Here is a 60,948-nt window from a genome sequence, read left to right as displayed (position 1 = left end):
TTAGTCCCTTATTGGGAAATCGTAGAGGCATCCTATGTGAGCAACATCAAAGCTACCCTTCGGCATCTTCGGGCTGAGCAGCACGTTGTCATTCATTACCTGTCAGAAGTCAGGTGAGTTTCGGCAAGTTCTATTTATTTATTAATAAATAAATTTGTTGCATTTGTATCCCACCCTCCCCAAACAGGCTCAGGGCGGCTGTATATATATATAAAGACTATCACTGGTCCTACTCTCTTGATTCTTAAGAAAAAGGCAAATCAAAATCACCGGGCTTCTTTTGACTTCGTTTCTTTGCCAGGAATCATTTCAAGGAATATTTGAAACGTCCGGACCACAAACAGGAGTTCGTGACTCAGTGGCAAGCCGATTATAACTCGGTCGCTGATGACTTGTGGGATGATGATGAAACCAAACAAGAACTGCACCAGAGAGTTACTGTAAGTGAAAGCTCAAAAAAAATAATAATCAGGAATTACTTTGGTTGCTGGCCTGTTGTAAAATGAATGGAATCGAGGGAAGAATCATAGAATTGGAAAAGGATGTTCAGGGTCATCGAGTCCAACTCATTCACAATGCAGGAAGTTAACAAATTCCCCTGCCACAGACTTAGTGACATCTGCTCTACACCTAGAAGATGGCAACCCCCCCAAAACCCTTTAAGATCCCTGGGCAAACTGACCAGGAGACAAATTGCTGCCTGACCCCAAAGTGGCGAACAGCATTTCCTTGGGCATGTAAGAAAGGGCCACGAGAACTAAGCACTGATGCAGCCCTTCCTGCCCTCCTTCTTGTGATCTGCCTAAGTTCACAGAAACAGCATTGCTGTCAGATGGCCGTCTAGCCTCTGCTTAAAAACCTCCAAGAAAGGAGAGCCCACCACCTCCCGAGGAAGCCTGTTCCAGTGATGAACTGCTCTGTCAGGAAGTTGTTCCTAATGTTTAGTCAAAAATTCTTTTGATTTAATTTCAACCCGTTGGTTCTTGTCTGAACTTCTGGGGCCAGGGGTGGAATTCTAGCAGGAGCTCCTTTGCATATTAGGCCACACACCCCTGATGTAGCCAGTCCTCCAAGGGCTTACAAAAAAGAGCTTTGTAAGCCCATGGAGGATTGGCTGCATCAGGGGTGTGTGGCCTAATATGCAAAGGAGCTCCTGCTAGAATTCCACCCCTCTCTGGGGCCTTAGAAAACAACTCAGAAGAAGGAATAACATCCTTATAGAACAGTTTCAGGTGGGCAGCAGTGTTGATCTGCAGTCGAAGAGCAAGATTCAAGTCCAGTAGCACTTTAAAGACCAACCAAATTTCCAGACTATAAACTTTTGAGAGTTGAAGTTTGCTTCTTCACGTAAAAGTACAGGTGGAGATCCCTGAGCCCTAGAACCCAGTCAAGAGGCGGGAGGGGAGTCAGAATGCAAAGGTACAATGAAAAACATAATCAGCTTGATTACAATAGGCAAGAAAGGCTCAGGGGCAGAAAATTATCACCCATGGAGAGATGAGAATCCTATGTCCCTGTCCTTAGAACAGTGATTCTGTAATATATTAGTTTGGTTAAGAGTGCGGACTCTAATCTGGGATAACTGGGTTTGATTCCCCACTCCTCCACATGCAGCCATGGGTCAGTCACTGTTCTCTCAGAGCTGTTCTCTCAAGAGCAGTTTCTGTCAGAGCTCTCTCAGTCCCACGTATCTCACAGGGTATCTGTTCTGAGGAAAGGAAGGAGACTGTAAGCCACTGTGAGACTCCAAGTGAAGGCCAGAGTATAAATCCAATCTCCTCCTTGAGTAATCATTTAATGGCCTTGCGCACTTTCAGATGAAAGAGTCATAGTCGAGGAACAAAAGAACATAAGAGAAGCCCTGTTGGATCAGGCCAATGGCCCATCCAGTCCAACACTCCATCACACAATGGCAAAAAAACCCCAGACACTAGAAGCCCTTCCACTGTTGCTCCCCCAAGCACCAAGAATACAGAGCATCACTGCCCCAGACAGAGAGTTCCAACAATACTCTGTGGCTAATAGCCACTGATGGACCTCTGCTCCATATGTTTATACAATCCCTTCTTGAAGCTGTCTATGATCAGGGATGGACAGTGTGGACAAGGGGTCCTCTCCTGTCCCTACAAAGGAAGGAGGGAAGGACAATGAGCCATGCAGTTCTGCACCATGCATGGATAGGCACCTCCCATGGATCTACCAAGCCCAGTTGCATCTGTCTGCATAGTGCCCCTGACACTGCTGGGCTGGGCACATTCATGCACAATTTGTCTGGGCTGGGCACTGCTGTCCCTGGACTGCCTGAGCCAGGTGCCATCTTCCTCAGGCTGTTCACAAGCCTTCTGCCTTAGACTGGAATGGCCCAAGGGTGAAGAGAGGCTATCAGTCCACTGGGACATCCCCCAGCAGCTATAATTAGGGGTGGAATTCTAGCAGGAGCTCCTTTGCATATTACGCCACACACCCCTGATGTAGCCAATCCTCCAGGAGCTTACAAGGCTCTTTTTTGGTAAGCTCTTGGAGGATTGGCTACATCAGGGGTGTGTGGCCTAATATGCAAAGGAGTTCCTGCTAGAATTCCACCCCTGGCTATAATGGTCAGACCACACTTAGATGTGAAATAAAGGCTAAGAGACCATACGGGGCAAGATGACAGAGAGCTTTAATGGTTGAGCCCAAGATTGAGACTGGCTAAGAATGAGAATGGGAACCCAACAAAGGGATTTTATAGGAAGAAGCAAAAGTTCATTTGCTGCTGTGGCTCAGACTTGAGGACCCAAGCTTTCTCAGTGGCTGTCTGATCACTTTACCATAAGGGCCAAGCTGCATGGAGAACAGAAGACTATCATTTTTGGCCCTCACTTTATATTTATACTCACAGCTTAGAGCAAGAATCCAACGTAAGCATAAGCCAAAAACAAGAGCAAGAAGAGAGAGAAAAGGCTTTGAATCCTGCCTGCAGCATGGCAAACACAAAGCTTATCTCTGGAGCACACAGCTAATGTGGCTGCTGACCACAACACCTGCTCAAGTCACTAGAGATGGGAAATTTTATGATATCCTTCTTCTCTAGCAGCAAAATGAGTCAGATCATCAGTGGCCCAGGGAGAAATGCTTGATGCTGAGTTTTGTTGCATGTTGTGGTGGCAGGTATCTGTTTTTGTAATATAGTTTCTCACCATAAACAACTGAGATTGAGAGCCATTTTAGAAAAGGACTTGAAGCCGCCTTCTGCTGAGTCCTATTGGTCAATCAAGGTCCATATTGACTCCTTTGACCTGTAGCGGCTCCCCAAGGTCTCAGGTAGAGGTCGTATCACCTACGACCTGATCCTTTTAGATGGAAATGTTGGGGATAAAACCTGGGACCTTCGACATGCAAAGTGGTGGTCCTTCCACTAAAAAGGAGAGCCAGTTTGGTGTAGTGGTTAAGCGTCTGGTAGAAGAGAGTACAAACAACGGGCTTATTAATTGCCAGATGTGGAGTTCAGAAAGCATTAAGTGAAGGGTGTCTATCTACTATAGTCTGTATTCTCCAGATTTCATTCAGGGCTTGGAAGCATATTAAATTAATAAATTTCTGACGGATTATATGTGTTTATAACCAAACTGGTATAGGAGCAGGTCAAGGTACATTCCCCACCCTCCTCCAATTTGGTGTAGTGGGTTTGGTGTAGAGAGCCAGTTTGGTGTAGTGGTTAAGTGTGCTGACTCTTATCTGGGAGAACCAGGTTTGATTCCCCACTCCTCCACTTGCAGCTGCTGGAATGGCCTTGGGTCAGCCATAGCTCTCGCAGCAGTTGTCCTTGAAAGGGCAGCTGCTGTGAGAGCTCTCTCAGCCCCACCCAGGGTGTCTGTTGTGGGGGAAGAAGATACAGGAGATTGTAAGCTGCTCTGAGACCAAATTGGAGGGGGGTGGGGAATGTACCTTGACCTGCTCCTATACCAGTTTGGTTATGAACACATATAATCTGTCAGAAATTTATTAATTTAATACGCTTCCAAGCCCTGAATGAAATCTGGAGAATACAGACTATAGTAGATGGACACCCTTCACTTAATGCTTTCTGAACTCCACATCTGGCAATTAATAAGTCCCTTGTTTGTATTTTCTTCTATCAGACAAAAATGAGTATTCACTGTTTACAAGGGCCTCTATTGTTTTCTCTCCACTTGGTGTTTTTTGCACTCAGCCTTTGTTAGAGAACTTGTGAACACCCAATGAAATTGCTGAGCAGTCGGGTTAGAATGGATAAAAGGAAGTACTTCTTCATCCAAAGGGTGATTAAAACATGGAATTCACTGCCACAGGGTGGTGGCTACAAGCATAGACAGCTTCAACAGGGGATTGGATAAACATATGGAGGAGAGGTCCATCAGTGGCTATTAGCCACAGCGTATTGATGGAACTCTATCTGGGGCAGTGATGCTCTACATTCTTGGTGCTTGGCAGGGGGGCAACAGTGAGAAGGCTTCTAGTCTCCTGACTCCACTGATGGACCTCTTAATGGAAACAGCGACCAATTTCCCACTCGCCTTACGCCACTCTCATGCTCCTCTTCTCAATGGGGCTTCCGTCCAATTTCATACTATCTGCCCTGGGGCTGCAACTTGCTCCGTCCTAAAAACCAGTTTCTGTTTGCTGCGTTAAAAAAGGCAAAGCTAGTTGCAGCCCCGGGGCAGATAGTGTGAAATCGGAAGGAAGCTCTGCTGAGAAGAGGAGAGTGAGCGTGGCATAAGGCGAGTGGGAAATCGGTCTAGGTTTTTGGCCACTGTTTGACAGAGGGTTGGACTGGATGGGCCATTGGCCTGATCCAACATGGCTTCTCTTATGAGAGCTAGATGGAATTCAGACTTGTGGATGAACTTCAGAGTGAGGCAGTTGCCCATGAACAGAGGCCCAAGAATTGTGGCAGAACCACCAAACACAGATGCAATCTCTTTTTGAAGTTGGCTTTTTGCAAGATGGCTGCACCAGCAAAAAGCCAAGGAATTCTCAAGAAAGCGGCCATGAGCCATGTGCAGGTTTTTGCCTCGCCCTGTTTCCTTGTAGGTTATGGTTTGGTTCAGCTAAACCATCTGGAGCCGTCTGCTCTGCAGACATCTTTGTGCAGTGCCCTTTTTCTCCAAGGGTGATGCCCTCTCTGTGCTGCTAAGTGCTCAGGGGATAGTTTCTAATGCACACTAGGCTTTATATAACTAGTTAACAACCAATGGGGTGGAAAGTGCCATCCAGTAACAGCTGACCTATGGTGACCCTGTGGGGTTTTCAAGGCAAGAGAGGTTCAGGAGTGGTTTGTCATTGTCTGCCTCTGTGTCACAACCCTGGTATTCCTTGGTGGTCTCCCATGCTAATACTGGCCAGGGCTGACCCTGCTTAGCTTCTGAGATCTGGCAAAAGCAGGCTAGCCAGGGCAGGGCTTAGCAACTAATAAGTAACCTCATTTCTCTTACATGTTGGATGCCAGTGGATTATGCAAGGCGCCTACATGTGGTAAAACTGTTCCTATAAATTCTAATTTTAACAGCAGCCTTCCAATAGACCAAATGCTGCAAGCATCTGGAGCAGCTGCTGCATCCAACAGTTGATACAGGCAGCTGTTCAAGAGTCCCTGTTTCCTTCCAGGAGAGACAGCTGCTGGTGTTTTTCTCACTCTCCTGGCAGGATGAATTGGGGAGGTAAACTGGCAGAGTTATCATCTCTTTTTTTGCTGGGAGCACTGCTGGTGGCTTCTGCAATTGCTGCTGCCGCCTAGTATTGGCTGCCAACACCAGCACCTGCTGCTGGACCTAAACCCTGGAATGCTGTTTAAAAACCGGAATGCTGCTGAATTGGCCTCTATCCTTCAGTTTGTTTTGCTGCAGCAAGGCACTTTTGACATAGGAACCCCATGGCAGTACTGCAGTCCTAAGCTCTGCTCACAACCTGAGTTCGATCCTGGCGGAACCTGGGTTCAGGTAGACGGCTCCAGGTTGACTCAGCCTTCCATCCTTCCAAGGTTGGTAAAAGGAGTACCCAGCTTTCTGGGGGGTGGGGGAGTGTAGATTACTGGGGAAGGCAATGGCAAACCACTCAGTTAAAAAGTCTACTGTGAAGTGAAAGCAACGTCACCCCAGAGTCGGAAACAAGTGGTGCTTGCACAGGGGACTACCTTTACCCTTTCTTTTCTTACTTTTGACATATTGTCTCTATTGTCTTTTTAGGACTTGAGAGATCGCCTGTGGGATATTTGTGAAAACAGAAGGGATGAAGCTGAGCAAGAGCGCAGCGATATCATGAATGACGGCTGGCTGCCGGATCGGATGGGGCTTCTGATTAATCACATCCTTTCACTCATGCAGGTCTGATAACAGATTTAAAAAAAAAAAATTATCAGAAACCCAAATGATAGGGCTGATCTTCACTTTGATAAATGTCGTGAAACCTTGATTTTTATGGGGCACCCTGATCCTGAAGCTCTAAGCAACTAGGCAATGGAAGAAAATAACTTTGGCTAATTTCGCTGCTGTTATTGCAGGATGTGGTTGCCTTGTGGATAAGGTTCTTCTGCTCTGCTGTCCATTCCATGGCTGGGCCTCAGTCCAGACATCGTGTTATGTGGTGCTAGGCGTATTGGATGCCTCAAGCCTCATACATAATCTCAGTCCATATGTTCATTCAAATGTACATCTTCATACCACCCCGAGAGTGTAGTTCCCTGATTTCTTCAGGGGTTTTGTACATGGTAAATGTCACTGGATGCCTATCTCCCTTTCTAAACTAGTTGCTCAAAAAGCTGAGAAGAGACACAGTTTGATTATGAAAGATTTGCTGCAGTATATCAGATATCTGAGTTTCTGCACAGACAGTAACATCTGGAGGACTGACGTGATGATGATGATGATGATACTGGATTTGTATCCTGCCCTTCGCTCTGAATCTCAGCGTCTCAGAGCCGCTCACAATCTCCTTTACCTTCCTCCCCCACAACAAACACCCCGTGAGGTGGGTGGGACTGAGAGAGCTCTTACAGCAGCTGCCCTTTCAAGGACAACTCCTACGAAAGCTATGGCTGACCCAAGGCCATTCCAGCAGCTGCAAGTGGAGGAGTGGGGAATCAAACCCGGTTCTCCCAGATAAGAGTCCACACACTTAACCACTACACCAAACTGACTCACTACACCAGACATGCTCATAGAATTGCACCCAGAGAGTATTCATTCCGACTATCATCATAGCCTTGCTGAGCTTACTTCTCAGCCTTTGGATGTCCGTGTATGAGATAGCTATGCTGCTGTTAACAGTGAGTCACAGTCCACAATGGTTGGAAAACCATGGACAAGTTCCTGACAGTGACACAGAAGTCCCTTGTGTCTTCTCAATTCTCAGGGACATCTGGACTCTGATTGCCTTCAGACTTCTGTGGACTTCTCTGTGCTTTTGTGTGCGACTGTGATACCCTCTGGCAGAAAGGGAACATCATACCTGGGGTCCAGGGGGTCTCTAAAGCACCAGCCTGGCCACTGCTTTCTTGCATAGATGTGTTTTTATTTCTAGTCGACAGCTCCAGGTACCTGAATGTGTGGTTATTTTCACCCAGCTCAGTTACAATGCATTACAAAGGAGAAGAGCCACAACCCTGCAACCAGAGAACATCCCTGAGACAATTCTTCTCCCTTTCTGGATGCTTCTTCTTCATAGCCACTCTCCCACTAGCTGGTTTGGCTTTCCTTCGTACTCCTGTGCCTTTTCTCTCTAGCCAGCAGCCTCCTCCCATTTCCCTTTCCTCTCTTTTTATAGCCCCGGATACACACCTGGCCCTTGAGCTAAGCTCCAACCTTTGTCAGCTCCGGCATTATCCTCAATTAAAGTAGACCAGGGTTGCAGGAGGTTGGCTTTATTGATTGATAGGAGCAGTAGCAATACTCGTCCATGTCAGATCTGGAGCACTTGAGAGGTGGCCATATACCCTCTCTTGGGCCACTATGCAGCCCACCAAATCTTACAGTGTAGAAGTCCACGCAAGTGTTACAAAGTGGTTCACACCAACACCTCTCCCCTCTTAGACAATAAACAGTTGAAGCTGGCTCTGGGATGAGATAAGGCAGCCTTGAGAAGGCAGCTCCAAATCTTTCCACAGGGTAGAAACAAATACTTATAACTGTTACACAGGCAGAGCAAAGCAGGCACAGTCTGCACTCCTCCATATTCCCAAAACAAAGAAGTGAGTCAGTATACAGCAGGGGTGGCCAAACTTGCTTAACATAAGAGCCACAGAATAAACGTCAGGTGTTTGAGAGCCACAAGACAAGAACAGAGGATGTTTGAGAGCTGCGGGACAGGGATGGAGGAAGGAAGGAAGGAAGGAAGGAAGGAAGGAAGGAAGGAAGGAAGGAAGGAAGGAAGGAAGGAAGGAAGGAAGGAAGGAAGGAAGGAAGGAAGGAAGGAAGGAAGGAAAATAGATGGGGAGGAAGGGAGAAGTGGAAATAAAGCAACTTTAACTTGGCTGCCTTGGCTTGGAGAAGTGATGTAAAGAGACAAATGCCTTCTCAGGCCCACCAATGGGGAAGTGGGGGCTTCAAGAGCCACACAATATGTGTGAAAGAGCCACATGTGGCTCCCGAGCCACAGTTTGGCCACCCCTGGTATAGAGAATACAGTAGCCTAGAAATGGCAAGGGCACTGGACAACCTTTTCTGTCCCCTGCTTTGGATAGCCGTGCCCTACCTTCAAACACCTGGGCCCAGAGAGCCATTGTTCTCCTATCCTGGCTTGCTCACTGTCTCTGTACCTTTTGAGATTCCCTAAGACAGACTGCCAAAGCTGCCCTGTTGATGAGGCTACCCTGGTTGCATTCTCCTGTCTCTGTCCACCCGAGTGAGTCCTGCTGCTGGGCCCAGAGGGTGTCCTACCCTCCCCCTCGGCAGGTCATTGCCAGGCAGCCTGCCACAGCAACTATGTGGACTCCCACCAGCAATGAGTCTTGGAGCCTGGGAGGGATGTTAGGCAGGGATCCAGCTTGTACACCACCTTCAAGTCCTGGCCATTTCCAGATTGGAACATTCCATTGTGGATCTATATTAATTGTTTATTGTCTTACAAGTGTAATAGGGACTTGGCTGTATGTTCTAATTTGTACTATTTGACCTCTGAAGAAGGCCTCTGCAGGCCGAAATGCATCAGGTTGTATATACTTCCTTTCTGTGCACTTGCCTAATGTAAGTGCATTACTTGCCTAATGTAAGAGCCACATAGAATAAGACAGGAAGGAAGGCAAATAGATGGGGTAGAAGGAGGAGGGAGGGAGAGGTGGGAAAAAAGTAACTTTAATTTTAAATGCAATCTCAAAGCTGCCGGTTGGCTTGGCTTGGAGAAGTGATTTAAAGAGAGAAATGCCTTCTCCAAACTGGCCAACAGGATGGTGGGGGCTTCAAGAGCCACGCAATATGTGTGAAAGAGCCACATGTGGCTCCTAAGCCACAGTTTGGCTACCCCGGTCTATAACTATGGATATATATATAAGCTTTTGGCCTCTTACTAGTATTCTAAACTTCCTTTGGCAATTTTTACTTGTTTCTTTCCCCCTGTTTGTGGTTTAGTTTCTTTCCTCCTCTTTGTGGTTCAAAGCAGGAAAGCTACCAGCAGTAAGACTTGGACCACTGGTGCTTACACAGGGGATTGCCTTTACCATTAAAGCTTTTAGGCCAGGTTTGCTCTCTGGTTTGGGAATCTGTAGCAGCTCTCAATCCATGCCACTGACCTACATCACAGATCTTAACACCTGACCTCTTTTGGCTTACTGCTCTGCCTAGCTCTTTCTCTGTACACACGCACCTCCTTCTACCTCTGCATTACCTTGCTTTGGCCTCGGCTAGCTTTGTTTCATCTTCCTCAGGCTTGTCTACCTTCTGGGCCCTGGCTTCCTGACTTGCTGGGAGCCGGGTCTGCTGCTGAGCTGAAGAGTGGCAGGTATCAGCCTTTGGGTTGGTGGTTATTCTACACAACTGGATTCTTACTCTATGTTGGTTTTTCTTCCTTTTGTGACTGTGGTTTTGTGAATTTTCCCATGAATATACAGCACTGGGGTTTGTTTGTGTGTGCGTTTTATTTTCAGTTACAAATTCCGAGCCTTCTGTTCTAATAATAAATCAAAGTGTGGCAGGTGCATAATGTTTCTCGGCTGCATTCTAAAGGGATTCATCCTAGCAGAATCCACTTGAGTTGACTGTGAAACAACACAGTTTTTAGAGGGTAGTTTTAGACAGCTATTCAAAGGCTTGTAAAGTGATTTGATTGCTTCAAACAGTGACCTTCTAGGGCTTTTGTTGATGTCTCTTACTAGTAGCCCCTTAACCATGGTTAAGTGTGAACCATGGTCATGAGACGCCACCGCTCATTAGCAGCTCTCCTCTCATAGCTTCTTTCTTCCTCATCCCTCACCAGCTTTAATCATGGCTGTTCATGACATTAATTTTGGTTAACTGAGCTTTGTTCCTACCCAAGGTTTGAAGCTGGTTACAAGAGAATTTAGTTGCTAAACCATGGTTGGTGTTGGTGCATGACCAACCAAGCTTCAGGCAAATTGCAGGAGAACAGGGAGGAAGGAAAGCATGAATCCTATGTTTGATCCTTTAACAAAAGTTTCTGAAACACAGACAGAGGATAGTCCAGGTTAGGGGAAGGGCTGCTACAGCTGTGGGGCTCTGAAGGACCTAGTTGCGTTGACACTGTTCACAGTTGATGCCATGGCCAGTACGTGGGAATAGGCCAAGTAGGCAGCTGCTTAGGGTGCCACCTGGCCTAGGGGGCACCTCCAGGCACCACCTCTCCCCACGTGCAGCGTGTGTGCCCCCTTGAAGCCTGCCTTCTCCAATGGAAAGCAGGCTCCACGGAGCGCAGATGCCGCCCTGCTGGTTTTGCATTCCCTGGGTCTATGGTAGAGCATCTTTCTCGCATGCACAAGGTCTTGTCACTGGCACCTCCAACTAAAAGGATCAAGTAGGAATGGTCATGTGAAGGTCTTGTCCCTGGCACCTCTAGCTAAAAGGATCAAGTAGTATTCTCACAATTTTTATTGCTTAATCCCACAATTTTTTGTTTAAAAAAAATTAAATTTAAAATAAAAAGCTGTAAATTAAAAATGTAAATGGTTTCAAGTTTCTTCTACAATTCTCTGGTTTTAAATTTTTTGAGGGGTGCTAGTGGGCAGCTCGCCTAGGGCACCAAAAACCCTAGCACCTGCCCTGTGGTGCAATTGAAAACAAATGCCATGCTTTAAGATTTTTGTTTTTGGGTTTTGTTTTGAACCAACATGTCTATGTTCCATTGTTAAGGGAATATTTTTGATTGATCTTGTAGTGGGTCTTTTAGACACAAATAAGATGTCATACAGTTTATGTGTTTTGTCCCATTTATCCTCCTTATGTGTCCTGCAAAACATCTAGCAGTGCAGACTTTTGGTAAGATGATGATGTCATTGTGTCACTTCACACCTAAAATGCTAAATATTACAAGTTTAAAAACAGGGAGGAGGAACAGTGGCTTCTCCTTACATCAGTAATAGCAACGTAAAATCTCCACAATACCTACTTTGTGCCTGAAGCATATTGGATCCTATGATTATTTAAAGACTGGTAGCATTGTATTATTTGGATTTCATAAAACATCTGTGTAGCATGTTGACATTTTATGAGTTGCTTTGTGTATAATTGAGAGTTATAAAGCAGCAGTACTGCAGTACTGTGGTCTGAACTCTGCTCACGACCTGAGTTCGATTCCCACAGAAGCTGGATTCAGGTAGCCGGCCCAAGGTTGACTCAGCCTTCCATCTTTCCGAGGTCAGTAAAATGAGTACCCAGCTTGCTGGGGGGAAAGTGTAAAAGACTGGGAAAGGCAATGGCAAACCACTCCGTAAAAAGTCTGCCGTGAAAACATTGTGAAAGCAACATCACCCCAGAGTCGGAAAAGACTGGTGCTTGCACAGGGGACCTTTCCTTTCCTTTCCTTTCCTTGTGTATAATATTAAAAAAAACTGATTTTTTTTTAAAAAACTAACCTTCCCCTGTATGTATGCAGTATGAAGTGGACCGTTTCCAAGATACCAAGAGACTGCTGCATGACTATTACAGAGGAATGGAAGGCAAAATCCCCATGGAGACCAACACGGAGTTTACCCGAATAGCCCTGATGGACCTGATTCAAGGAGATGAAGAGGGCAAGCTTAAAACGTACAGTCAGAATTGTAACATTGCAATTAATATTAAATATGCATGTATAGATGTGGTTGATTGACAGGGAATGTTGCTGCATGCGTAGGATATCTCCTGAAAGAAACAAAACTAGCAGGTATTTAGGTATTAACGTTTTGGAGTTTACAGAACTGGAGATTAAATATACAACTGAAGGGTCAATAGATAATTTGGTTGAGCCTTGGTTGTAGAGTTGCCAGGCCTGTTGGGAGAGTGGGGAGCAGGGATGGCATTCTGGGAAAAACCCAGAAGTGATATCTTGCCTCCCTAGGAACCACCAAAAACTATATGGTAAAACCATAAAAAATTCAGCAATTCCCAGAGAGGTCTGGCATTCCTTCTGTTTTTCCACCCAAAGTGATGTCATGCTATTGGCCAGATGGTTATTTAAAAAAAAAAGTTTCTCCCACTCATAGTAGCAGCAGGAAAGTATAGGTGAAGGAATCCTGCATTTTCACCCCCATCGGGACACTGGCAAACTACTTGGTTGTGAGCATCCTGCTTTGTCCAGGTGACATTAACTGTTTACTCCTTGTGCCCTTCTAAGCCCATTGACTTCAGTGGCCCTAGAAACTTACACCTCTGTTTAGGATTGTGCTCAAAGTGTCCTTCACAATTGAATTGCATCAAAGCTTGTTCCAGTGTTCTGGTACATATTTGTGTGTGGTCTGTGCATTTGGTCTCAGTGGCTCTTGGTTTGTTTTAGGGTCAGGGGTGGAATTATAGCAGGAGCTCCTTTGCATATTAGGCCACACACCCCTGATGTAGCCAATCCTCCAAGAGCTTACAAAAAAGAGCCTTGTAAACTCTTGGAGGATTGGTTACACCAGGGAGTATGGCCTAATATGCAAAGGAGCTCCTGCTAGAATCCCACCCCTGTCTTTTGTAATGTATGAAACCATGTTTGTTCTAGTATAAACATGCATACTCCTTGTGAGAAATGTAAGACTAAAGTTGCTTCCCCCCACCCCCATTTTTTGGTTTTGTTTTTAGAATCCCTTTATTAACTCGCAGATGTCCTTCTCCAGACATAGTATTCACCAAGCAAAAAACCAAAGCCTATCAAGTGAAGAGCGCAAAGGAGGATTATCAAGCTTCAGAAAGTGCCTTGTTCAATTTTAGTTTTGATGAGAAACTGATCTTTGAGACATGGCACAATGCTCTCATTACAATATCTAACATGGTAAGGAAAATCTGTGTTTATCCAAGAGCCCAAATGATGCACATTTTGAGTCTTTACATCAGGATGCTGAAGGATTTGCCCTGTTGGGCTGATGACTGCTTTGCTTGGAACAGCAAACTATCATGCCATATCCAGAATTGTTTGAGAAACTCCCCTTTAACTTTGGACAGAGATGCAAGGTCAAAGTTCTCTTGGGCCCAAGGCACTTCTGGCATGGGTCACCAAGAAATTTATTCATTAGCTTCAAGGATGGCTACTTCAGGGGTGTGTGGCCTAATATGCAAAGGAGCTCCTGCTAGAATTCCACCCCTGAAATTTGGCTTCCTCTGGAGTCTACCTTTCTCGCCGAGATACAAGAAGAGCATTTGCAGAGCTCACTTCACTAAAACAAATGGAGAAAACATTTCTCCTTTTCTGTATACTCTTCAGATTGTACACAGGGCTCTGTATCAAACCAAGGCTCTGTTGTCAAGAGAGCTGTTTTAAATTAAGATTGAAAGTGATAATTGACTAATCAGTTGGGGGATCAGTTTCTATCATGCCTAGAGTTTACAGGTTCATCTGTTTCTGAGGCTAAATTGATTCTGATTATCTCTGTACTAGGGAATAAAATTAAGGTGGGTGAATATTGGACTGTGGTTTTTGAAACATTTGAATCCAGTAACACCTTAGAGTCCAGCAAATCTTTCAGAGTATAAGCTTTCAAGAGTCAAAAGTCTTTTTGTCAGATAGATCTTTTGTCAAATACATCTTAAACTCTCAAAAGACTATATCCCAAAATTTTTGTTCTCGAAGGAGCTACTAGACTCCAAACTAGCTCTTCAACTGTAAACCAACATGGCTATCCTGTTGAAAACTATTTTAAAACTTTATCATACCTCCTCGAATCATACCTTGAAGATCCCCATGGCGCAGAGTGGTAAAGCTGCAGTACTGCATTCCAAGCTCTGCTCACAACCTGAGTTTGATCCCAGCAGAAGCTGGGTTCGGGTAGCCAGCTCAAGGTTGACTCAGCCTTCCATCCTTCCAAGGTTGGTAAAATGAGTACCCAGCTTGCTGGGGGGGCAAGTGTAGATGACTGGGGAAGGGAATGGCAAACCACCCCATAAAAAGTCTGTTGTGAATACGTTGTGAAAATGATGTCACCCCAGAGTTGGACCAACTGGTGCTTGTACAGGGGACTACCTTTACCTTTATCATACCTCCTTCAATATCTCAGAGGCAACTGTGATTGGTAGCATTGACATCTGTTGACATTTGATTAACTGATGATCTGAAAAGCCAGTTAACAAACAGATTCTTTATCAATGGACAGTGCTAGTTTACATAAGTTGTTTACCTTCCTTCCTCATCTGCAAAGTTTAACATACAAACCATCTGTCTATCTATCTGAATAATGAGTTTTCACAAAAATGTGATGCTGTCTGTATAAACATCAGTGACTGTTCATTCAGCAGATCACGGAAAGACTGCCAATCATGAATGCTGAGTGTTAGTGAATGGGGTGAAAGAACTGCACAGGAATGGGGGAGACATCCCTGATACCTTTGCCATCCCTTCCAGCAAGAGAACAGAAAGTGATTAAATGGGGAGTTTGTTACCAGAGGGCGTAGTGATGGCCACGGGAATAAGCAGCTTTAAAGGGCTATTAGATAGATTCATGGAGGATAGATCTATCGGTGGCTACTAGCTATGTGACTAAAGGAAACCTTCACATTCAGTGGCAGTCAGAGCCAGGAGGCAACATTAGGGGAAAGCCCTGGCCTCTATGCTCTGTTGTTGGACCTCCAGGGAAATTGATTGGCCCTTGTGTGTGACTAGATGCACCGTTGTTCTGATCCAGCAGGGCTCTTCTTACGTTCTTAGTTCCCTCTCCTCATTCATCAATGAATGCTGGTAGTCAGGGCTTCTTTTGTAGCAGGAGCTCCTTTGCATATTAGGCTACACTCCCCTAACGTAGCCAATCCTCCTGGATCTTACAGTAGGCCCTGTAAGAAAAGCCCTGTAAGCTCTTGGAGGATTGGCTACATCAGGGGGCATGTAGCCTAATTTGCAAAGGAGTTCCTGCTACAAAAGAAGCCCTGCTGGCAGTCCTCCAGCAAATGGCTACATGAACTCCAGCTGATAAATATGATCAATAAAGGCATATTTAGGATACCAGTTTTCTTCTTTTTAACGTTTTAATGACCATCCATAAAACAAGAGAATGTTTGCTCAAACTGTTGCCTCGCTATCCCTGATGCTTCTACTAACGAAACCATAACTTGTTAAAATTAAGATCAGTGCCGAAATGCAAGCCAAAGAGGCCGAGGAAGAAAGGGAGCGCCTGCAGCAAGAAATCAAAGAGAAAGAACACCAGAAATCTTCCCAAGCAGCTGCTGGCAAAGGTGGAAAAGAAGGCAAAGGGGGGAAAGGCGGAAAAGGCGGGAAAGGCGGAAAGGAGGCCAAAGAGGGGAAAGGAGGAAAGGAGGGCAAAGGAGGAAAGGAAGCAAAAGAGGGGAAAGGTGGAAAAGGCGCAAAGGAGAGCAAAGACAGCAAAAAGGGGAAAAAGAAAGGTAAGCGAGAGGCAGCTGTTTCTTTTTTACGAAGTAATTCTGAATGAATAAAATCACATATGCTCAAAAGGAAGATGTTACTGAAAAGTTGGACTGCTGTGCTGATCTTGGGGTAGCCCCTTCGTCACATGAAGAGCAGAGGACGGGGAGTTTACACATGTTTATTTTACATTTTTTTGTTCTTATTTATATCCTGCTTTTCTCCCTAAACATCTCCCAAAGAGGCTTACCACATCATTCTCCCTTCCTCCACTCTTTCCTCGCAGCAACAGCAGCCCTGTGAGGTAGGTTGGACTGAGAGATTGTGATGGACCAGGGTCACTAGGCAAGCGTCCATGGCATAGCAGGGATTAGAACCTGGTTCTCCCAGAACTGACATTTTAACCACTACACATTGGCTCTCAGATTCATTGGAACTCCCTTTCATCTGCTGTACTGGCTCTGCATCATATATACTTTAATTTGCTCCCTTTATTTAGAAGGTTTATATGCCATTTCCCCAGAGACCTCCTTGAGCCAACTTACAAAGTAAAAACAATAAAATTATTGATAATGAACAAGCCACGAAAACAGCATTAAACAACTTTCATTAGCCCAAAATGACATCCATAAAACTGTCCAGCACACACATGAAGCTACTTCATACTGAATCAGACCAACAGGCCATTAGATAAGTATTTTCTACCCAGACTGGTAGCAGCTTTCCAGGGTCTCAGACACAGGTCTTCTGCATCACCTACTATCTGACCCTTTTAACTGGAGTTGCCAGGGATTGAATCTGGAGCACTGATTGGTTTCTGAAGAATGCTTGAGACCCAGAATGAAATTTATTAACCCTTGTTCCACAAAGGTTCTAATTCACGCATCCCCACATCATCCCCTTTCTGATTCTGATTTTCCCCTTTTTGATTTTCTGATGTAACATCTCCTGTGGCCATTCCTGTCAGATACAATATGGCCATGATTCAGTTGCAGTGATGCCTTTTGTGGAGCTCTATGGATTTTGAGGTGCTTGTACACACTGTGGATGAGTGAAACCTTCACTTTTATTCCAGTGGATATTTCTGCTTTGCAGAAAAGTGACACCACGTGTTTGACCATTTAACTTCCGAAAATCATATGCTATTTTCACAGACATGAGATTTCCCTGCCCCCCCCCCCCCCATGGTCACTTTGCATCCTAGTATGGCTGCCTGTCATTCGCCATTCAAAGAACTAACAACCCTATGTATTGCACTTAGTGCTGAGCAGTTTCTTCTAGGGGTGACCATCAAAGAACAGGCTGCGTAATTGTTGTGCATCATGCCAGGCCATTACTCAAAAGATGAGATTGTAGCACATCCAACCACAGTCTGCACAATCTCTTTAAGCGCTCAGCATCTTGTGCAACAAATCACAGTGGCTTCCCTCTTTTTGATGATACCTGTTGTTTAGCGGGGAAATGCTTTGCACACAATATGGAGAATCCCTGGGAATAAAAAAAAATATCTCTTATAGAAGAGGGCAGGAAGCACCTTGAAGGAGCAGGGCAGTGAATCTCCTTGTGGGAAATGCCTTCCAGGCAAAGTGCATCATGTCTATATGAAATAGGCATTTACATCATGTAGGCTTGGAACCCACCTATATTTTTTGCAAATGGAAGGGTTTTTGTCCACAAAAGCATGATTTCCTCCCTCCCCCTCCTGCTGCAATCCAAAATTCACCTTAAAATGATACTTCTGGGAGTTATGGTATCCCCAATAATAGTTTGTGTTTAGGGGAGAGATAGAGCTTTGCCATGGGAAGGGGGAATCATCTGAAATTTCAGGTGGGATCCAACATTGGGATCCAACTTCAGAAATGGTGAAATTTCTAGTGTTGTGAAAGCCTGAGTGAAACAGCCAGGCCTTTTTTTGTAGCAGGAACTCCTTTGCATATTAGGCCACACCCTGCTGATGTAGCCAATCCTCCAAGAGCTTACAGGGTTCTTAATACAGGACCTACTGTAAGTTCTTGGAGGATTGGCTGCATCAGAGGGTGTGGCCTAATATGCAAAGGAGTTCCTGCTACAAAAAGATCACTGGAAACAGCTGTTTTGGAAAATGCCCCAAATGTTAATTGTCTAGTGCTCACAACTGGTATTGCAATGCCACAGTAATACTCACAAGACAGTTCAAAGTATATATAGATTCAGCACTCTGCAAAATATTCACTCTTGCTTGCAGACTCTTCATCTGTGGTGGAACCAGCACCCATCCCTCTGTCTCCAGAGGAATTGAAAAAACAAGAACAGAAACTTAAATTGAAGCAGGAATTTTTTGCTGCACTGGAGCTTGAAGGTAAAGAATAATCTGTAAAGTATAAGCCCACGAAATATTCAGTGTTTGCAATTTGAAGCTGAAAAGTATTGGGGAAAAGTCATCTTCCATATGCTTCAAGAATATTTAGTTGAACCTGTTACATATGTAATGTGAAACCACCATTAGAGCTAACCATGGTTTGTTGCCTTTAGTCCTGGTTATGATCCAAGACATGCAGTAAAATGATGGTGATGGCAGAAGTGCTGTCAAGTAGCAGCTGACTTATGGCATGACCTCATACGGTTTTGAAGGCATGACACATTCAGAGGCGATTTGCCATTACCTGCCTCTGCGTAGCAACCCTGGACTTCCTTCATAGTCTCTTGCCCAAGTGCTAAGCAGGGCTGACCCCGCTTAGTTTCTGAGATCAAAAGAGGTTGGACTATTCTGGGAAATCTGAAACTATAATATGACTAGCTAAAACAGGGGTGTCAATGTCAAACTCATATTATGAGGGCAGGATCTGACATAAATGAGACCTTGTCTGGCCGGTCCATGTGTGTCATAAAATAGCAGAGAGATAAACTTTATAAAGGGAACAAACAAACACAAAGATTTTTTTTTTAAAAAACACTTAAAATAAAACATGCTTAAAAGATTATCACGTTAATCTTAATAGTGCTTTCTTTGTATCTCTCCTGTGCAATCCAGAGAATTGGGCAAAGGAAGCTCTGGCTCTTTCCTTCCTTCCCCGGGGGACCAAGAGAGGGAGAATCCTCAGCCAATGGAGAAAACAGAGGCTTTGCTCTGTAGCTCCTGTGCAATTGAGCAAACACTGAGTGTTTCAGGTTTACACAAAGCAAACTGTGATGCAGAAGGAAGCAAAAGAGAAGGAGAAGGAAACAGATGACAGTCAGTTGCTCGGGGGCCTGATTCAGCTCCCGACCCGCATGTTTAACACCCCTGAGCTAAATGATGCCCTTTCCCCAAAAAAACTTGTGTAGTCTATAACTGTGTAATACTTAACTGTGGCTAAGCATTTTCAGATTCACAGGTTCAGAGGAGGTGTTTCACAAATAAGGAGCTAATGTTTGATTGTCAAGATTGTAAAGTTAATTGTTGAGTGTTTTATTTCTTTTTTGTTTGTTTGTTTACTCTAAATCAACTTTCTCAATAGCGGAGGCTGCAAAGGCTCAACTTGAGGTGTTGAAAGTTAAAGCACATACCTTCATTGAAGAACTCACCTCAAAAGCCGAACTAACATACAGGAATATGGAAAAATGGCTTGGAGAGAGATACCTGGCTGAAATGTCCAGGTAACAGATGGTTAATTCTGATGAAGCATAGTAGCTGGACCTGCTTGATGACTGGACCAAGAAACAGGATAAAGAAGCAATCGTGTGTTGGGGAGAATTGTCTTTTAATGGCATTATTTCTAGCACAGGGCCATAACTGTGGGTTAGATCCAGTCAGCTTTTCCAATCTATCTTGCACAATTCTCCAACTTCCTACACTGCCTCCATTCCACTCGGCATGTCTACATGCTGGTCCCATTATCTCCAACGTAACCTTTGTGGGTGGTTAAACAGAGGCTTTGCTCTGTAGATCCTTCTCCCGAGCCACTCTGGACCTCTTGTACCTTGTTCACCAGTAGAGAAGTTGGTTGGATCCAGTCCTTTGTCTCTGCTCATATCTATTCCTTTATTATTTATTCAGAAGATTCATAACCACTTTCCCACCGATGTGTTTGATGAATGGTGCTTTGGCTCTCAAAAACTTATACGGTGAAAACCTTGTTGGTCTTTAAGATGCCACTGGACTCAAATGTAGCTGCTCTACTGCAGGCCAATATGGCTGCCCTCTGAAACCCCAGGGGTGGAATTCTAGCAGGAGCTCCTTTGCATATTAGGCCACACACCCCTGATGTAGCCAATCCTTCAAGAGCTTACAAAAAACGAGCATTGTAAGCTTTTGGAGGATTGGCTACATCAGGGGGATGTGGCCTAATATGCAAAGGAGCTCCTGCTAGAATTCTACTCCTGTGAAACCCTTTTCTACCAACCGTCTCCAGAGCTGTTCATGCATAAAATTAGAACACAGGAACACAAATAAATGACAAAATCAGTGATAGGATACCAGGAAAACCACAAGACAGTTCCATAATTATTTGCCGTGTACATGCAAAACATTTTAAAATTCTATTTTCATTTTAAAGATCCTTCTCCCAAGCCGCTTTTGAGCAGTCGGGTCATGTCACTCCTTACTAGTTTTTAGGACTCCCATCTGGTTTATTGAAGGTAATCCGTCATCCCCTTTCTGACAGGGTAGTCAAATGGGATTCTGTCTCTCCTTCCCTTCCCCTTTGACATGTCACCAACCTTGTGTGTGTCCTTCCCTGAACATAACATGAGGATTTTTCATGAGGAGTGTGTGTGTTTTCCTAGATCAGATGGCCCTCAGGTCAGATAGCAACACTCCCTTCATAAGAAAGTGTCCAAGTTCTCAATGTGGAGATAGCTTCCATCTCAGCCTGCAGTTGAAGGAGACAGAGAAAGAAATGTGAATGTACTGTTCCAGAGAGATTCAGTAGTCACAGGAAATGGAAGCCCAGGAGACATGCACTGTTCCTCTCCCTCTTGTATCTCTTCTGCAGAGGTAGTCAGTGCCATGTGATCTGATGGGATATGGAACTGGGAGTTTTGGGTTCAGACATGAAACAAGATAAAGAGGGAGAGGGAATTTTGGGTAGCAGCTGGGACACAGTAGGCAGTAGCAAGAGGACAATTTTTTGGCATTGGCTGGGATGTTGAAGGCCACAGATACCTCTGTTCTAGGAACACTTCATACACACTGACTAAAGCAGTTTAAACCCACTTTAAATGCACCTTTAGCAATTCTTTGCAAGTGGTTCTGCCTTGTCACACAGTAAAATACAGTTGCAAAGTGCACTGGAGGTTAATTATTCAACACGTGAGAAAGTACTCCTAGATATAGCCCTGATAGCTGGGAAAGAACTGTTAGCCTAATGATATTCTCGTTTTAGAATGGTAAAGCATCATCTCTTTTATTTAATGTATTATCTTTACAGTGTTGACAAATTAATTGAGGTTGCTCGCCAGCATATCGAAGCATCTACTAGAATCCAGAACGAGCTGGTTCTGGAAGGGACAGAATTTTACATTAATGGTGATATTAAAGTATTCCCAGACCCTGTTCCCCCACCCCGCCCTCCTTCAGTAGAGACAGCTATGAATGGTACTCCAACAATTAAGCAACTTAGCAGTCTTCATAAGCAGTTTCTTCAGGTGGCACCAAAAGGTAAGAAGATGCCTCCTTACACATTTGTGAACATGAATTATTTGTCTCCTTAAGGATTTTTTACTGATTTTTTACAGTGTTATGATTAGCCCTAATGCTTCCTATAGTTGTTCGCACCAGTATTCAAAGGTTTTTCTGTAAGCTAGGACGGAAATTGCACATAAAGTGCACAAAAGCTGAAAGGCCGTTGGAAATCCATCTTTCTGCATAGGCATTTGTCAACTCGGAAACATAATAAAAGTCCATTGAAAACTTGCCCTTCTGTTTTTTTGCACCGGGGTTGCATCCACACATTGGCAGGCATTGTGCGATTGCTGTGTTATAGCAGTGTTTCACAACTGGATTTTCCTGTACGGACAAGACAATCCAGCAGCAAAGGGATGTTGCGTATGTGAAATGCTGTCAAGCTGCAGTTGACTTATGGCGCCCCCAGCAAGGTGCTTTCAAAGCAGGTGAGAAGCGGAGGTGGTTTACTATTACTTCCTCTGCAGAGGAAGAACATATGGAGAGCCCTGCTGATCAGACCAATAGTCCATCTAGTCCAGCATCCTGTCTCACACAGTGGCCAAACGGTTTCTCTGGGGGAACCAACAACAGGGCATAGAGGCCCTGATGTTGCCTCCTGGCTCTGAGATTCAGAGGTTTAGTGTCTCTGAATGTGGATGTTCCCCTCAGTCATCATGGCTAGTAGTGATTGATAGACTTATCCTCCATGAATCTAATGCCCCTTTAAAAATGTTCATTCCTGTCATCACTGCGTCCTCTGACAGTGAATCCTGCATTTTAATCACTCTCTGTGCAAAGTAGTAATTTCTTTTGTCTATCCTGAATCTACTGCCCATCAGTTTCATTGGATGCCCTAGAGTTCTAGTATTTTGGAAGAGGCAGGAAAAAAATTCACTTTGTCAGTGCTCTTCACTCCATGAATAATTTCATAAACCTCTACCATGTCCTCCCTTACCTGTCTCTCTTCTAAACTGAAAAGTCCCAGACTCTCCAGCCTTTCATCATAGGGAAGATGCTCTATCCCCCTAATCATCTTGGTCACCCTCCTCTGTAGTTTTTCTAGCTCTGCAATGAAAATATGGTGGCTGGAACTGTACACAGTATTCCAAATGACGCCGCGCTCTCGTTACTTGGTGGTCTCTCTTCCAAGTACCAACCTTGTTCAGCTTCTGAAATCTGATGAGATCAGGCTATGCCATGGTGCCTTCCCTCCCCAAAAGACTGCTATAGTGCAACAATAACATAGGGTCCACAATAATGGAGCCACACACGAATAACAGAAGGGCCAGAAAATGCCTTTTCAGTGTCAAGTGCGGATTTAGTTGTAGGGCAGAATCAAAATCTTGTGCATTTTCTTTTCAATAGGAAACATTTAGCAGGTGCTAGAGGCAGACAAAAATTTGGGGGAATTTTCATCCCTGAGATTCAAAGGTAGCTTCATAGAAGGATTGTTGCTTGTGATACATGTCAGCAGCCCAGGTTCATCTCATGTTAAATGTCCCCCCCACCCCCCAATTGTTGAAAAACCTGCAAAAATATTGAGTGGGGCAAAACTGCATGTGTCATAGAAAACAAAATCTCTGCTGAGCCACTTCCCATTTTCACAACAATTGTCTGTCTCCAACCTATCTCAACATGAAAATGGTAAACGTGACCTATATGTACCTTTCAAGAATACTGAGAGAGCTGGGACTGCATGTGGTTTCCTGTTAATTAGACACTTTTGTTAATTACACACTCAACAGCAGCACAGTCTGCTGCCATGCAAAGTGTGTTAAAGCTCTGTAGATGTCAAATAATATGTATTCCATTGATTTGGACCCTGTGTCTTCAAATGTTTTTAAAGTGTTGCTGTTTTACATGACAAATCTGTACTATAGTGTGTAAATCTATCACCTTATTTTACCTGACATCACTGGTTTAATTCAGGAGTCTTCCAATGGCCGAATCATACATTTATACTTCAGTTACTAAGACCGTTTTCGCGCACAGCTTACCACGGGGTCATGTTCCTGTTCTCTCCGCAGCGTCTGTCAGATTTCCCATTATCTGTGCCGAAGTTACAGGAAGTGCCGCGGCTTTTGCGTAGCAAACGTAAACTGCTAAAACCCAGTTTACGTTTGCTACGCAGAAGCCGCGGCACTTCCTGTAACTCCGGCTCAGATAGTGGGAAATCTGACAGACGCTGCGGAGAGAACAGGAATGTGACCGCATGGTAAGCTGTGTGCGAAAACGGTCTAGGTTATTATAAGAGGCTGCCGCATTGCTAAAATGACATGTACAAATAAGGTTGTCAGGTCCTCTCAAATGTGGGTTGGAAAACCCCTGGAAATTTGGGGATGGAGTCTGGGGAGGACAGGGACCTCAGCGGGGTACACTGCCATAAAGCGCACCCTCCAAAGCATCCATTTTCTCCAGAAGAACTGACCTCTGTAGTCTGGAGATGAACTGTAATTTCAGGGGATCCCCAGGTCCCACTTGGAAGATGGCATCCCTATCCGAAGCACACAGAGAGCCAAAAAGTCTCTGAGCGACTGGCATGATTTAAGACCTAATTCCTACTGAGGCAATAAACCAGAGTGCAGGCTCGGTCACTTCAGACTACCTCCAGAGCTGCCGTTTTCCCTAGGAGCACTGATCTCTGTAATCTGAAGAACAGTTGTAATTCTGGGAGAAATCCAGCCGCTATTTGGCAATGGCAGCCATAGCAGAGACTCACACCGCAGAGGTCATGAAATCTGTGAGTTTTCTTGTTATTTACTTACTATAAGGAGGAATTCTGGACAGCTCTCAACTAGGCCTGCATTTCTTATTCTTTTTCTTGAACATGTAGGCAGGTTGGCCCTAGACTGTCTGGTACCATGGGCTAAATTCTGGCGCCCCCCCCCTGCACTGATAATGTCACCAAGTTACATGGGGAGTGCCCAATTCATCACCCCCAGAAGGCTGGCACCCTAGGCAATCAGCTAGTTTGCCTAGTGACAGGGCCAGCCCTGCATATAGGCTGGGCTTGAAACAGCAAGTGTCAAGGGGAAGAGGATCCATCACAGATGGCCTTGCTAGCCATTTCCCCCCAGTTTTCCTGCACAGCCTGCTGACGCAGTCCTTCTTCTGAATTTAGTGTCATTCCCATCACATTCCTAAGTGATCACCCACAGGGTAGATACTTGGATTCTACGATGTGCAAGTGGGAAACACAAGAGAATTTAGTGCAAGATTTTGCACAGCGCTTAACATTTTCTCCCTTTACATTATGGTGTCCAGGAATTAGTTGAGTAATTCGTTCTTGTGCAAGCAGAAACGTAAGTAGAGGGGTACAGTAAGTTTGACTTACTGCGAATGGCCACTGTAGATTTTTTTTTTTTGCATTTCCACCTCCACAAAAGCTGTAGTGCAAATGGAAATTTTGCACAGGATCCAACCCAGAATATCCTGCACCACCTGAGGTAGGAATAAGAAAAATCAACAAATTGGATAGTATTCTTTTGTTTTAAAAAGACCACCTCTGTATATGTCCTAGATCAGGGGTGTCAAACTCATTTGTTATGAGGGACGGATCTGAAATAAATGAGACCTTGTTGGGCCGGGCCATATCAGGCCAGGCCATATGTATACCTATTTAACAACAGGTAGTAGAGAAACTAGGGGAGGGACGGTAGCTCAGTGGTAGAGCATCTGCTTGGGAAGCAGAAGGTCCCAGGTTCAATCCCCGGCATCTCCAAAAAAAGGGTCCAGGCAAATAGGTGTGAATAGGCATGAAAAACCTCAGCTTGAGACACTGGAGAGCCGCTGCCAGTCTGAGAAGACAATACTGACTTTGATGGACCCAGGGTCTGATTCAGTATAAGGCAGCTTCATATGTTCATAATAAGTTCAAACTTTATAAAGGACACAGACAAACACAATTAAGGATTTTAAAACATTAGCACTCATTGGTCTTAAAGGTGCTTTCTTTGTATTTCTCCCATGGGACCCAGGGAACTGAGCAAAGGAAGTTCTGACTCTTTCCTTCCTTCCCCAGGAGAGCGGGAGGGAGAGGAGCCTTAGCCAACAGAAGGAAGAGAGGCTTGGCTCAGTAGCTCTGCTGTGTGATTAAGAGAGCCTTGCAAAGCAAGCTCTCCCTTCCCGCTTCCTCCCCAAGGGAGGAGCCTCAGCCAATGGAAAAAATAGAGGCTTTGCTCTGTAGCTCCTGTGTGAATGAGCAAGCCTTGCTAAGCATGCTGTTATGCAGAAAGAAGGAAGCAGATGACAGCCAGTCACTCGGGGGCATGATAGCAGCCCTCTGGGGGCCTGTTACACAGAAAGAAGCAAGAGAGCAGGAGAAGGAAGCAGATGATAGCCAGTCACTTGGGGAGCTGATAGGAGCCCTCTATGGGCCTCATTCGGCCCCCAGGCCGCATGTTTGACACCCCCATCCTAGATGACCTCAGAGAAGGAGAAGTGCTGCATAAATGTGAATAAGGAATGGGATTCACTGACCTTTGCTGGGGGAAAGTATTAAAAAGGAAGTCAGAGGAAAGAATGGAAACCACAGAAAGGAAGTGCAGTGTTGTATGCAGTGGCGTCACTAGGGTGGGTTGCACCCTGGGGCCAAGTGCGTGGGTTGCACCCTGGGGCCAAGTACCCTGGGGTGTAACTGATTCAAGTCACACCCCCCCGCCGCCCTGCACCCAGGGGGCACCGACTCACCCAGGTAGCGCACCCACGTGTCCCTGTACAGATCAGCAGGAAGAGGCTCCCCAACGGGAGACCCCATCGCTGGCCAGCCTCGATTGAGCCGATCGCAGCTGCTGCCACTGGGCCAGAAGCGGCGCCCGTGAAGCTAAAGCAGGCCCGGCAGCCCGGGTCTCCCCCAACCTGCGCCACATGGCGCGCCGCTCTGGGAAGCGGGCAGCCAATGGAACAGGCTGAGACCGAGCCGGGCCGTCCGAGCCACCTTCCCACTGGCCGCCTCCTTAATAGAAGGGCGGGGAGAGCCCGCAGGAGGGAGGGAGCTCTGGGGGAGGGCCAATGGCCCCCTTGGCCCCGCCCTAGTGACACCGCTGGTTGTATGCTGAATGGTAGGGATGGGCATGTACCGGTTTGTAAGCAAAAATTCAGCACGAGCTTGGCCCAGTTTGAAGCCCCCAAACCAATGTTCAAGGAAGGTGCCTCCCCCAAACATTTCCTGGACTTTTTTGGTCTTAAAAGTACCACTGGACTCAAACTTCACCCAGCTGTAAGTATATCTATTTTATAATGAGCCCATATTTATATCATTCCTGAATATAATGAGTAACAAGGCTGATGGGAGAAAAGGGAGGGAAGAAAATGGAAGTGAAATGTTGCAAGTGTGATAACGAAACAATTTAATGCCAAGTTATGTTTAAAACATTTATAGCTTTGGCAGTTCTGAAGCAAATGAAAAAGAAGACTGTAACTCCAGGCAAGCAATCACAGAAGAGTCAAGAGTTTCCAAAACTATGGCTGTCAAAGTACTCTTGGCTGAAGCACGACAGCGGAAGAGACACAATGTATTGTGCTTTATGTCGGAAACATAATGTGGACTTAGGAGAAACCACACACAACTTTTGTTCTGGGACGGATGATTTCAGAATTGAATTAGTCACTGAGCATGAAAATGGTGAAGCTCACGCCTGGGCAACTTGTATGGAAGCAGCCAGCTCTTCCGTTCCAGATACAGCGACCACTGAGCAGATATTAAAGAATATGAGCAAAGCAGCCTTAGGAAGAATGGAGAACCTCTTCAGAACATGTCATGCTATTGCCAAGACTGGGCGCCCTTTCACAGACCTGGACTGGATGTGTAAGCTAGATGATATGAAGGGTGTAGATATCGGCTCCATATTTAGAAACGACAAGGCAGCGAGGATCTTTATTCACTTCATTGCCGAAGTGGAGAGAAGAGCCTTAAAGGAGAAATTAGACCAATGCAAGTTCTTCTCTCTCATTAGCGACGGAGTCACAGACGTTGTGAGCACAGAAGCTGCCCTTGTTTATGTGCGCTTTGCCTACCAAGGGAAGGTCCACTGCCAGATCGTTGGGGTTCAATCGGTAGACCAGTACGATGCTTCAGCGGTGAAAAATGCCATTTTGAAAATATTACAGACTAATCTGCAACTCCATCTCCCAAGCCAAGACTGGGCAAGGAAGCTAGTTGGCTTTGGGAGTCATGGGGCAGATGTCATGGTCGGACAAAATAATGGGGTGGCTAAACTATTGAAAGAAATCCAGCCACGTGTTCAGAGTGTGCATTGCCTTGTGCATCGGCTTGAAATGGCCTACAAGGAAACCTTGAAGAGCACTCATCTGTACACTGTTCTCGTGGGTCTCTTGCAAAATATGTACTATTTTTATCAAAACTCGCCCCTGAATAAAAGCAATCTTAAGCTTACATATGAAGCCCTCAAGCTGAGGCCAGCGATTCCTTCTCGAATTGGTGGTTCCCGATGGCTCCTTCGCCTACAGACTGCTCTTCAGATTCTGCTTAAAGGGTACCCTGCAATTGTTCTACACATGAGTGAGGTAAAAAAAATTTTAAAAGTCACAAGTGGAGGGAGAGGGAATGAAAACTGGATTTATGACAGGGATCAATGGCTTTTTTTTTTTTTTTTTTTGCTGATTTCCAGATACAAGAGGAACCATGTTCATCAGACCACCAGAAAGTGAAAGACCTCTTAAAGCTCCTTCTGAAAACAGACATTATTAAGTTTTCCCATTTCTTGCTGGATGTCATTAATGTCCTCAACATACTATCTCGTGTGGCTCAGGATCAGAATTCTTCCATTGCAGATGTTTTCGCGACCATTCAGTCAACTCAGGAAACTCTCCAAATGTATCGAGCAAGGTTGAGTACACGAAACAACTGCCTGAAATTAACAGTTACATAAAAACCAGAACTGCACAGGGTAATTCTCAAATGTGATATTTTTCAGGTCTGGGCCTAGGGAACGCCTAGTGGAAACCACCACACACTTCCATGGGCACCAGCTAATCGGAGATGGAGATATAAAGGAAGTCCGAACGGAGCTATTAGGCAATCTTTTGCATCAGCTGCGTGATTGCTTTTGTGATGCTAGCGAAGAGGTCTTGCTAGCAAGCACTATTGGGAGTTTTAAACTATGGCCTAACAAAATCATGCAAGGTATGGACAACTCAAAGCACTGGCAGTGTAGGAATGCATTTGGAATTTTTTTTCTTTCTAGAATTTTGTAAAATATAACTTTCAAATTCTTACAGAATTTGGTGAGATTGAAGTGTCTGTCTTGACCAAGTATTATGAGCCGATCTTGGAACGTGCTGGCGTGAAGGTTGATGAAATGGAGACTGAATGGACGATGCTGAAAGCAGAGCTGTATAATAGGTAATTAACAGATTCACATGACCTTGCGAAGCTACCTTATGCTGAGTCTGACCCATTGGTCCATCTGGTTAAGTACTGTCTAGTCCCACTGGCAACAGTCCCTCAAAATACCAGGCAAAATCTGCTCCCTGAGATCTTTTACTGTTGAACTATAGCTGTTCTACAAACAAGACGTGCTTTACCAGCAAGCTGTGGCATCTCCCCCAGATTCAGTGAAATTTAGACGTATTTTACTGTTAACAGATCCAAGTGGGCAGTCGTGTTGGTCTGAAGCAGTAGAACAAAGCAGGAATCAAGTTGCACCTTTAAGACCAACCAGTTTTTTTTCAGAAGTGTGCTTAAGAGAGCACACAAAAGCTTACATTCTGAATAAAAATTGGTTGGTCTTAAAGGTGCCACTTGACTCTTGCTTTGTTTTACTGCTAAACTTGAGACTTGTGGGAAAGATCTGATTAATAAACACAATTGTATTTTCCAGATATCAGAACGTCCGAACGTTAACATGGGGTCTGGTGAATTCAGAATATTCTCATAAATACCCAAACATCTTGGCACTTGTGGATCTGGTCTTGACACTGCCAGCAAGTTCCGACGAGGCAGCTCGCGGCTTCTGTCAAATGAAGCTCACCATGATGCAGCGGCGTCCGAAGCTGATGCTTGAAAGCATGACTGACCTCATGATCATTCAGATGAATTCTCCAGATATCAAGAATTTTGACCCCCAGAAGGCTATTCAGTTGTGGAATGTTTCTTGGCAGAGGAACAGAAAAGTAGAGGGCGGCCAATGGATGGCTTTACGGGAGAGATCAGATTGTTCATCTGACTCCGACTGGGAAAGCATATTTGGAAGTGATTAGAATAGGGACACTCGCTCCATTTTGTCCGCAAACAAATTTAGTAGTGTACTAGGGACAGAGGAAGTGTCACTTTTTATTAGGCCCCAGCTAACTAAATTATGAGAACACAATCGATTCTTCAGAAACTGGGAGGGGGGGCATCATAAGCACTATTTGTTCTTTCAAATTACAAAAACAGAATACACATGAAGTTGCTTTAATCTAAGACAGACCCAGGGCTTTTTTCTTTAGCAGGAACACAGTTTTGGCTGTCAAGAGGTGTGGCCTAATATGTAAATGAGTTCCAGCTGGGCTTTTTCTGCGGAAAAAAAAAAAGCCCTGGCCAGAATTGTGGTTCTATCAAGGTCACTGTCATCTACTCTGATTGGCAATGCCTTTTTAGGGTCTGGAGATGAGGTCTTTCACGTTACCTATTACCTGATCCTTTTAACTGGAGGTGCCAGGGGTTGAACCTGGGACCTTCTACATGCCAAGCAGATGCTCTACCACCGAGCTACAATCTCACTCTAGGTCAGGCAAAAATGTAAAGCCTAGGGCAGGCAAGCACCCCCCAAAATGTGAAAATTAGAGTATTGTCCAAAAGCATAACCGTCCTTCCTGTCTTTACCAATTTACATAACATCCTCTTAGTTTTCATTCTCTTGGGAATTTGCTATGCAAAATAACCTTTTGCAGGGGCATGTAATGTACCTTTTGCACAATCCTGAGTGCCAGTTGCCTCAACTGTTTCAGCTTTTAAGTTGTTCGGAAGCATCAGAGTATTTGTTTCTTCAAATGTGGTATACAGAGTTTGCTTTGGATCAACAGCAACGATAAAGACCCTGCTTTCCATGCCTCAATCATGAAACTGAGTTTTTGTCATCAACAAAATAATGAAGAAATGGAATATTTTAATACAGCAGAAATTGCAGGAATGTGAAGGAAGCTGCACAGAGAATGGAATATCTTTGCAGTAAAAACGAGTTATGGATATGGTCTCACCCATATATACAAAGGATATTACCTGCCTTCTACGGATAAGACACCTTAAATAAAGACACCTGGCTATAGAAAATATCACAGCATGTTCCCCGCTTTCTTCATCTTCTTGATGCTTTGGATTTCACAGTTGCAACTGTAGAGGTAGAATTCTGATGCCTATGAATTGCATGTGTAGTTTGGCTAACTCGCTGACTGATCGAGTAGAGCAGGGGTGGCCAACGGTAGCTCTCCAGATGTTTTTTTTTTGCCTACAACTCCCATCAGCCCCAGCCAGCATGGCCAATGGCTGGGGTTGATGGGAGTTGTAGGCAAAAAACATCTGGAGAGCTACCGTTGGCCACCCCTGTAGTAGAGCTTGCTAAAAGTAGCTGTAGCATAAAAGCAACCAGTGCACCAACTAGCAGCAGGGCAGGACCAGACCTTCCTTGTTAGCAGTGGGGCGGGGGGGCTTAGAAGATGGAAGAGAAAGTAAGGGGCACTGTTTGCATGGCTGACCATGCCTTCATTTCCAGCCCTCCATACGTTATAACTGGGGGAAAAAATCTATAGTTCTTGTTTGTGATTAAGTACATATACACTTCTACTATAGTCAAGATATGGTAGCAAAATACACTTCAAAACCTATTTCTTAGTCTTTGTGAGCAGTCTTTGAGAAGTGAAAGTTGGGTATCGGGTTATTTTTATTTGCTCAGCAGTAATGCCATACAGCTAGTGGATGTCATGTGGGGCACCTATCAAAAGGCTGTTTGTCTCTAGCATTGGGATTTTATGCAGAGGTGACATCAGTGGACTCAGAAGGGTGTAGGCTCTGCTTAGGATAGGGCTTTAAAAGCCCTTTGTCATGTGAAAGTCTGTAATTTCATCTGTTGTTTAGGACTTAATGATCCTCCTTGCAAAGTGCTGCATACAACCAAATGGATATGTTGTGTAGGTGGGCCAAATGTTTCCATCAAGCTTTTGGCACACATTAAACTCCCCCATATACATTTGCTACCACAAGTCTGCTGAAAAAACTGTCCAGTGATATGTGATATCTGAGGACTGATCTGCGAGTATGGCCTGCATTGAGGCCATGAAGTGATTGCTTCAGCCAGGACTAAATGCTGAATAAATGTATTTCAGCCATCATCAGAGTGGACACCTGTGCATGCCAAGAGGCCCTCCAATGTGTTTCCAGGTGTCCATTTGTTCTTTTCCCAAGTGATGTCAGCTGGCCTCATGTTGTACAAGAACGCACAGGAGCGGAGCTCCGGAACCTTTAAATTTTATTCTCCTCTTTCTTTCTTAAACCCGCCCCCACCCCCCACATACTTGCTTCTGGGCTCCACTGTTCAAACCCCCTGTGAGAATTTTGCTGAACTCTAAGACTTGACTAGCTTTCTAATATTTCCCCACAAAAAAAATGGGGAAATAACCGAAACATATAAAGCAGACAGATGGACATCTTCATCATGCCACTGTGGCCACATAGAAAGTAATTTAAAAAGTATGATGGGAATAAGATTTTATAATGACCATTATAATTCAAGATGCATTTTAAGGTAGATGCTGAGCTCATATAATTTAGTACCCCTTCCGGTGATGTCAGGGTCGTGTGGCATATGCAAATGAGTTGTGGTAATGAGCTCTGGTACCCCTGCCAGTGTTGCTGGGGGATGCTACGCAGAACTCTATGGTTACTGGTTTGCCTAAATCCCCGAGAGTCCCTGGTATCCCCTAGGGATGTACTGATGTCACTTCTGGTTGCACAGGAAGTGATGTCAGCTCATGGCTGGCAACATCATCATTACACTGCCAGCAAGGGCTCCCTGCCTTCCTCAGCCAACAAACCACCCTGCTGGTTGCCAGTCCTGTGCAGACCACCATTCATATATTGAGGTCTCCCAGGTGCAGGATATACATAGATGGATGCAGCACTTCAGCCTTGTACAGTATAGATGAATGCAGCACTTCAGCCTTGTACAGTGGCCTGCCAGAAACTCAGACCGATTTCCCACTAGCCTTACCTCGCTCTCACGCTCCTTTTCTCCACGGGGCTTCTGTCGGATTTCACTATCTGCCCCAGGGCTGCAACTAGCTTCGCCTTTTTCACGCAACGAACAGAAACTGGTTTTTAGAGGATCTTGTTTTCTGCACGAAAGAGGTGGAGTGAGTTGCAGCCTCGGGGCAGCTTGTGCACAATCCAATGGGAAGCCCCGCTGAGGAGAGTGAAAGCGAAGTAAGGCTAGTGGGAAATCGGTCTGAGGTTCTGGCAGGCCACTGTGCAAAGCTGAAGTGCTGCATTCATCTTGTACTGAATTAAGGCAGCTAATTTCTCTGTCCCTCTGTAACGCTGAGCAGAATAAGGTGGTGTGGTGTACTGAAAGTTGGTGCCCTATTGATTATGAATATTCCTCTGTTAATCCATGTACATTAATGTTATACATTTTCCCTCTGTGTCAACTGTTCTTATGCAAGTTGCGCTCTCCGTAGTTTCCAAAGCTGTGCTGGTGCTGCATGGCAGATCTCCTTTTTTAATACTTAGAAATAAAGCTAATAAATTTACCTGTAGCTTGGTGATTGCTCTGTAAATATAGTGCTCCTCTATAGATCCATATTTCCACTGTAACAATAGAAAACCTAATAACTGGTTGAAGATAATAACTCTGTCTGGGGCAGTGATGCTCTGTATTCTTGGTGCTTGGAGTGGGGGCACAGTGGGAGGGCTTCTAGTGTCCTGGCCCCACTGGTGGACCTCCTGATGGCACTTGGAGTTTTTTTTGGCCACTGTGTGACACAGAGTGTTGGACTGGATGGGCCACTGGCTTGATCCAACATGGCTTCTCTTATGTTCTTAAGAATTGGATCTGGCCTAGCAATTTGTCACTCTGCATGCTGAATGGCTAGTATTGCCCACTTCTGGTTGGGAAATTCCTGGATATTTGAAGGCAGAGCTTGGCGGTGTCCAAGTTTGGGGAAGGGAGGAAGCTCAGTGGAATATAATGCAACAGATTCCATCCTCCAAAGCAGCCATTTTCTTCAGAGGAACTGATCTCAGGAGAACAGTTATGATTGCAAGAGAACTGCAGGCCCCACTAATGAATGCAGCCCCTTAGCCACCTATTACAGCCTTCTGAATAGTTAACAGATAGGGTTACCAGCTCCAGGTTGGGAAATACCTGGAGATTTGGGGGGCTAGAGTCTGAGGAGAGTGGGGTTTGGGGAAGGGAAGGGAAGGGAGGGACTTCAGTGGGGCACAATGCCATAGAATCCGTCTTCCAAAATGGCCATTTCCTCCAGGTGAACTGATCTAGAGATCAGCTGTAATCCCAAGAGATCTCCAGCTACTACCTGGGGGTTGGCAACCCACAGGCAATCACCTGTGTGGGACTGCAGCAGATTGTTGCACTTATCACAGTACGTGACTGGTGGGGTTGCATTCAGTCTCGAGTTGTGCAGGTTTGTCTGCATAGGATCCCTGCAGGTCTTCCGTGGTTTCAAAAGATGCAGTCAGAAGGAAGTGCTCCAAAGATCCTGTATCACTTTCATAGGAATGTGACATGTCCACAGCAAAAGGTATCAGAGATCACTGCTTTGAAATGTACGCATAGGGCACAAATTACATGTGGTATGACTCCAAGAACTGTTTATTCTAAGGGGAAGTGGTGGAGGGAAGGGGCAGTTTGGAGCAAAGAAGCAGCAGAAGGGAGGTGGTGGAATGTCACTTTGAGGGTTGCCAGCTTCCAGGTGGAGCTGAAGACCTCTCACTTTTACAACTGATCTCCAGCTGGTGGAGATCAGCTCCCCTGGAAAGAATGGCTGCTTTGAAGGATGCACACTATGGCATTGTACCATACTAGGCCCCTCCCCTTCCCAAATCCCACACAGATCCACCCCAAAAATATCCAGGTATTTTCCATCACAGACCTGGCAACCCCACCCTTTTCTGATCCACTGATTCTCTGCTGCAGCTACCTCTCCTTGAGCTGTTGCCTCCCTGAAGAATGCATCAGACCTCCTGTACTGGTTGGAAGCGAAGGGCGAAGTGCTGTCTCTTATCCTCAGCATTCAGAGGAAGACTACAAGAGAGTCAGAGAGAGAGATAGGCTAGGACACTATACATCCTTCTCTCTCTGATGCTATCCCTTTGATGTGTAGATTGCTACTCTTAGGGAAGATGTACTTCCTTCTGGCTTCACCCTTGCTCTCCACACTTTCCCAGACTCCTCCATCTTGGCAACATGAGAGCGGGATAGGGTTGCCAGTCCCCAGTTGAGGACGGGGGGTCCCCCAGTTTGGAGCATCTATCCCCAACCCACCCCGGTTCAGGGCTGTCAGAAACCAGGGGAAATTACTTCCCCAAACAGGCAAGAAACTGGAAGTAAGTGCGACATGCCTACATCACCTAGAAGTGACATAGGCATGTTGGTGAAGCTAATTCTACCATAGAGTTTTGCTCACAAACCAGAGCATCTCCCCTGACATGCCTACCCTCTAGAGCAGCCATTCTCTCCAAGGGAACTGATCTCTGTTGTCTGGAGATCAGCTGTAATTGTGGAAGATCTCCAGATCCCACCCTGAGGTTGGTGACCCTATCCTTAATTATTGTGTGTAGTGGGGGGGGGGCACCAGAGTGCTCGTGTCTGTTCTCTGCCCTTGTGGTTAGTCAACACATGGCAGGATGTCTGTACAGGACTATTCTTTGTCTCAGTTCCACACGCATTTTTGCAAGCTGATTTTCTATAGAATAAGCAGCTGCTGGGATTTGTTTTGTTATGTCATTTGCGGGCAACGTAATGCCAGGCCCTAAAAACACCCCGGCTCACAGGCTTACAGGCTTATCTAATGCAGAGTTGGACTCCTCTAAGACTTCAGTGGGCTTAGAAGGGGCTAGTTGTGCTTAGGGTTTGCATTGCTGTTTAGTGATGAACATCTGTGATGGGTTGGATCAAAAAGAAAACAAAACAAAACAAGTTGAAAACAAGTTACTTTGGTATGCCTTGCAAATATAGTGGATCAAAGCGATTTCCCCCAGAGCATTCATAAAGTTATCTAAGCTTGCTTTCAAAGCCAGTTATTTTATATTGCAATATGGTTTAAGTGCTAGATACTCAGTTATATATTGTGCATGTGATAGATCTGAAAACATTCAACACTATGGAAGTGTAGAGTACATTATAGTTATGCTGAAGATATATTGCTGTGTCTGACTAAGGGACAAACATTTTGCTTTTAAACCGTTTATATGAAATCCATAATGATACATTTCCCTCACCCTCTTGTCCTTTGCTCTAGGTTTAATACCGACTAAAACATTCATTGACATTATTTATGACCTGGTCACTTTGAATCTCGGTGCCAACGTGCTTCCTGAGAGCTGGATGCACTTCTCCTTGTATGAAGTAGGTAATCACCATACTTCCTGTAGTTTTCAGCTTGGATCTCTTTCCATATCAGTTGGATAAACTGGATACCATGTCATGGTAGATGTTTATGGTTGTAAAAGCTAGCAGGGCAGAGGTAGGTGCTTGCCCTGGGCACTGACAGAGCGGGAGCACCAAATTGGATATGGACTCACAGAGTCCATTGTATTTTATGGGACCATAAGACAGAATGGCCCATAAGGGAGTGCCATTTTTTAATTTTGACCCCCCCACACCGTAAAAAAAACCATGTAGATCTGGTCCTGATTACTGAAATCTGGTCTTCATGGGGCTCCCCTTGGAGACAAGATCAGTAGTGCAGAATGTAGCTGCCTGCTTTCTGGGGCAACAGGAATCATATTCAGCATGAATTATGACAGCTATATATATAAAAAACAAAAGGTAAAGGTAGTCCTCTGTGCAAGCACCAGTCATTTCCAACTTTTAGGTGACGTCGCATCACAACATTTTCATGGCAGACTTTTTACAGGGTGGTTTGCCATTGCCTTCCCCAGTCATCTACACTTTCCCCCCAACAAGCTAGGTGCTCATTTTACCGACCTCAGAAGGATGGAAGGCTGAGTCAACCTTGAGCTGGCTACCTGAACCCAGCTTCCACCGGGATCGAACACAGGTCCTGAGCAGAGAGTTCGGACTGCAGTATTGTAGCTTTACCATTCTGCACCATGGGGACAGCTATATAGACAACCAATCTGCTTCTAGGTTCCAGGCATGGTGCTACTGTTATAAAGCCTTCTATGCCCTGTGGCATAGGGTATATACCCAGAAGGACCCCTCTGCATACAAGCCCACATGCCTCTTAAGATCAATTCAATAGTCTTTGTTGGTGTCCCCATCTTACTAACAAGACAAAGTTGCAACTGTGAGAAACAAAGCTTTTGACTGAACCAACATTATGGAATCCATTCCCCACAGGGACTTCAATTTTAAAAGAAACTTTAGACCTGTGAAGAAGGTAATAATAGAATGTTCAAGGCAGGAGTTTGCTGTGTTTTGTGAATACTGATTAATTGTTGCTTCATTCCAAATTGCTCAAGTTTTAATTTAATTTAATTTTATATGCCCCAAATCTAAGACATGTAACAATTTGAGACTGATGATTGCATTCAAACAGGTGTGATCTGGATTCTTTTTGTAGAACATTAGCTTCTGTAATGAAGACATTGGATTTATATTCTGCCCTCCACTCAAGAGTCTCAGAGAGGCTCACAATCTCCCTCCCCCACAACAACCCTGTGAGGTGGGTGGGGCTGAGAGGAATCTCACAGCAGCTGCTCTTTCAAGGACAACCACTGCCAGAGCTATGGCTGACCCAAGGCCACTCCAGCAGCTGCATGTGGAGGAGTGGGGAATCAAACCCGGTTCTCCCAGATAAGAGCACTTAACCCCTACACCAAACTGGCTCTCCAGCTATAACTGAAGTGCTTGAACGACTGGTGCATGCACAGAGGACTACCTTTACCTTTTCTTTTTTATATATATAGCTGTCTTAGCTGGAGAGCCAGTTATAACTGAAGTAGACTTCAGATGGTCAGAGGTGAAAACATGACCTTTTTCAGATTTTTCTTGTCAACAGGGCATTGTCGACAGTATTTGTGCCAGATTTTGACTTTCTATTTGATGGGGAAGTGCAGGGCTTTTTTGTAGCAGAAACTCCTTTGCATATTAGGCCTGATGTAGCCAATCCTTCAAAAGCTTACAGAGCTCTTAGTACAGGGTCTACTGTAAGCTCCAGAAGGATTGGCTACAATCAGGGGGTGTGGCCTAATATGCAAAGGAGTTCCTGCTACAAAAAAAGCCTTAGGAAGTGCATAGCCTGTTTGATGCTGCTGTCAGAGAGTCACAAGAAATTTGCATTAAGGAATAAGGTCCTTCAGCTGTGTGAAATTCTTTTACTTTTAACCATCCATTCCTCTTCTTTCCTCTGTGTAAAAGAATTGTTTGCAACGTTGTGTTACAGATACAAAACATGGCATCGATGCTAACTGTGGATTTGGACACTGTGGACTGGCGCCGGTTCTTACTAGCAGCTTCTCAGCCATGGCCCATACCCTCTGTGCTGGAGTTGCTTGAAACTCTGCAAAGATTCCAGGATGTGGATGAGGATAGAACAGGCGTTGTCACTCTGGAACAATATTATCAGGTACTGCGTTTCCTTCCTTCCTCCCCTCCATCCTTCCTTCTCTCCTTCCCTCCCTCCTTCCCTCCTACCTACCGCACACATCTTGATCATCCATAAAATGGAAATTGCGTCCTCATGCAGCCTCGATTTGCCTCTGGCCCATGCAAAGAAAGGAGAAAGAGGTTTAATCCTTCAACCTGCTCTTAATGTATATGAAACTGGCTGCCCCATTTTTGACGTTAGCATTTTAAAGGAGAAAAGATACATACTTTTAGAATGACAGAACAAAAGGGGGAAATGTCAGGTGATAGATGAATGATTTATTATACAAGGTCCCTACTCGTTGGCTGCCCCATTTTTGACGTTAGCATTTTAAAGGAGAAAAGATACATACTTTTAGAAATCATGTGTTTCCTCCGTTAAAATACTAATGACAGAGTAGGGGAGCCGGTTTCAGACCATAAAACACAGTTGTTGTTTAAGGGTCAACCCAGCTCCATTCCCCTCACAGTCCCAGACTGAGACCACATGAGCGTACAGGGTCACACCCAGACCGATTTCACACTAGGCTTCTTCCGGGTGGAGAGCCCTTTTGCTCCCGACGCTTTTCTGGGTTTTCACACAACCTGCCACAGAGCTGCAAGTTGGAGTGCCGCTTTCCCGCTGCAACCAAGATCCTCTTACAAGTGGTTTCTGCTTGCCGTGGGAGAGCGGCGTACCAACTCCTAGCTCTGCAGCAGCTTGTGCAAAAATGAAGAGAAGCACCGGGGGCAAAAGGGCTCTCCATCCAGGACAAGCTTTAGTGCGAAATCAGTACCAGTTTTGAGATCTTAGTCTAGTCTGAGTTCTAGGGCACTATGGGTGTAAGAAATAGTTAGTATTCTTAAATTCCACTGAAATCAGTGTAAGCCAGCCACCCTTTTCTAGTTAACATTCTGTAACTTTAAAGATGAAGAAAAATTGAGCTGTACCCAGCAATGTGCCAACAGAACAAAAAAAAGAAAAGTGGGGAGGGAGAATTAATTGCTGTGGACAGTTCCAGCACTAGGTGAATGTTCCAATTCCCTCTGATGAAGCCTGCATGGTGAAACGAGTAGGGACCTTGTATAATAAATCATTCATCTATCACCTGACATTTCCCCCTTTTTGTTCTGTCAACAGTCTGTAACCCCATTCTGTGTGTCCAAATTCCATATGGGCAACTAGAATTGCCCTTTTATGCCAGCCACCACCAGTCCACCCTCATCTCACCCTGGCCCTCCTTTTGAAAGATCCCTGCAATTTAAAAATAATTTGTGCTTGAGAGAAGGCACAGAATGTTAAGAGCAAAAACGAAAGGAAAACCCTGGTGCAAGCATGTCAGATTTCTTCTCAGTTAATAAATAAAATAACTTTCAATTAACTATTTTAAACTACATATTTCTAGCCTTTCCCCTTCTCTTCCACATTTACCTGCAACACCTCCCCTCCCTTCCTGCAGAAGCCTTATAGGAGTGGGACTATCAGGGGTGGAATTCTAACAGGATCTCCTTTGCATATTAGGCCACACACCCCTGATGTAGCCAGTCCTCCAAGAGCTTACAAAAAAGAGCCTTGTAAGCTCTTGAAAGATTGGCTACATCAGGGGTCTGTGACCTAATATGCAAAGGAGTTCCTGCTAGAATTCCACCCCTGCCTGGGAGTAAAGCCCACCAGAGAGTCTGTTGATGTGTCTGGACTCTTATCTGGGAGGACTGGGTTTGATTCCCCCTCCTCCACTTGCACCTCTGGAATGGCCTTGGGTCAGCCATAACTCTTGTAGGAGTTGTCCTTGAAAGGGCAGCTGTTGCAAGAGCTCTCTCAGCCCCACCCACCTCACAGGGTGTCTGTTGTGGGGAAGGTAAAGGAGATTGTGACCACTCTGAGATTCAGAGTATAGGGCGGGATATAAATCCAATCCAATATCAACAAAACTGAGTAGGATACCTAGGATTGCTCCCACAGTCATATTTATGTATCTGGGAAAAGTATATGCCATCTCTCCAGAGCCCTTCCCATATTATGCTAGTGGGGGGCTTAGGGAAAATATTTCATATGTATATATCTTGCATCCTGTTGGGAGTTGTAAACTGGGTCTTTGTTAAGACGTAACAACTCCTCACTTGAAGTTCGTCTCTCATTCCACCAGCCTTTTAAGTTACAAATGGGATTGTACTACTACATCTTTAGAGGATCCCATGGGGGAGGAATTGGGGTCAATGGATGGAAAAAACTGCAAAGGGAAGGAGGTAAATCCTTTGCCCTCTTTTCCCCCCATCTCCAACACACATTGCCTTCTGCTCTCCCAATAGTCCATCAACTGCCAGACCAGGCTATCGGAAATTGTGCTCTTCTGTTCTCTGGTCACATAAGGGGGTGCTCATGCTCTGTCTTTGGTACTCCAGTTTTGAAATAAGCACCTCTTTGTACCCTCTTGCTGAGCCCACGTGCATGTCCACTCACAGGAAATACACTGTACTACACTAAGAATGCTAATAGATGGATCCAATGATCTGCAGGTAGGATGCAATTGTTAATGCATAATATTAATAAGGGAGTATAAAATTACACAGACAACATGTATAATATCAGGCTCATGGTGGAAGCTGTAGGAAAGAGTGAGATAACTAATAGGATCTAGGCCACTGAGCAGGTAGGATGGAGTCTTGGTCTACAACGGGACTGAAGTTTCACTAAAGATTGAAATGGCAGCAAGAAGGCATGTACTCTGGGCTTAGCCCCTTTGTGGATTAGAGTTACTCCTGGTTCAAAGAACAGTAGACTCTGAAGTGTGCATGCTGATCATACTAATAAGCAAGGGTGGAATTCTAGCAGAGGCTCCTTTGCATATTAGGCCACACACCCCTGATGTAGCCAATCCTCCAAGAACTTACAAAAAAAAGCCTTGTAAGCTCTTGGGAAGACTGGCTACATCAGTGGTGTGTAGCCTAATATGCAAAGGAGCTCCTGTTGGAATTCCCCCTTCCTGATAAGTCTTGGTAAGGATAAGGAGAGCCAGTTTGGTGTAGTGGTTAAGTGTGTGGACTCTTATCTGGGAGAACCGGGTTTGATTCCCCACTCCTCCACTTGCACCTGCTAGCACGGCCTTGGGTCAGCCATAGCTCTGGCAGAGGTTGTCCTTGAAAGGGCAGCTGCTGTGAGAGCCCTCTCCAGCCCCACCCACCTCACAGGGTGTCTGTTGTGGGGGAGGAAGGTAAAGGAGATTGTGAGCCGCTCTGAGACTCTTTGGAGTGGAGGGCGGGATATAAATCCAATATCTTCTTCTTCTTCTTGGTGCTACCCCTGAAACTGGAGGGGTGGCAATGCTGGGATGCCAGGAGCTGAGTCATCAGTATTTGAAGACAGTCTTGGGGGGACTTGATAGAGGGGCATGGTTGCTAATGCCTCCTTCTCACTCTTTCTGGAGGTTTCTGCAGAAAAGCTTTCCCAGTGGCTTCTTCCTATGGTGTGGGGGAGGATTCTCCATATCTTAGGTCCTTGATGTCCCAGGACTCTTCCTCTGGTATAGAAGTCTATGGGTCCTGAGCCATGACACCAGAGTATCCTTAGGACTAGGGCTTTTTTTAATAGCAGGAACTCCTTTGCATATTCAGCCACACACCCGAATGAAGCCATTCCTCCTGGAACTTACAGTAGGTCCTGTACTAAGAGCCCTGTAAGCTCTTGGGGATTGGCTACAGAAGAGGGGTGTGGCCTAATATGCAAAGGAATTCCTGCTACAAAAAAAGCCCTGCTTTAGGAACCATAGCTACAATTCTTCTGCATGAGACTGCTAAAATGGTCTTTAAGCAGTCGATATTTTGCAACAATCAGCTCTATTCTGTGGCAATGTGTGAATCCGGCTGTGTTATTCCAGAAGCCTATCGCTCTCAAGACTCTCACCCTGCAAAGTTTAACCACCTCTCAATACCTATCTTGAGCAAAAGGAAAACAAACAAACTCCATTAAGGATGGGGGGAGGGGAAACCACAAAGAGATGCAGCTCTCAATATTGCATCCACCTACTCAATGTTGTGGTATTTTGCACAGCCTAGGTAGAGGCTAAAAACATATCAGCATCTCTAGAGACAAAACAAGATGCGAGATAGAATGTTCTTTTGGTTTAGAATCTGAGATGCATCCTCTGATCTTTGGGCAAAACAAATCTGAGCAAAACAAAATTATGTTGCTAAAAAACCCCTAAATCCATCCATATGTCACTATTATAGATAGTAAACATAGAAACATAGAGCTGGAAGGGACTTCAAGGGTCATCCAGTGCAATCCCTCACACAGTGCAGGGAATTCAAAACTACCTTCCCCCCACACTCTCCCAGTGACCCCTCCTCTATGCCTAGAGGAAGGCCAGCATCCTCCAGCATCTCTGGCCAATCTCACCTGGAGGAAAATTACTTCCTAATGTGATCAGCATTACCCTGGGCATGTAACAAAGAGCCATGAGAGCTGAGCACTGAGCACTGGCTCATGCCTTCCTGGTGTCCTTTTCATTTTCTCCTTGAGTTCGCAGAATCAGCATTGCTGTCAAATAGCCATCTAGCCTCTGCTTAAAAACCTCCGGAGCAGGGGTAGCCAAACTTACTTAATGTAAGAGCCATATAGAATGAACGTCAGATACGTGAGAGCTGCAAGACATGAACACCAGATGTTTGTATAATATAGTAAGAACATAAGAGAAATACATATACATATATATACACACTGCAGCTAATAGCCACTGATGGACCTCTGCTCCATATTTTTATCTAACCCCTTCTTGAAGCTGGCTATGCTTGTAGCCGCCACCACCTCCTGTGGCAGCGAATTCCACATGTTAATCACCCTTTGGGTGAAGAAGTCCTTCCTTTTATCCGTTTTAACCCGACTGTTCAGCAATTTCATCAAATGCCCGTGAGTTCTTGTATTGTGAGAAAGGGAGAAAAGTACTTCTTTCTCTACTTTCTCCATCCCATACATTATCTTGTAAACCTCTATCATGTCACCCCGCAGTCGACGTTTCTCCAAGCTAAAGAGCCCCAAGCGTTTTAAACTTTCTTCATAGGGAAAGTGTTCCAACCCTTTAATTATTCTAGTTGCCCTTTTCTGGACTTTTTCCAATGCTATAATATCCTTTTCGAGGTGCGGTGACCAGAATTGCACACAGTATTCCAAATGAGACCACACCATCGATTTATACAGGGGCATTATAATAGTGGGTTCTATGCATTGAAGAGGCGAGGTGGTAGTGATAACGAGCTCTTTATTGAGTACAGCGTGGTAGGTGGCTGCGCTAACAAGACTGGAGAATGGGGCCCGCTGGGCCAACTATGTACAACTCTGGGTTCCTGCGCTAGCATGTTATTGGGTCATTCAAACCCGCAGTGGGCCTGTGATTGGAGCAGGGCAGTCTGGATTTGGATCCTATTGTCCATTGTTCCCAAGTCCCCAAACTCAGTCCTAAAGGCTCCAATGAGCCAGACAGGAACACTATTGATTACACCATTGACTCTTATACATAACAGTTTTTGAGCCACAAGGGAGGGAGGGAGGGAAGGAAGGAAGGAAGGAAGGAAGGAAGGAAGGAAGGAAGGAAGGAAGGAAGGAAGGAAGGAAGGAAGGAAGGAAGGAAGGAAGGAAGGAAGGAAGGAAGGAAGGAAGATAAATGGGGAATGGAAGAGGAAGGGAGAGGTGGAAAGAAAGCAACTTTAAATGCATTCTCCAAGCCATCAGCTGGCTTAGCTTGGAGAAGTGATTTAAAGAGAGAAATTTCTCCAGCCAGCCTACAGGGCAGTGGGTGATGACTAAGCATGGCCAAGAGTCATGGCATGTTTGGAGTCACTTTAAGGGAAAACAAGGAAGGTCAGCTTAATCAGTGGCAGGCCTAATAGCCTAGACTAGCCCAATCTTGTCTGAGCTTGGAGACTAAGCAGTGTTGGGTCTTGGGCGGAAGACCACCCAGAAAGACTGGGACTACTATATAGAGAAAGGCCATGGCAAACCATTCAAGCTCACTTTTTGCCTTGAACATAAGAAGAACCCTGCTGAATCAGACCAAGAGGCCACGTAGTTCAGCATCCTATCCAGCATCCTATCTCACACAGTGGCCAACCAGTTCCTCTGGAGGGCCCACAACAGGGCATAGAGGCCAAGGTCTTCCCCTGATGTTGCTTCTTGACTCTGGGATTAGTGCCTCTGAATGTGGAAGTTCCCTCCAGTCACCAAGGCTAGTAGCCATTTATAGACTTCTCCTCAGGGCTTTTTTTCTAAAAAAAAAAAAAAAGAGGAGCCGGAACTCTCAAGAGGGAAATATAAGATAAATACAAGGTTGCCTGTGATAAACTTTTAAACATTTTTTGAGAATTTTGTTTCCACTAGGAGGATCTGGAACTTTGTTCCACTGTGTTCCACCAGGGGAAAAGGCCCTGCTTATCCTCTGTGAATCTATCTAATCCCCTTTAAAGCTTATTCCTGTGTCCATCACTACATTCTCTGACAGCAAATTCCACATTTTAATCAGTCTCTGTGTAAAGCAATATTTCTTTTCCTCTGTTGTGAACCTACTGCCCATCAGCTTCATTGGATGCCCTTGAGTTCATGTGTTTTGGTACAGCAAGAATACTTGTTCTTTGTTTATTCTCTCCACCCCGGGCATAATTTTATCAACCTTTATCTTGTCCCCTCTTAGTTGTCTCTTTTCTAAACTGAAAAGTCCCAGACTCTTCAGCCTTTCCTCATAGAGAAGGTGCTCCAACCCCGTAATCATCTTGGTTACTCCTCTGAAAACCCCATGAGGTAGAAATGTATGGGGTCACAATGAGTCATAAAAACATAAGAGAAACCATGTTGGATCAGGCCAATGGCCCATCCAGTCCAACACTCTGTGTCACACACTGGCTAAAAAAACCCAGGTGCCATCAAGAGGTCTATCAGTGGGACCAGGACACTAGAAGCCCTCCCACTGTGCCCCCCCCCAAGTCCCAAGAATACAGAGCATCACTGCCCGAGACAGACAGTTCCAACAATATGCTGTGGCTTATAGCCACTGATGGACCTCTGCTCCATATGTTTATCCAATCCCTCTTGAAGCTGTCTATGCTTGCAGCTGCCACCACCTCCAGTGGCAGTGAATTCCACGTGTTAATCACCCTTTGAGTGAAGAAGCACTTCCTTCTATCCGTTTTAACCTGACTGCTCAGCAATTTTATTGAATGCCCACGAGTTCTTGTATTGTGAGAAAGGGAGAAAAATACTTCTTTCTCTGTCTTCTCTATTGCATGTCAGTTGTGAATTGATGACATGCTTTTCCTATTCCACCCTAATCAAGCCTATAAGAGCATTGGCAATCCTGGAAAGGAACTTTGAAGTATATGTGTGTTTGTGTGTAGAGGGGGGACGGATTCGAAAAGTGGGCCTCCCAATGCATCCTTGCCGGGACTCACCTTGTTTTATTATTTTGAATTGAAACCCCACTAAAGTCAGTATGACTGAAATCATTTGCCTGCTTAGCAGGGCTGTGGGTGAAGTTGCATTGCTCCCAGATCATGATGATATGGGTTTCTGCAGAAGAACCTCTCCAGACTTGCAAAGAATCCATCTGTCATAAGTTTCTTTCAAGGTGACAGCTTTCAGCTGCACCACGGCTTGATGCTGAGACCTAAAGTTGATATGAAAGAGGCATCTTTTCCTTTGGTGTAAACATTCATTTCTTTCCTTCCTCTGTCAGCTTTGGTCAAACTGCTGTGAAACACTAGAAAATCTTGCAAAACCTATGAACCAGGCAATCACGCAATAAGTATGCACACCAGAAGTAATGATGCATCTATAGTGCTACCTGCAGTTCCCTGAAAAAGCTACTGTTTCTATAGGGTTGTGGCAGAGATCTAGAATAGATTAAGAGTGAAGTTAGCCCTTTGAAAACTGAAAGAAATAAACCTAAGTGTGGCCTCGTGTATTTAAATGTTTGATAAACCCTTTGCTGTTTTTCATTGGAACTGAAACACTGGAAATGAAACAGTCTTAATGGCATCCATTTCTAACAATATTTTACAAAAATTAATAAGGTTATGAAAAGATTATAGTAGCCAGTAAGGATTATAGTAACCAGTATGCTAGTAACTCGCAGCATTGCCCATACTAAAAAATCATGCAGAAACCTGAGTTTGTTTGTAGTGAGTTCAAGTCACATACCTCCTCCCTTTTCTCAAAGGAAGGAGCCACATTTTGAAACTTTCTGGTTTAGGAAACCCTCAAATTCTTCTGACATCTGTATTTTGAGGGAGAAAAACTTAACAACCTAGGGTTTGGTTCTTCCCCATCAGCCATGGTTCAGAATCTTGGTGACTGGAGGAAAGTGCACAACTGTGGATGTTGGGAAAAAACTGGCATGAAACCTGCCTAAATTTAGTAAATCTTCAGATTTGGCTCTGTTTTGGGAGGGGCAGAGGAGGAGGGCAGAAGAACGTGGGTTCAAGGATTTGAGCTTTTTTCTATCACAGGCAACTTGTGACAGTAGAAAAGAGTCCAGCAGCACCTTAAGGACTAACAAAAAATTGTGGTAGGGTATGAGTTTGTGTGAGTCACTGCACACTTCTTCAGATACAAGTCACTGTTATGGCCTTTGTTTTTAATTTTAAAAAATTGTGTATTGTCTCAACTAACAACCAAAATGAAACAAATGTAGATGGAAACCTGGTTTACATCCCTAAACTGAGTTGTTATGCTAAAAGACACACTTCTGTTGTTTTACTAGGAGTCAACATTGCTTCTTGAGTCAGTGCTAAAAATTCCCCCATGAACATATGAACATATGAAGCTGCCTTATACTGAATCAGACCTTTGGTCCATCAAAGTCAGTCTTGTCTTCTCAGACTGGCAGCGGCTCTCCAGGGTCTCAAGCTGAGGTTTTCCACACCTATTTGCCTGGACCCTTTTTTGGAGATGCCAGGGATTGAACCTGGGACCTTCTGCTTCCCAAGCAGATGCTCTACCACTGAGCCACTGTCCCTCCCCATTGAAGGAAGCATTCACATTGCAAAGAAGACGTCCCCAGCTTGGACCCCCCAAGCATGTGAACCATTTTTTCTCAAGGACTTTATTAGGGACCTATGTCTCTTTACTGTCTAGGTGTTGGTATAAATCATTAGTTATTTGTCAGTATAACCCTTGGGCTGTGCTATTGTTTAATCCCCAGTTGGGGGCAGGGGATCCCCCGGTTTGGAGGCCCTCCCCTGCCTCAGGGTTATCAGAAAGCAGAAGGGGAGGGAGAAAACTGACTACTGGGTACTCCATTATACCCAATGGAGATCAATTCCCATAGGATATAATGGAGAATTGATCTGTGGGCATCTGGGGCTCCAGAGGGGCTGTTTTTTGAGATAGAGGCACCAAAATTTCAGCATAGTATCTAGTGCCTCTCCTCAAAACACCCTCCAAGTTTCAAAAGGACTGGACCAGGGGGTCCAGTTCTATGAGCCCCAAAAGAAGGTGCCCCATCCTTATTTCCAAACTGAGGAAAGGCATTAAAAAGGTGTGTGATTCCTTTAAATATGATTGCCAGAACTCCCTTCAGAGTTCAACTGTGCTTGTCACACCCTTGCTCCTGGCTCTACCAGAACCCTGAACTGCCATCAGCAATTTAACACTATTCTTTTAAATCTTGTTAGGGAATTTGGCATTCAATCGTCAGTTGTGCCTTTTGACATTGGCTCTGGTTTCTTCTCTGGTGTTTGACATGCTCTCTTTTGCCTTTGGTTGTCAGTACAACTGAAACCATCTCCTTACATCATCCACAGTTGTTGAATTATTTTTTTCTCTGCTTTGCTTTCAGAAGCAGAATCACTGACTCATTCTTTGAAAGGCAAGATGTGTTCTTTTTATGAGTCATTATTATATAGTCTGAAAAGGATGTATATGGCGGTACCATGAAATTAGTCAAAGGCAATGCAGCCAGGTTATGAAAGTTTTGTTCAGAATAAACCGTTCAGCATTCTGAAAAAACCTAATATAAAATTCTTAATATGAGATGTATTGGATCCAGTCAACTTCATGCAGTCTCAACTAGTTCCCTTCCATGCTACAGCCCCCATTCTACATGGCTTATGTACATGCAAGTTGTGTTATTTTTCCAGCATAGCCTTTTCAACAGCAGAAAAACTGGCTGGATCTAGCCTAGTAACCACTGTTCATTATTATTATTATTATTATTAATTTTTGCAAAGTTCTATCTCTGTGTTACTGACTACAAGCAGGGGTTTTTTTGTAGAAAAAGCCCAGCAGGAGCTCATTTGCAATATTAGGCCACAACCTTGGTATCACCATGGTTTCACACAGAGCTTTTTTGTAGAAAAAGCCCAGCAAGAACTCATTTGCATATTAGGCCACACACCCCAGTGCCAAGCCTGCTCAAAAAAGCGCTGACTACAATTTACTCTAAACTATATTTTGACATCTTTCTTATGTCTCTTGGTATTTTTGATAACTATGACTGATACTGTGGGAGGGATTGTGGCTGAGGAGGGTATGTGGCTTAGTGGAAGAGCCTCTGCTTAGCATGCAGAAGGTCCCAGGTTCAATTTCTGGCATCCAAAGTTAAAAGAACCTAGCAGTAGGTGATGTAAAAGACCTCAGACTGAGGCTCTGGAGAGCTGCTGCCAATCTGAATAGAGTCCAGGTTTCCCCAACCCCCGGGCCGTGGACCGGTCCATGGCCTGTTAGCAACCAGGCCGTGAGTTGTATAATTATTTCATTATATATTACATTGTAGTAATAATAATAATAAGACATTGGATTTATATCCTGCCCTACACTCCGAATTTCAGAGTCTCAGAGCAGCTCACAATCTCCTTTACCTTCCTCCCCCACAACAGACACCCTGTGAAGTGGGTGGGGCTGAGAGAGCTCTCCCCAGAAGCTGCCCTTTCAAGGACAACTCTGTGAGGAGCTATGGCTGACAGAAGGCCATTCCAGCAGCTGCAAATGGAGGAGTGGGGAATCAAACCCAGTTGTCCCAGATAAGAGTCCGCACACTTCACTTCCACACCAAACACTTTAGAAATAAAGTGCACAATTGTACCATCCCAAAACCACCACCACCCCCAGTCCGTGGAAAAATTGTCTTTCACAAAACTGGTCCTTGGTGCCAAAAAGGTTGGGGACCGCTGGAGTAGACCATACTGACTTTGATGGACCAGTGGTCATATTCATCCTATGGCAACTTCATGTGTATTTATGGCTCAGTGGCAGAGAATATGCTTTGAATGCAGAAGAACTGAAGTTCAGGCTGCAGTGTCCCCAGCTAAAGGATTGGGTCATATGCAAGATGACTTCTGGTAGCACTGCCAATCAGGGTAGACAGTACTGAGCTTCACAGACCAATGATCTACCGTAACTCCATACCAGTTCAACTTCGTATGTTAGTGAATAAACTGAGAGCAAGTTTGGTATAGTGGATGATAAGTGTGTGGACTCTTATCTGGGAGAATCGGGTTTAATTCCCCACTCCTCCACTTGCAGCTGTTGGAATGGCCTGGGGACAGCCATATCTCTCGCAGAGCTGTCCTTTCAAGGACAGCTTCTGTGAGAGTTCCACCCACCTCACAGGATGTCTGTTGTGAGGGAGGAAGGTAAAGGAGATTGTGAGCCACTCTGAGACTCTGAGATTCAGAGGGAAGGGCGGGGTATAAATCTAATTTCTTCTTCTTATAAATAAATGAGAATCCCAGAGCCACCATCTTAAATGCTAACAGATTTTATTAAGAACATAAGAGAAGCCATGTTGGATGAGGCTAATGGCCCATCCAGTCCAACACTCTGTGTCACACACTGGCCAAAAAACCCAAATGCCATCAGGAGGTCCACCAGTGAGGCCAGGACATAAGAAGCCCTCCCACTGTGCCCTCCCAAGCACCAAGAATACAGAGCATCACTGCCCCAGGCAGAGAGTTCCAACAATACTCTATGACTAATAGCCACTGATGGACCTCTGCTCCATATGCTTATCCAATCCCCTCTTGAAGCTGTCTATACTTGTAGCCACCACAACCTTCTGTGGAAGTGAATTCCATCTGTTAATCACCCTTTGGGTGAAGTGATTCCTTTTATCATTTCTAACCCGACTGCTCAGCAATTTCATTGAATGTCCACGAGTTCTCGTATTGTGAGAAAGGGGGAATATCCTTCTCTATTATGGCAATTAGAAGCAGGGAAATACAAATGCAGATATACACAGAATAATAAAGGATAATTGTGTGCTCTTTTTAGGCTGGCCTCTGGTTTAAAGGCAGTGAAGATCTTGTTATTCCAGAAAGTCCAACAGAACCCTTACCATTTAACCGGCAGGAGCACCTTGTAAAGGTAAGGATCCAGAATTCACAGGCCATGATCCCATCAGAGTGAACAGTACTCAAGATCATTTCTTGCAGTAGGCTTGCTCTGTGTTGGATTGTGGCCATAGTCTTTAAAGGGGGTCTCTGTAGCTATAATATCGTGGGTTCAATGCAAGGAAGAGGCGAGGTGGTAGTGATCATAGCTCTCTGTTTCAGTACAGCATCGTATAAGGCTGCACTCTAAGACTGGGGAACTGGGCCACCAGGGCCAGCTTACATACACTTCAGGGTTCCCATGCTAGCATGCCATTGGGTAATTCAAACCAGCAGGGGTCCCGTGATTGGAGCAGGGCAACAGGCATTTGGATCCTCCTGTCCATTGTTCCTGAGTCCCCAAGCTCAGTCCTTACGGCTCCAATGAGCCCGGCAGGAACACACACAATAGTCTTCGCTTTGGTCCTAATGCACAACACTAGCTGTTGAAGATCTTGATATGCTCCCCTCACAAGTGCAACATTTTTCAGTAGCAAAGCTATCAGGAATGTTCTTGACTTATAACTCAATCAAGTATTTATTTGTTTTTAGGAAGATTTTCTCCCCAGAGAGATCCCAAAACCAGTTTAGGGGAAAGAAAAAGTTCCAAAGTGCAAAGACATGTAAATGAAACGAAGCACATCTGGGATAGTCTGAGTCCAACAAACTGATTATTGCAGGTCTCATGTTGAGAGCCCCAAGCAGAGCTCAAGGTGAAGAGCCCTTTGGCTTGTGCCCAGTGGCTCATCATGCCTCTGGTCCCAACCAGAGAAACAGGAAGATGAAAGTCAACCTAGAAGGATTGCAGCTGTTGCTGGCCTTTGGCAATAAGCCAAAAGGCTCTTCCTCATCCCGCATCCCTATCAAAGTCGACATCAAATGTGCTTCCTTCACTTTGTTTACACAGACCTGGATAGTGACTCCTAAACTGCTCCCAAAAAGTACAAAAACATCCAGTCATTGTATAAGCTTCCTTGAGCTTTTACATAGTGCGCAAACTGAATAATTTTCATGGAGGAGGACTTTAAAACACATAAGAAAACTCAGTTGTGCATTTTTCAGAGCATTTTTTCCACTGGGACTTTTAGCAGGCTCCTAGCACTGACACATAGATGCTTTCGAGCTGTGGTGCTGGAGAAGAATCTTGAGAGTCCCTTGGACTGCAAGATGAAATCAGTTAGTCCTAAGGGAAATCAACCCAGACTGTTCCCTGGAAGGTCAGATGCTAAAGCTGAAGCTCAAATACTTTGGCCACCAAATGAGAAGGGAGCACTCCCTGGAGAAGACCTTGATGCTGGGAAAGAAAGAAGGCAAACGAAGAAAGGGACAGCAAAAGATGAGATGGCTGGACAGTGTTACTGATGTAACTAACACAAATTTGAGCAGACTTCAGAGGATGGTGGAAGACAGGACAGCCTGGCGTGACTTTGTCCATGGGTTCGCAAAGAGTCGGACTTGATTGTGTGACTGAACAACAACAACAGCACTGACACGGAAGCCACTCCAGGAGCCACTCAGCTGCAGTCAGATTTCACCCAGGCCACATTAAAGGTTCTGAAATGGAATGCAGCATGGGCTTGAAAAAGCCATCCTTGGCACTACACAGATACTTTTGGCATAAGAACATAAGAGAAACCATGTTGAATCAGACCAATGGCCCAGCCAGTCCAACACTCTGTGTCACACATTGGCCAAAAAACCCCAGGTGCCATCAGAAAGTCCATCAATGGGGCCAGGACACTAGAAGCCTGCCCACTGTGCCCCCCCACAAGCACCAAAAATACAGAGTGTCACTGCCCAAGATAGAGTTCCAACAATACGCTGTGGCTAATAGCCACTGATGGACCGCTGCTCCATATGTTTATCCAATCCCTCTTGAAGCCATCTATACTTGTAGCTGCCACCACCTCCTGTGGCAGTGAATTCCACGTGTTAATCACCCTTCGGGTGAAGAAGTACTTCCTTTTATCCATTCTAACCGGACTGCTCAGCAATTTCATTGAATGTCCATGAGGTCTTGTATTGTGAGAAAGGGAGAAAAGTACTTCTTTCTCTACCTTCTCTATCCCATGCATAACCTTGTTCTACTCACTCATATTGTTAAAACAGTTAAGTATCCTTGGAGGCCTCAGATTCAGCAGCTCACAGGAGTGCTGCTCCTGAACCTTGCTGAGGGTTCCCCCTTCTCCTCCCCACATACCTACCTACCTTGTCCATTGAATAGTAGGTGCAGCTGCATAACAATCCCTGCATTAGGAGAGCGGGCGGGCAGCCAGCCACCAGGAGCTTTACCATGCCCTCAACAGCTCTCATTAACCCCTGGAGAAGCCCACATCATCCTTTTTCCACTTCTGATGTGATTTTGGGCAGCAGGTGGCTTGCTGGCCTTTTGACTGTGGGGGAGGGGGTGGCCAGGGAGAGCCCCAGGCAAGTTAGGGGCCTCCTTTCTTGCATCGGGTTGCTTTTGGCTGGGGGCAGAGCAGCATATACTAATGAGTTATGCTAATGAGCTCCGCCACCTATTTTCCTACAAAATGACCCTTGATCCTTGGCATCAATTAATCAAAGCATCTCTTCCTTAACAGTTTTTATTTACATTATTTGCTGATGTCTACAAAGACCAGCCTCTGCTGGACTACAACGAGATGTTGCTGTATTTTGCATCTGATCCCGATGCTATCGACGGCGTCTATCGAGCCCTCAGTGTCGCTACAGGAGCATACGCACACAGGAAAAAAGAGAAACATCCTCCTGTTCCCGAGATGGTAAACTGTTTTTTATTAAGGATAATTCTTGGTGCTGGCAGAGGACAGTAGAGAGGTTCTTGTTCCTGAAACTGGAGATCATATAGCACTTTGGTATCCAGCTGGGTCAACGTTGTCCCTGTGCCAAACATAAAGGAAAGCCCAGTTGTACCAATTTGCTCTTAATCACCCTTTACAGTTTCTGTTGCAGTATGATCTACTCATGATTTATCTTTCTTTCTATGAAACCACAGCTGACCTTTAAAGCCGTGCCATGGTGCATTTCAGAGCACCTCTGTACAGAATGTTCTGATCCAGGTTGATAGAAGTTACTACTCTGGTTTAACTCTGCACTGGAGTTGCCTTTTATGGATTCAAAGTGATTGGGACAAAATTGAAGTTGCCTTTTGCTGTCTTGAAGAAATAAGAAAATTTGGTAGTAAACAGTAAAATTGCACCTTTTTGTTTGGCATAAAAAACTATTTCTAATGTAAAAATGCCATCAAAGAAATGAACAAAATGGGGGCAGAGTAGGAAAGTAGATAGGCAGGATGAAAACACTAATGGCAAATATGTATGAAACTGAAAGCGAATTAAAAACACCGTGTCTACGTGCTGCTATGTGTCTTAAGCTTAGAGACAGCTGCTAAAAAGAGAACTTATCGTTGAAGATACAGTAGGGTAATCCTGCAAAAATGATCTCACATTGTTTAGTGGTTTTTAGATCCAAAATTAATTGGGATGTGGAAGAAAATGTGGTCCATATTACTTGTCAAGAACTTAAGTTGGGCAAGTAAGTAGTTGTTGTATACAAAGGTATTTGCATCAGCATTAAAACATAATAATAATAATAATAATAAATTTTATTTGTACCCCGCCCTCCCCTGCCGAAGCAGGCTCAGGGCGGCTAACAGTGCGGTGACCAATGGTGCACCAAGCAATAAAACAGTTACATTATGAACAGTTACGTTATAAACATTAAAATTAAGCATTAATTAACCTTAAAACCCATTAAATCAATTAACTAAAACAAGTATAATACTATCATTGACGCTATCTGATTAGTACTGATGGCGGATTTTCTTCGTTGTTGATTTATACTTCAATCATTCATAAAAGCTAATTTAAAAAGGGTGGTCTTGCAGGCCCTGCGGAACTGAGCAAGGTTCCGCAGGGCCCACACCTCCTCTGGGAGTTGGTTCCAGAGATGTGGGGCTGCGGCCGAGAAGGCCCGAGAGCGGGTATTCTGTAGTTTAATTTGTCTTGGCCCAGGGGTAGTCAATCTGTTCTTTCCTATTGACCTCAGTGCTCTCTGGGGTTCATACGGGGAGAGACGGTCCTTCAGGTAGGCTGGTCCTCGGCCATATAGGGCTTTAAAGGTGATAACCAGCACTTTGTACTGGACCCGGTATACAATCGGCAACCAGTGCAGTTCGCGTAGCCCCGGCCGTACGTGCTCCCATCTTGGGAGACCGAGCAGTAGCCTGGCCGCCGCGTTCTGCACTAGTTGCAACTTCCGGGTCCGGCACAGAGGCAGCCCCATGTAGAGGGCGTTACAGTAGTCCAATCGTGAGGTGACCGTCGCATGGATCACCGTTGCTAGGTCCCGACGCTCCAGAAAAGGGGCCAACTGCTTTGCCCGCCTCAGATGGAAGAATGCTGACTTGGCAGTTGCTGTTATCTGGGCCTCCATTGATAATGAAGGCTCCAGCAAGACACCCAGACTCTTCACCTGCTGCGCCGCCTTTAGCTGCACACCATCGAAGGTCGGGAGAGATATTTCCCCCCCTGGAGCGCCGCGACCCACACAGAGAACCTCTGTCTTTGCCGGATTCAACTTCAGCCCACTCAGCCTAAGCCACGTTGCAATAGCCTGTAACGCCCGGTCCAGGTCTTCCGGGGGGGAGGCGGGCCGGCCGTCCATTAGCAGATAGAGCTGGGTGTCATCTGCATATTGATGGCAACCCAGCCCAAACCTCCTGGCAATCTGGGCAAGGGGGCGCATATAGATGTTAAATAACATCGGGGAGAGGACTGCTCCCTGAGGCACCCCACAGTCTAGTGTGCGCCTCTGGGATCGTTCACCCCCGATCGCCACCCTTTGTCCCCGACCCATGAGGAAAGAGGAGAGCCATTGTAAAGCAGACCCCTTAACCCCAATGTCGGCGAGGCGGTGGATCAGTAGCCGATGGTCGACCGTGTCAAATGCAGCCGACAGATCTAATAACATCAGCACTGCTACACCGCCTCGATCCAGTTGCCGTTGGAGATCATCTGCCAAGGCGACCAAGACCGTCTCCGTCCCGTGGCCCGGTCGGAAGCCAGACTGGCACGGGTCTAGGACAGAAGCGTCATCTAGAAATCTCTGTAGCTGCAGCGCCACTGCCCTCTCGATAATTTTACCTAGGAATGGTAAATTAGACACCGGTCGGTAGTTCGCCAATTCGGCCGGGTCTGCTGTTGGTTTTTTCAAGAGGGGGCGGAACATCAGTGTGGGGGTGTTCCCTGTATTTTCCTCAGTCATCTCCTCATACCTCTCATGTTCTCCCATCCCACTGGAAAGCTTTTCCCAAGCTTTCAGTAATTGCTATGTTGCTAGAGCAATATAATACTATAGTGATATAGCAATTACTATTTTTTTTTTTTTAGTGGACAAAAAAACCCCTCCAGTGGCGCATTGGGCAGCTAGTGGATGGGAGGGGGATCATGGCTCTAAAATGGCACGGATGTGGGTAGGAAGTTCAAATATCTTCCTGTCCAGATGATGTACTAGCCCGCTTTGACCCTTCAGGAAATATTGGAGCAAAGTAAAGTGAGAGAGTGAATGATTAGAGGATGTTATCATGTGGATCCTTAAAAACAACAATAACACCATTCCAATTGGAAAGCCAAGAAAGAGCTAAACGGCAGTGTGGATCTAGTGTCTCAGCTCTCAAACTCCCCTCCCCCCAGTCTTTTTTCCTGGGGGAACACAGTAGAACAGAGTTCTGGAACCTCTTTGTGGAAACAAAATTCTAAAAAAAAAAAGTTTAAAAGTTCATGAGAGGCACCTGTGTGTTTCTCCTTCATCTCCCTCTTGAGAGTTCCGGCACCTCTTTTTCTAGAAAGAAAAGCCCTGTTCCCACCTGTCCTACATACACACTGCAAGGCCCTGGCCTCAGCTGTATCCTAGATGGTAGTAGTGACCAGCCCATAATAGGACCATCTAATAAATATCACCCAGACACTGGTATCCATTGAGAAACCACCAGCTGGTCATCAGTAAGCAATCAAATGTACAAAAGCCACTGTGGCGTGTTGTGCTTTTCAGTTTTCTTCTGCTACTGAAAATCTGATTATTGATGAACATGATGAGCTGATGGAGGAGGAGGAAGGTGGTGAAGAAGAAGAGGAGGATGAAGAAGAGAAGGAAAAAGAAGATGAAGAGGAATTTTACACCAATGAAGGAATCATATCTCTGCCTACCCTAGTCAGAGTGTTTCAGCATGATACAATTGAAGCGGAGGACAACCATCGATTCAGTGATTATATGACAGAAGAGGATCATTATGAGGTTGGTGGACCCATCAACATGTTCCACTGCTTTTTAAAGATAAGCAGGTTTCTCACTCTTCTTTGTTGACATTAGGTTATTGAAATTAAAAAGTAAATGTTGTTGCTTAACTTTGGCCAGCACACGGAAGCCTGCTCAGAACAGTCTTATGCTGCTCCTGGAATATTTTCAGACTAAACCAGGGGTGTGAAACATAAGGCGCGGGGGCCAAAAACCGGCCCATCCAGGGCTCTTATGTGGCACACAAGCAAGTGATGCAAGGGAGGGAGTGCTAGAAGAGTGGGCGAAGCCCCTCCATAGAAAGCCAGTTTGGTGCAGTGGTTAAGTGCGTGGACTCTTATCTGGGAGAACCGGGTTTGATTCCTCACTCCTCCACTTGCAGCTGCTGGAATGGCCTTGGGTCAGCCATAGCTCTCTCAGAAGCTGTCCTTGAGGCAGCTGCTGTAAAAAGCTCTCTCAGTCCCATCTACCTCACAGGGTGTCTGTTGTGGGGGTGGGGAGAGGTACAGGAGATCATGACCGCTCTGAGACTCTGAGATTCAGGGTATAGGGTGGGATATAAATCCAATATCATCTTCTTCTTCTCCCCCACCCTCTTACAACCTCAAATGCCCCTGGTCATGGGGGAACAGAATTTTGGGAGTGCATTTTGGGCTGCAGCTGGAGGGGGAAGCTGAACAAACCATTCAGAAATCCTTCCATCTACACAAATGCTCTGGTGGGTATAGAGCCTGACCCATAAGAGAAGGGGGTGGATTGTGTAGAAAAAAGCAAAGTTACAATCACCAGGACATCCATACAGAGATGGGTCATACCTTTAAAAAGGCACGTTTGCTCACTTTCCTAATCAAACAAGCAATTTGTGTTCCCTTTTAAAGCACTTCATTAAAATATACAAGGAACTTGGCTCTGAGTATTTGGAACCCATCACAGTGGCGCTACTTCTAAAGCATCCCTACATTCAAGATTTGGTAAACAGCTACCAGGATTACAAACTTGCTGTAAGTACCTTTTTATCTGTAGGTGCACACATATCTGGAGCCTTTTTAAAACAATGCAAACATGAAATGCAGTGGGAAAGGTGCAACTTTTTCTATGTATAGTGACCATACTCTTAGCTATGGCTGAATGTAAAGAGAAGGTATTGTTAGAAGTCTTCTTCTCTCTGTTCAGCTATTGGTGTGTTCTGTGGATGGATGGTCACAGTCTAAGTAGGCATAGTTCTTGACCTGCTTCAGTGCTCACGGTCAATGCATCATAGAGCTTTTATTGGGTGAAAGGAAAGGACAGGTTCATTTTTGGTGGAGTTTTTTGTATTTATATGTGCATGTGTGTGTGTGTGTGCATGTGTGCACCTGGAAGTCATGACAACCTCTGATGACTGATCCCTGCTGGGGGCCTGGAGGTTTTTCAGAGAGGTGGCTGAATAAAGCCTGCCCCTGACTCCTGACTGCTGGTATTACAAGGAGGTCTCCCAGCCGAGTACTTGCCAGAATCAACCATGCTCAGCTTCTGAAATTTAATGAGATTGGCCTTGCCTGGGCTATCCAGGTCAGGGCAAAAGGATAGGTTTTTGACCATCCATGTTTGGAGATCTTGGGTGGCCACGTACCTCATGGCGGTCAAGTCAGGAGTGGAGCGGATTTTGTTCTTGAAAAATCAGGTTACAGCATTAGAACTTTCTTGTACCCAGGTTCCAGGGTGAAAGGTTCTTTCCAACCCACATCAAACAAATGACAATACAGTTGGGGTTTTAATTTTTTAAAAAGAAAAATAAAACAAAAGCAAACTTCGCAGAGCTGTTGTGTTATTCAGAGATCACTTGCAAGATAAATGGAGTGCAGCTAGGGTGTGGTTTGTAAGGTTTAAGGCAAAGTCACTCATGAAACTGACAGCATCCGTGGAGAATGCAGCATGTTGCTGAATAAGGTTTGTTCTTTTGTGTGGGTCACGTCTTGAGTTTTGGGCAAGCCGGGCACCATTTGTGACCCAGCAAGCCACATGTAGCCTACTAGCCATGTATTTATGGCCAGCTGGCCTGCCCGATGGTTGACAGACTAGCAAAGGGGTCTATCAGGATGGGTTGGCTACTATACATGGTGGTGGGTTACGTTCGGCTTTGGAGTCATAAGCTGTACGGGCCTGCTTCTAAGACGAAGAGTCTAAGCAGCATGTAATGGGGAGCCAGTGTGGTACACAGGTTATACTGGGATGTCAAACATACAGCCCAGTCAGGACCGCAAGCAGACTGCCAATCAGTTCTGCTGCTGCTTCCTACTTCCTGTTCCTCCTTCCTGTTTCCACCCTTGGAGTTGGCTTTTGCCAGGTCTCTCCTAGTTTTTGCTTTGCAGAGGAGAGAAAGAAAGCTGAGCCTCCCTTCCCTTGATTGGCCAAGAGCTCCTCTCTCTCCCTCCTCTGGGGAGGTAGGAGGAAGGAAAGAGAGAGTCCTGTAGCACTTTTAGGGAGACCAACAACATTTTATTCCAGGTATAAGCTTTTGTTTGCCTGCACACTTCTTCAACAAGAGAGGGGGGAGAAGGATGGAAAGAAAGCCAGAGAGCAGGTGTGCGTGTGTATGTAAGAGAGAGGGTGAGAGAGAGAGAAGAAGTCCCATGGCACTTGGAGAGATCCTCCTTTCCAGTTCTAACAGAGTTTGGGGTGGGGAGTAAGGTTGCCAAGTCTAACCAAGAAAATACCTGGGGACTTTGGGGGTGTGGCCAGGAAACATTCCCATTCCCTAATATAAAGAAATAAAAATGCAGCAGCACAGTTCTCCAGAATAGTTATTTTCTCATTCCCTAGTAGCTGGCTGCTCTCTTTCTCTCTCTCGCTCTCTCTCACACAAACACTTACTTGGGTTGCCGAGTCCCCTTACCTTTCCAGTGGGGACCTTTGGGGGGGGATGTTCTGGGAGGTGGCCAGCGCAGGGGAGCCCTCCCTGAATCCAGAGATCCCCCGCTGGGACTGGGGAATTGGGATCCCTAGGGGGGAGAGAAACCTAACAGCACAGCTTGCATTCTTTATTCTGAAAAAAAAAGGACTCCAGACTTGTTGAGCAGAGATAATATTTCTGAGCACACAGTTCAAACATAACGTTATTACAATGGCAAATATTTGAGCTTCAGTAATTTAGTAGCTAGGATCTTCCAGACTAGAGCAATTCCACCATGGCAATAGAGCAACTGATTTTTGTTTTTCTACAAATGGGTATTGTATTTCTCATTTCGAAGATTACTGTGTAGGGGTGGACTGTATTTCATTCCATCTTGCTCTGATAGCAATGAGAGTTTATAATGTTATAATGTTTTATACCAGCACCAAAACTTCCTACACTGATAATAATTTTGATATGTTTCAAGAGTTTGCATGCAAAAAGTATACTCCACTTTATAACACAAATGGCGATCAGATATTTGCACCTGGCCAAAAAAACCAACAACCTGGTCACACTCCTGATTACAGCAGTTCTTTTAAGCTGCTTTTGATTATGCAAGTTTGTTCCAGGGTCCCATTGTGAGAAAGGCCTGTTGCCATACAGTTGGTTTACAGATCAATAAAGGGACATTCACTGTGCATTTGATGCATGGAATCGTCTCAAGGATGCACTAGCTGGTGTTTTCCCAACATTTGAAAGGCATGTCTATGTAGCAGAATAATTTCAAGTCTATACATCACTTTAACATCAGAGGGTAGCTGTGATGGAATGCAGTAGAATATTTAGATTTGAATCCAGCACCACTGTCAGAGACCAACAAGATTTTCAGAATTTGAGTTTTGGAGTATCAAAACTCTCTGTCAGAGGGAGCTTTCAAAAGCTCACCTCACTTTAACTGTAATGGTCCCCAAGAAATCTGAGGTATTATAGTTTGATGAGAATTCTGAGAATTCCTTGTTAGAACTCCCTGGTCTTCTCACAGAAATAGCATTCTTAGAGTTTTCCAGTGAAAGAAAATGACTATTAAGCAA

General features: G+C 45.0%; 1 protein-coding gene across 1 annotated transcript; it reads left to right on the top strand.

Moving 5' to 3' along the window:
- The first annotated feature begins 304 nt into the window (after nucleotides 1-304).
- Nucleotides 305-29,788, top strand: LOC132569724 (zinc finger protein 862-like). Its single transcript, XM_060236067.1, has 13 exons — nucleotides 305-440; nucleotides 6,204-6,341; nucleotides 12,055-12,206; nucleotides 13,221-13,410; nucleotides 15,689-15,965; nucleotides 18,170-18,283; nucleotides 19,422-19,560; nucleotides 21,333-21,562; nucleotides 26,949-28,093; nucleotides 28,198-28,415; nucleotides 28,504-28,712; nucleotides 28,808-28,931; nucleotides 29,410-29,788. Exons 2-13 carry the CDS (start codon nucleotides 6,276-6,278, stop codon nucleotides 29,786-29,788), a joined length of 3,243 nt encoding a protein of 1,080 aa, XP_060092050.1. The 5' UTR covers nucleotides 305-440; nucleotides 6,204-6,275.
- Nucleotides 29,789-60,948: the final 31,160 nt, after the last annotated feature.

Source organism: Heteronotia binoei, chromosome 4 (genome assembly GCF_032191835.1).
Source record: "Heteronotia binoei isolate CCM8104 ecotype False Entrance Well chromosome 4, APGP_CSIRO_Hbin_v1, whole genome shotgun sequence".
Lineage (NCBI taxonomy): Eukaryota > Metazoa > Chordata > Lepidosauria > Squamata > Gekkonidae > Heteronotia > Heteronotia binoei.
This window is presented reverse-complemented; position numbering and strand designations above follow the sequence as displayed.

Excerpts from the sequence above, each read along its gene's own strand:
- LOC132569724 (XM_060236067.1), top strand. The coding sequence starts at position 6,276 with ATGAATGACGGCTGGCTGCCGGATCGGATGGGGCTTCTGATTAATCAC. Across the intron at positions 28,416-28,503 it reads CTCCAAATGTATCGAGCAAG|GTCTGGGCCTAGGGAACGCC; the intron begins GTTGAGTACACG and ends GATATTTTTCAG. Across the intron at positions 28,932-29,409 it reads AAAGCAGAGCTGTATAATAG|ATATCAGAACGTCCGAACGT; the intron begins GTAATTAACAGA and ends TGTATTTTCCAG.